Source organism: Talpa occidentalis, unplaced genomic scaffold (genome assembly GCF_014898055.3).
Source record: "Talpa occidentalis isolate TD23 unplaced genomic scaffold, MPIMG_talOcc4v2.1 talOcc4.16, whole genome shotgun sequence".
Taxonomy (NCBI): Eukaryota; Metazoa; Chordata; class Mammalia; order Eulipotyphla; family Talpidae; genus Talpa; species Talpa occidentalis.
Genome location: NW_023601653.1, coordinates 78,720,792 through 78,789,180, shown reverse-complemented (window position 1 = coordinate 78,789,180; position 68,389 = coordinate 78,720,792). Strand labels below are relative to the sequence as shown.

At 52.0% G+C, this 68,389-nt stretch overlaps 4 protein-coding genes across 4 annotated transcripts in view; all 4 read left to right on the top strand.

The window, feature by feature from the left end:
* KRT77 (keratin 77) overlaps positions 1 to 7,366 on the top strand; it is an 11,008-nt gene extending 3,642 nt beyond the window's left edge. The window contains exons 2-9 of the mRNA XM_037514798.1: positions 1,435 to 1,649; positions 1,888 to 1,948; positions 2,415 to 2,510; positions 3,500 to 3,664; positions 5,148 to 5,273; positions 5,371 to 5,591; positions 6,016 to 6,050; positions 7,092 to 7,366. Coding sequence (XP_037370695.1) covers positions 1,435 to 1,649; positions 1,888 to 1,948; positions 2,415 to 2,510; positions 3,500 to 3,664; positions 5,148 to 5,273; positions 5,371 to 5,591; positions 6,016 to 6,050; positions 7,092 to 7,366 — 1,194 coding nt within the window. The remainder of the gene's footprint in view (positions 1 to 1,434; positions 1,650 to 1,887; positions 1,949 to 2,414; positions 2,511 to 3,499; positions 3,665 to 5,147; positions 5,274 to 5,370; positions 5,592 to 6,015; positions 6,051 to 7,091) is intronic.
* Positions 7,367 to 15,961: 8,595 nt separating this feature from the next.
* KRT1 (keratin 1) lies at positions 15,962 to 20,896 on the top strand. The gene is made up of 9 exons (XM_037514797.1): positions 15,962 to 16,525; positions 17,544 to 17,758; positions 18,069 to 18,129; positions 18,509 to 18,604; positions 18,762 to 18,926; positions 19,034 to 19,159; positions 19,660 to 19,880; positions 20,307 to 20,341; positions 20,430 to 20,896. The coding sequence occupies exons 1-9, from the start codon at positions 15,962 to 15,964 to the stop codon at positions 20,894 to 20,896; spliced, it is 1,950 nt and encodes a 649-aa protein (XP_037370694.1).
* Positions 20,897 to 40,222: 19,326 nt separating this feature from the next.
* LOC119247962 (keratin, type II cytoskeletal 2 epidermal-like) lies at positions 40,223 to 47,237 on the top strand. Its single transcript, XM_037514796.1, has 11 exons — positions 40,223 to 40,520; positions 40,596 to 40,912; positions 41,874 to 42,088; positions 42,410 to 42,470; positions 43,174 to 43,269; positions 43,561 to 43,725; positions 44,040 to 44,165; positions 44,945 to 45,165; positions 46,211 to 46,245; positions 46,341 to 46,679; positions 46,773 to 47,237. Exons 1-11 carry the CDS (start codon positions 40,223 to 40,225, stop codon positions 46,880 to 46,882), a joined length of 1,983 nt encoding a protein of 660 aa, XP_037370693.1. The 3' UTR covers positions 46,883 to 47,237.
* A 10,089-nt stretch (positions 47,238 to 57,326) lies between these two features.
* Positions 57,327 to 66,146, top strand: LOC119247958 (keratin, type II cytoskeletal 73). Its single transcript, XM_037514792.2, has 9 exons — positions 57,327 to 57,806; positions 59,255 to 59,469; positions 60,248 to 60,308; positions 60,941 to 61,036; positions 61,759 to 61,923; positions 62,938 to 63,063; positions 63,439 to 63,659; positions 64,560 to 64,594; positions 65,519 to 66,146. Exons 1-9 carry the CDS (start codon positions 57,360 to 57,362, stop codon positions 65,773 to 65,775), a joined length of 1,623 nt encoding a protein of 540 aa, XP_037370689.1. The 5' UTR covers positions 57,327 to 57,359; the 3' UTR covers positions 65,776 to 66,146.
* Positions 66,147 to 68,389: the final 2,243 nt, after the last annotated feature.

Sequence of the window (68,389 nt, the reverse complement as noted above, 5' to 3'; positions counted from 1 at the left end):
TATTCTAGTGGTTAAACTCCATTAAAACAGCCAGGGCCCTCTCTGAAGCCAGCTGCTGCCTCTGCAGTTTAGGTGGCTTGGTGAGAGCCCCAGTTTCTTTCACTGAGCTCTTGAGATAATGTGAGTGGGGGGCATTCAGGCGAACGCCAGAGCACTGAGTCTCTGTTTGGCTTGAAGATTCCGCATGGGACCCTGAGATTCTTTCCTCTGGTTCCTAAATGCAGAGACCAGGGCTGCGAGGGAGCGCCAGTGGCTTTCTCGACTCCTGGGAGTGCCGCCAGAGTGAAACAGGCGAGGTGGCAGGCGTTTCTCACAGGGGTGTTGTCTGAGAGACCTGTGAGAACTGGTTGCCTAATCTCCTGTGATAACACTGCGGAAGTGAGCCAGGGAGCTGTGTTCTCGCACGTGTTTCCCTTCAGTCTCCGGCGAGAGTTAGCAGGAGCTGGGCCCTCAGATGGGCGGTCTCCTGAGAGACTGGGCCCTTTGGGGACCCTCCTCAGGGCTACGTTGTGGAGTGTCTTCAGGGCACAAGGCAGTGGGTTCGCCCCCCCCTTGTACCTGAGCAGGCACAGAGGCACCTTCGTCTCGGTGAAGGCTCAGGAGGGAAGAGTTCTGCCTCGGGCCTCTGGCAGGGGTAAGCTGAGGCCCATCACTGTCCTGCGAAGGACAACCATGCACTTGGTCTGCACGGCCGGCTCCTATGCCCTGTGCTGGCCTGAGTGTCCGCTTGGGGGACAAGCTTGGGGGAAGAGGCAGTGAGACTACAGGATGATGTTTCTTCTCCAGTCTCTGTGCTAATGAAGGAAATAGCTTTCCTAGACACGAGACAACCCCAAAGTTCTTTCTCTGAGGCACTAAAACTTTGCACAACATTTTGAAAAAGAAAATTTACTTTCAGAATTCTGTCTGGGTTATAAAAGAATTTAACCGAGGTGCCGTCCGGGATGCATACTGGCAGGCGGTGGGGGTTTCAGGCACGTACACTGATGAGTAAGGTTAATACTCTGAGCCACGTTCTTCCTTCCTTCCTCTTATTTCCTCTTCCACCACCAAGAGAAAGGCGCCTTGGCTGCGTCAGTGTTTCAGATGTCCGATCACCATTTCCTCCCGGTGTGGACAAACCCGGCGCCGAGGGCCAGAGCCAAGTGTGGGGCAGCAGCTACGGGAAGCAGGCACTGGTGGGAGGGGCTGACTTTAAAACCAGGCAGAGCTTAATTTTAGGTGCGTTGACCTTGCAGCCATGCGTCAAACAGCCACCAGAAATCACATTATGTCCCTGTGTCTTGGTCTCAGAGAAAGGGGCGCTCTCTGGGCCTAGAGGGGCATCTTGAGTCTCTGAGGTCGGGATATGCTGAGGGGCTGTGGATCTTGTGGACTATGGGGGGGCTTCTCAGACCCACACTTGGGGTACACTTGGGCATCTCTTGTTCTCAGGTGCGATTCCTGGAGCAGCAGAACCAGGTGCTGCAGACGAAATGGGAGCTGCTGCAGCAGGTAGACACCTCAACCAGGACCAACAACCTGGAGCCCATCCTGGAGAGCTACATCAACGAGCTGCGGAAGCAGGTGGACTTTCTCAATGCGGAGCAGATGCGCCAGAACACGGAGGCCAAGAGCATGCAGGATGTCGTGGAGGACTACAAGAGCAAGTGAGGCTCGCGTGGGCACAGGGGGCCAGGAGAAGCAGGGCAGGGACCTGATTCACCGGGCATGATGTCCTGGGCTAGTGTTAATGTGTAAGGGGCGCTGTGAGGGCCCCCTGGCTCAGGCCGGTTCGCCATGTACACCTGCAGGGGCACCATTTTGCGTAGGTAGCCCTGCTAGGAGGGCATTGCCATCGGTGGCCCCTACAGTCTGTTTGTGCTTCTTGCCTTCCCCTACCCCTAGATATGAGGATGAAATCAACCGGAGGACCAACACTGAGAATGACTTTGTCATCCTGAAAAAGGTGAGGGACAGGGGTGTCCTGGGGGACTGTGGATCCAGGAAGCTGAGCAGGTTGAGGAATTCCTGTGGGGTGCCATGTGACCAAGTGATGCACAGGGTCACCTCCGGCGCCAGATTGTTGTGTGTGTTGCCCAATTGCTGGAGTAAATCCTAAAGTGATGTTGAAATGAACAGTTAGGAATCCTTGAGTTCCCTCTTCAGGTCCTGAAAGTGACAGCTTTTTGATTGTCATTTACATGTCACCTTAGGGGCCCAGGAGGGATGTGGGGTTTTGTGTGTGACTGAGATGAGGAGCTTAGTGTCACACTTCTTTCTGAACAAGAAGACCCGAGATTGCAGGTCCTTTACGTGAGGAAATTTTCAAGCAAGGAAAAAAAGCACAGAGAGGTTGTACAACTTGCCCACGCTGCCCAGCGTGGCCGGCAGCCCTGTGCTGTAAGGTCCGACTGTCTTTGCTTCCTGTTCAGGATGTAGACGCTGCCTATATGAACAAAGCGGACCTGCAGTCCAAGGTGGACACTCTGTCTGGGGAGATCAGTTTCCTGAAATATTTATTTGATGTGGTGAGTTAAGCTCTCCTGGAAACTCCTTCTCTTTTTCTCACATCTCCCAAGGGGCATGGACTGTTAAGAGGTGGGTCCCTGAAACCCAACATTATCTCTAGGGTCTCCTCTCTCTGGTGACCTCAAAACTGTAGCTGCAGTCAGCCATCCTCAGCTCCAAGGTGCAGGATTCCTGGATGGGGCTCTGGGTATTGGAGGTGGGGTGTCCTGAGGCAGGAGTAGGTGAAGGGATCCCTCTTCTATCTGGGAAGTGAGGTTAACACCAGGACATACAACCAGAAAGCTCCTCAGCGCAGTGATGGGGCTCTTTGGGAACTCCCTGGAAGAGGGCAGTGTGGCTCTTAAAGCGAACAAAGGAAGACTGCAGCAGCGAGGCACCAAACATCACCAGCCCTGGATCTGCTTTCACTCTTACCAAACTTGGCTGCACCTGCTCTGGGCTGGGCGCTGTGCTGGGAGCTTTATGGTTAATGATACAATAAGCCAGATCTGGGCACTTTTACCTTTACTCGAGGTGCCTCGGTGTCTGGTGACAAGTCAAAGAACTTTCCCCCAAGACTCCCATTTAGCCCAGGTTCTGCTTTTCCCAGTCTTTTTTTTTTTTTAAAGATTTATTTATTTATTTATTTATTTATTTATTTATTTATTTATTTATTTATTTATTTATTTATTTATACAAGCACTGGGTACAGTCAGAAGCGCGGGAGGGTGAGAGAATTCACCAGAGCCAGAAACAGAACAGGCAGACTGACAAAATACACTGCTGAGGGGAGCAGCGGGCGGCAGGAGAGGTCCGCGTACCATGTAGGACCCTTGCCCGCTGGCTGGGAATCGAACCGGCACTGCAGAGGCTGCGGGCAGCTTCGCAGCTCAGCGCTCAACCGCTGCGCCACTGGGGAGGCCCTCCCAGAGAGCCTTGAAGGTGCAGTAGAGGGAAACTGAGGCCCCAGGAGGTGAGTAGGAGTCAGCCTGTCCTCCATGCCTTGCAGGAGCTGTCCCAGATGCAGACCCACATCAGCGACACCAATGTCATCCTGTCCATGGACAACAACCGTTTCCCGGACCTGGACAGCATCATCGACGCTGTACGGGCCCAGTATGAGTTGATCGCACAGAGGAGCAAGGATGAGGCCGAGGCGCTGTACCAGACCAAGGTGGGCACTGCCCCTCCTCCCAGACTCGGTACCAAAAAGCGAATGTAACTTGAAGACTTGTATCTTTTTTCTCTTATTTTTAAAGGAAAACATGTTTGTTACAGGAAATTGAGAAATGACAGCTAAAGACTACTCATATCTTACTACCATTCTTAACAGGGCAGAAAATTTTCTACCAGTTCTTGTAACTAACATTTATTGAAAACTCACATGTGCCAGGCGCTGCTCTAAGTGCTACGTGTGTGGTATTTCATTTACTCTTTACAACAACCCTATAAGATAAGGATATCATTCTCCCCGTTTACAGATGGTAGAGTAGGAGATTACCGAATTTCCCTAAGATCTTATGATGGTGACTGACAATGTAGTTAAACTCAGGTGTGCATCTATAAACTCCTACTCTCAACTACGACAATGGTTTTTATTCTTATATTTTCCATAACATTAACTTTAAAATATAATTTTGTACTTCTCTTTCACTTAACATTTATGAATGCCTTCCCAAGACATTCAATACTCTCTATCATTTTTCTGGGCAGAGTGATATTCCTTGGTAAGAATATACCCTCACGAATGAGCTCAACATCTTTGTAGCTCAGCTTTGGGCACATCTTTGATCACTTCTTTTTTTTATTTTTGTGGGACCCTCGCCGGCGGCCAGGGATCGAACTGGCACTGCAGAGGCTGTGGGCAGCCTCACAGCCCAGCGCTCAACCGCTGCGCCACCAGGGGAGGCCCTAATCACTTCTTGAACATAAATTGACTTGGACTTTTTTGGAGGGTGAGACTCTCCAGCAGAAGAGTCAAAGACCAGTCACTAAATTCTGAACAGCTGCCACGTAGGGACCTACTTTGTGGATTACCTGTGGCAATGCCACTCTGGGTTGGTCTCTGCCCACTCTCCTGCAGACAGGTGTTCTGCGTGACGTGGATCTTAGCACAAGACTGGGAGGTAGAAGGTCAACGGTGAAAACCTCAGAATACGGAGATTCCCTTGACCGATCTTTGTGCCCCTGCCAGAACCGTGGCTCCTGGGAGAGTTCCGACGGATGGGGCCTTGTGGACGTAGAAACAGACACAGGGGGAAATGGGAATGAACTTGGAGCACACCTGGTCTCTGATTGCTAGGAAAACCATCCTGGAAAAGATTAGGAGTATGTTGGGGTGGTAAACTTGAGGAGGTCCCAGTGTGCGTGAGGGTCAGTGCGGAGGCTTAGGTGTCGGGGGGAGGAGGTTAAAAGGGCACCAAGAAGCAAGATTGTCTGTCTGGGATGTGAACACAGAGGCTTGATATGGATATTGGGGTGTGTGTGTGTGTGTGTGTGCGCGCGTGTGTGTGTACAGCTCTAGGGGGGCTTACTCTGGGTACTTTCCCAGGGGACAGCAGCTTTGGAAAGGGTCTGGGAGGACAAACCCACTTCCTTCTGGAGGGGCTCTTGGTGAACAGCAGGCTGACTGGCCACGGTGTTGCTTTGACCCTCAGTTCCAGGAGCTCCAGATCACAGCGGGGAGACATGGAGATGAGCTGAAGAACAGTAAGATGGAGATCTCCGAGCTCAACCGCACCGTCCAGAGGCTGCAGGCAGAGATTGCCAACGTCAAAAAGCAGGTGGGGTGGGCACTCGGCGTGGGCTGCCCGCAATGTCTGCTGGAAGGAGCTCCATGAACTCAGCCCCAGATGGTTCTCCTTCGCCATCTCTGAGCAGATTGAACAGATGCACGGGGTCATTTCCGACGCCGAGGAGAGAGGAGAGCGGGCCCTCCAGGATGCAAAGCAGAAGCTACAGGACATGGAGGACGCCCTGCAGGGCTCCAAGGAGGAGCTGGCCCGGCTGCTGCGGGACTACCAGGCACTGCTGGGAGCCAAGCTGTCCCTGGACGTGGAAATCGCCACCTATCGCAAGCTGCTGGAGGGCGAGGAGAGCAGGTGGGCCACGTTCTGGGGCCACGGAGCAAGATCAGGTCTGGAGTGGGGAGGGGCTATTTGGAGATAAGGTGATACCAGCTTTTCTGGGGAGATGAGTAGCCCAGGAAGAGCAGAAACACTCCAGGAAGAAGCAGAGGTTGTTGGGGCCATTGTCATCATTCCCTTGCCTCTAAGCAGAATGTCTGTCTACTCCAAGGCACTGCAACGGGGTGGTGACCCTCTGACCCCCATGCTAAAGGGTTCCAGGAAAATGCTTAAAGTCCCCTGTGGCCCCTGGGGCTCCTGACCTTCCTGCCTGTGCACACACCTTTCCCCAAGGTTTAGGCTGGCTCTCCCTCCACACACAGACAGCTCTGTTCCCCAGGCTGAGTTTGCTGCCTGCTGTCAGGTTCTATGCTCGGCTGACGTGTGCTCTGTTTCACAGGATGTCAGGCGAGATGCAGAACCGTGTGAGCATCTGTAAGTGGCAGGGCCTGGGATGGGGATGTTGGTGCTGGGTGGGGGAAGGTTCCCCGGGGGCTGGCCAGCTGCAAATGGGCAGTCTGGTATTTTATTTTTTTTGAAAGATTTATTTTCATGTATGCATACAAGAACTGGGGTGTAGGCCAGAGGTGTGGGAGGTGAGAGGATTCACCAGAGACAGTGGGAACAGGCAGATCTTCTGAAACACACTGCTGAGGGGAGCAGCCAGGAGACAGGAGAGGTTGGCTGCACCATGTGTGTCAGCTCCTTGGCCCGGATCAAACTCAGGCTGAAGTGGCTGTGATAGCTTGATAATGCCGACTTCAGCCCCTGCGCCACTGGGGAGGCTCCAGTCTGGCATTTTAATTTCCCGTTCCAGACAATGAAAATCAAGGTAAAGAAATGCAAGTGCAGAGCCTGGAGAAATTCACTGAAATAAATTGTCATGATTTTACTCATGATCCTAATCGTCATGACACCTAGTACCCAGAGGTGGCTTAGACCTCTCTGGGCTCTAGCAAGAGAATGAGCTCTGCCTTCCCTTTGCAGCAGGAAGAATAGTTTTGAAAAGGGAATACTTTCAACCAATGTATCTTATTTTGGAAGTCTGCTGCTGCTGGTGATTAAGGATGTAGGAGGGTGGAGGAGGTGGGAACAGGTGGGAGCAGGTGGGAGCAGGTGGGAGCAGGGAGGTGCAGGGGGGAGCAGGTGGGAGCAGGTAGGAGCAGGGAGGAGCAGGGGGGAGCAGGGAGGTGCAGGGGGGAGCAGGTAGGAGCAGAGAGGAGCAGGGGGGAGCAGGGGGGAGCAGGTGGGAGCAAGTGGGAGCAGGGGGGAGCAGGGGGGAGCAGGTGGGAGCAGGTGGGAGCAAGTGGGAGCAGGGGGGAGCAGGGGGGAGCAGGGAGGAGCAGGGAGGAGCAGGGGGGAGCAGGGAGGAGCAGGGAGGAGCAGGGGGGAGCAGGGGGGAGCAGGGGGGAGCAGGGAGGGGCAGGGGGGCTTCCCTGTCCTCTGGCCTCATCTGGGCTCCCCTGTTCCCCACAGCGGTGCAGAGCAGCCAGGTGACAGTCAGCGGCTCCGGAGGCGGCGGCCGGGGCTCCGGGGCCTCCGGGGGCTACGGCGGCGGGGGCAGCTCCCGCGGGGCCGGGGGCAGCGGCGGAGGTTACGGGGCCTCCCGAGGGGGCAGCGGCGGGGGTTACGGGGCGAGCAGCAGCGGCAAAAGCAGCAGCAAGTACGGGGCCAGAGGCGGCGGCGGCTCCTCCCGCGTGCAGATCATCCAAACCTCCACCAACACCTCGCACAGGCGCATCCTGGAGTAGAGGCTTCCCGGGGAGGCGTCCAGGGGCGCGCGGCCTCTCGCCCCCCTGCACCCCGCGCCGGCTCGCCCTGTCCACCCCCCACGCCCTCCCGACCCCTCCCCACCCCTCCCACCCACCCTTTCCCCATGGGCTCAGCAGTTCCGCCAAGAAATTGCACTGGAGGTGGGGAGGCAGGTGGCCGGCAGGCAGCGGGTCTGGGCGTGGAGGGGCCTGCGGGCGGCCGGGTGCGCTCTCAGCTCGGCCTCCTCAGCCGCCCTGGCCGGCCAGCCCCGGGGAAGGAGCCTGAAGAGCGTCTGCCCGTGGCTGCTGGAGCCTGGATGTCGCCCACACCAGCCTGGCAGGCTCACATTCCCTTTCCTCACCCGCTGGTCTGAACAGCAGCCCACGGCTCAGGGCGCCCACCGATGAAGCCTGTGGGGTGGCCCCTGGCAAGGCAAGGTAGCTGGGCAGGGGCGCTCGGCGGGGGCCCATCCCTGCCTCTTGGTCTGCAGCCTCCCTGTTTCTGGTGGATGGAGGGCGTGGATTAGCCGCCGCACCAGCTGCCTGTGACTCACATCTGCTTCTGCCCCTGAGCCTCTGTCTCGGGAGGCATCATTCCCGGGTTAGCAGGCCGAGGTGCGGGTGTCTCAGAGGGCACACAGCCTTGTCCCTGGGAAGGACCTTTCTTAGCAGCCAGTGGGGGAGCTGGAGGAGGCACTCAAGTTTGTTTGGTGCTGCCCGTCCTGACAATTCCGTTCTTTGGGGATCGAGACATCTGAGCTCTGCTCCATCACTGTCTCCCAGGGCGGGCCCATCGGTGGGCACCTTCAGGTCAACTCTGCTCTGCCCGGGTGTCCTGAGGACTTCAAGGTTGAGACTTGGTTCTTGGGAGGGGTCCATCCTGAACCAGCCAGGAAGCTGCCCATTATTTGCAAACTAGCTTAAAGCTCTTTTCCAGACCCCACAGTCCCTTCTGTCTTTATTCTTTGGGACTGAACATTGTGAGGATTTGACCCTTCATTTTGGGCTTTCATAAGATACTTTGATGTGCTAGAGAGGTCAGCAAGGGGAGGCATTGGCCAAGCTGTGGGTCTTGAGGGAAGGAAGGTGGCTTTGCTGCCAAGATCTGGGGCCACCACCTTTGCTTGCTTGCTAATTCCTAACACCCCCTCCAAGTCCATGCTTCTCTGGGGGCACCTGATGGACTCAGTGTGGGCCCCTGGGAGGGCTGTGATTTCATCATGTCCTGGTTGAAGATGTGCCTTGAAGGGCTTGGCGTTTCTGCTGTTTCTATAATAAATGTTTCTGTGATCTCAACTGCTGTGTGGTCAAGAGAGGATTTGTTTTTCTTTAATTTCTGCAGCTCTCTGACATTATTTATATTTGGAAAGTCAAATTTAATTTTTTTGTTACTTTTTTTATTGCATGAGTAGTACACGATCATGAAAAACCTTGCGGGCACGATCATACTAGCTCGGAAAGGGACCATCCTTTTGAAAGCCGCTCACAGGTTTGCTCAGCAGACATCGATTCAGCACCTCCTGAGTGGCAGGCCGTGGCCAGGGCTCTGGGAATGAATGTTGAATGAACATGTTTCTGAACCTTCAGACGCTCACAACCCAAACAACAGATTGTGGGGGAGGGGAAGGTTCCCAGGCAGGAGGCCTCAGAGGGAGGGGGCGTGAAGCAGGAGCCAGAGTGGGGAGGGAAGGCCCCCGAAGGGAGGAGGCAGAAGGGGGCTGGGGAGCAGAGTTGGGCCAAGTGTGGTCAGGGAGTCCGGGGAGGGCCCCCGGGCATGGGAAAGGTCCATCAGAGCCGCAGAGAGGGTGAGTGTGTTCACGAGAGGGGCGGTCGCCCAGGAGAAGCCTAGCCAGGCAGTTGAGTGGGTGAGCGCGGTGGGGGTGGCTTCATCGATGCTCCTGAGGGAAACCGACGCTGGCACTCAAGGATGGAGCCGGGTAAGCTGTGACCTTATCACGTGAGATTTCTGAGCTTGGTGTAAAGGAGTCACGTAAAAGATTTGACCTACATTCTCATTCCCTGAAGGAATCCAGCAGGACTCTGGGTCCAGGTGCATCCAGACACAACTGTTCAAATAAGCAGCGCATATTGATAAGACGTCATGTTCCCAGGCACACCCTACATTCTTTCTGAGGTTGCTCCGTATCTCACCTGATTGGCAGCAGGCCTGTGAGGCGGTGGGCGTGGAGAGGGACAGCTGGGCAGAGGGGCTGCCTGGAGGGGAGGAGAGAGCGCGCAGGCCGTGAAGTGCCCCCCACGGGAAGTCAAAACTGAGAGCACGAGGACAGGCCAGGGAGGCGGGGCGAGACTGCAGTGGCGATCCCCATGATTTGGGGTGACACCCGTGAGCCGCAGCTGAGGGTAACGGGCACGGGGCCCAGGAAGAGAGGCTCTTCCATAGCAGGACACCTCTGGGAACATTACTAAATCGGAGCCATTCAGGAGACGGTGGCAGGAGGGGTGGGGAATCAGAGACACGACCGCCAGAGGAGGACCTTGGAGAAGTCGTGGGGGGAGATGAGACAGTCCACTGGAAGCGCCTCCATAGGAAAGTGGGGGGGGGGTCCCTGGCTGATGAACCAGCTCAGGTGGGACTGCAGCAGGTATAAGGAACACCTTTTATTGATCCGGAGACGGGAGAGTCACTAGGGAGTTAGCAGATGTCAAGCAGAGCCTGACTAACCATTTGGCAGGAGGCTGAGGAAGGAGTGGAGGTTGGGTGGGGAGATCTGCCAGTGACATCTCATCTCCGCTGCCCCGAGAGTCTCTGTAGTGGAGTCTGAGAAAAAAAAGAATCCTACCTCTATTTCGTATTTGGAAAAATGAAGGTCGAAGCGAGGGAAGGGTCACGTGATGGAGAGGCCAAGGGGCCTAGCCAGGAGTATAGATGAACGCACATCTTCTGGCACCACCAGACTGATTTCAGGGTATGATTTGATTATCCCTGGGATCAGCATGAAATGTGATTCTTGGGGAATTCAAGTTGGACTAGAGGGAATGTATCCAAAGGCAAAGCCAACCAGGGTTCATTTTTCCCATCCCAATTGGGATCATTCCAGAAGACACAGCCCTGCCTCTTGGAAGCCTTGAAGATCTCTGTCATGGAGATCTGGGGCACAGACAGAGGGAGGCGTGTGCCTGAATCCTAGGACTGTTGGAACAGAGATTCCCCAGAACAGGAGCACGAGGAAAGAAGGCCGGGAAGTGGAGGAAGTCTGAGCCCAATGCAAAGTCCTGAGATGCTCTGGGGCCATGGGACTAGCCCTGAAAGACAGGGAGGAGGTCTCCTGGTAGGACAATATCCCTGCTCGAGGCAATGCACCATCCCACCAGGAGCAAAGGCCTCTCACCTTTAGCTCACCCCCGTGAAGTCAGAAGAAATTCCATGTGCAAAATGTTCCCACATGCAGTATCACTCCTGACTCTCACTGGCCCCGGGAGAAGGTATAGAGACCATGTGTGGTCCCGCCAGGAACCATGGAACACTTCATCCTGCTCTGGACAGTGCTGTTCAGAGCCTCAGAGGGGGAGCGAAGCTGTCCATCCGTTCGTGAGCAGAAGGGTGGACAGGAGTGAGCCTGGCACTCAGGATAGGACTCCCAGAGAAAGCTTGCCAGCTGCCCCTCCCTCCATGAGGCAGTGGCAGGGCGGGGTGCTCTGAGAGTCTAAATTTAATTCCACCAGCTTCTCATCTACATAGATTTTGATCTCAGGACGTGATGAAGAGGAACAATCATTGGCTCAATAACATCCTAACTCCATTTGACCTTGGACAAGGTGTGCATTACTGGGCTGGGAAAGTCCTCAGTCTACGGAAAAGTCTCTCAAGAATGTTGCCTCGCCCTCCATTACCAGGCCCTTAGCCCAGGATGTATCTGTAAATTATGAGCCAAGTGCCCTGACAGTCCATCTTCAAGCTCGGTGTAATTCCTATTGTTCTGTTGGACCTGCTGCCCTGGTTTTATCGCCTTTCTGATCAGCCCAGGGAACCTGATGTCTTGGGAACCTGATGTCTTGATCAACACTCTGTTGCAAGGCGGAGCTGGGAATCGGGGATGCTGGGAGGGTCAGTCCCAGGACCGGCAGGGCTGCTGGGGGCTCTGAGTGCGCAGCGCGGCTTCCACGCCTGTGCCAGGTGCTCAGTTCCGGCGCCTACCCGCCCGCGGAGCAGGCTTTCCACGCGAGGCCGCTTCCGAGTCCAGCCAGCTCCCTCGGCTGCAGCCGCGCCTGGCATTACCGGCACGAGACGGCTCGCTAACTCCCCTCTCACAGATTTATGGACCCCTAAGGTTTTCTCCCGCTCCATGACTTGTTTCAAGGACTTAGCTTTCCTTTCTGGGTCTTCTCACGGTTTCCAGTGAAACCCTATTTCCAGTAAATTTTTGGTGATATTTAAATACCACGTAGCTCCTGGCACATAGTTGGTGTACACAGACGTCAGTGCCACTTTTCTCTTCCATTTTCTCTTTATTTTATAAAGAAGTTTATTCCCAAGCTTTTCCTGAGTGTTATGTCATCTTCTGGGTCCTGTCAAATGCAAGGGCAGAGAATCCCTCCTTTCTAGCATCTACTATAGTCCAGTTTCCCTGCAAGGGCGACAGTACCTACTTTACAGATGAGCAAACAGGCTCAGAGAGGGCAAGCGACCTGCCTAGGGTCACACAGCTAGAAATGTGCCATCAAGAGCGGAGCCCCGTCTGGCTGACTCCATGCCTTAGAGTAAGACACGCTCCGCTCTGCCCTCATGTCACATTCATCGTCGGCGTCTTCCTTTCTGGTCTGTCCTCTGCTCCGGTGCTGCTAGTCAGAGGCTCCGGGGCCCTCCTTTATTGTCTCTCCGGAGAGGCTGCCCCTTGTTCTGCACGTTTCTCTCCTGCAGAAGCCTCAGCCCCTCCTCTGCTGGCTGCCGCTTTCAACATCTCACCCCGCCTCCCCTTGTGCTCTCCTTACTCCTCCCAAGCTTCATGCCCCACTCCCCTGAAATTTCCTTCTCCCAAGTCCCTGGTGGAGTCCCATGGGCCAGGTGACTTGTCATTGCACGTCTTCAATTCCTTTCTTAGTCCCATCCCTCAAAATGCTCTTAAACCACCACACCTGCCCCTGCCCGTGCCCACAGCCTGCCTGTGGCAGCCTTGTCTTAGGGATCAATTCTGGTGCGTGTGTGAGGGTGTGGGTCCCCAGGATTGGAGGTGCTCTGTGCACCACTCATGGGGGTACCCCTCAGGTGCAGGGAACAGGGGGGTGAGAGCATGGGCAAAGAGGAGGTGCTGGGAGGACACTCGAAAACACAGAGGACTGAGTCTTGCTTTCAGAATGTGTACAGAGCAATTGAGGAAACATAAGTCCACCCCCCGCTCACCCACCCTACACACACGGGGAAACGAGGCAACCAACATGCACTTGGGTTGACAGCAACTGGGCTTAGAAAAAGAAGCCAATGGGGCATCCAAGTGGTGTTAATTTAGGAAGACTCCCTGGAAGAGGGGGCCTGTCCACTGCCTGGCGAGGAGGAGGAGCTCTGGGCATTTGCCCTCCAGGCCTGACAGACCAAAACCAAGTTCAGGTCCAAATGCTCAGGAACTGAGCCCTTAGGTGTCTCAGAGCTTGAGCGTGAGTAGGGGTTTGAAGTCTCAAAGGCAACTGGAAAATCTTGCAGAGAAGGGAAGAGTAGAGGTGAACCGGGGGGGCGGAGAGGAGCACAGGCAAAGCAGGGAGAGGGCTGAGTAAGCATGCGAGCGGGCAGGCCAAGGTGCAGGGAAAGCTGTCGTGGTGCAGCTGGGGGCCAGGCCGGGGCAGAGCAGGCCGTGGCGAAGGTGGGCAGGCCGGGGAGCCAGTTAGGCTGTCATCACCAGCTGGGGGGAATCGGGCTCCTATTTAACCTCCATGACCTTAAGTGCCTTTTGAAAGAAAGATAAGCTCATCACTCCTGCCGGGTGGAATGTTGGTGACGTTTAAGCGCCGCGGAGCCGGTGGCACAGAGTCGGTGTTCACAGATGCCAGCTCTCTCTCTCCACGTCCATTTCTTCTTTAGTTTGTAAAGAAGCCAGCAGTAAGGGTGTGTGTTCGCCCCTTTCCCCCACACTTGCTTTCCAGTGTCAGTGCTCACCCCGCCATCCCGGCTCCTCACGGCGCATGGAGGCGACGGAAAGCTGGCGGCAGCGGGAAGAGCACACGGGTTTGGATCAGGAACCGGAAGCCCCAGGAATTGATAGCACGACCCGGACACCTTTCCTGCCCTCTCCGGCCTGCCTCCTGGCACCCGTGCTGGCAGGCCGGCCGGCCCCGTGTGCGGCTGGGATGAGCGGCGGTGGCCTCTGCGCTCAGTGTGGGGCTCAGGGCCCCTGCCTGCTCAGGAGGAGGCTTGTTTTGAAACCAGGACGCTCAGCTGTCGTCCCAGATGTACCTATTTCTAGCTGGGCTAACTAAGCAAGTCATTTAATCTCTCTAAATCTGTTTTCTGCTCTGTGAAGTGGATTGATGGCCTAGTTCTCCGGGCTCGATAGTACTTGTGTATAACCCTGGTGAGGTGCCCGTGCACATGTGACCCGCTGAGACGAGCAGGCCTTCGCCCCTCCGTGGCAGCAGCTCAAGCACCTTCGCAGCTCTGTGAATTGTCTATTGATTGCCTGATCGTCACTGCTTTGATTTGTTTCCATGTGAATTTCTTTGTCTGGACAGTGTGTTGACTGGCAGAGGTGGGAGAATGGACACACACGTGTGTGCACACACATACTCATACCCTAGAAGGACTCAATTGTGCAGGGCGATGTGTCTCATGAGGGAGTGTGCTGAACTAAAAGAATTTTGATTGCCTGTCAGAGGTGATTGGGCAACAGTCGTTACCGCGCCAAGACCATCCCAGTCCTATTGTTCCTAGTCAGGAACAAGATCTGGATTACTCATTCCCTAAAGTGATAGTTGGTTTAGCAGCCCAGGGATGTTAATGTTAGGACAGAGCCCTAGCAACAGTGTGTGGAGATGGGGGACAGCGGGGCAGCAGTGGGGGGGCGGTGAAGGGGCACTTTGTGGGGGAGCTTGTGGGGTAGATGCTGCGGGAGAGGAGGTAGGACGAGGCTCGGCGGAGAGGAGTGGGCTGGAGAGGAGACACTTAGCGTCCTGGTTTGGACTGCGGGCGACAGGACAGAAGGCCTCGATGGCCTCACTTCCCATCCAGGTCCACGATTCATCACGCAGAGCTGTGTGGAGCCAGCCAGGCCTCGTCATGCGTGCTGAGCACTCATACCTGCACTCGGTGCCTCATCGTCCCCTTCTCAGAGGGGACTGAAGAAGCATTTTCTAAGTGCGTGCATGGGCGCAGGCAGCACCCCAGATTCAATTTCTGTGCTGCTGTACCAGACGCTGACTAGGGTCTTACATACTGTAGCTCAGCTTGCCCAGAAAGTCAAGTCTTAAAATCCCAGCTTTGCCACTTGCTATCCATGTATGCCTGGGGAAGTTATTCCTTCTCTGTGTCTCAGTTTCCCCATTTAAAAAAGGGTAGAAGCATAGCGCCTATCTCCAAGTTGTAAAAATTTAGCAGGGGAATACGCTGAAAGCTTGATTCTGGTAGGTGGTCAGTCTCTGATAGAAGTTAGTTGTTATTGTTATTATTGCCATCCACAGACAATTTTAACTTCTCAATCAGCTTTTCCAGGCTCCTGGCTTTGCCTCCCTCACAGATCCACATTCATGCCTCCATAGAATAGCGCGAGGCTTGAACCGTCTGTTAAATCTTACCCCCCCTTTGCTTTACGGAACATATGAAACAACTTCTATCTGCTCATCTCACTGCTGCATCTGTTTATCAACTGCCACTTGCACGCCACCTGTTTGCACCTGTTTTCTGTTGCCAGTGTCTCTATCTCCTGCCCTGGTCTGTCTTTGAGGAAAGGTGTATCTGGAAAACGTAGAAAAGTACATGCCTTTGCCTCCTGGGTCTGCCAGAGCATCCACCCATCCATCCTTTTTGACCAAGGCTTCTCTTTTAATGCAGCTCACTTATAAAACTCACATTGCTACAAATAACTTCCAAATTTTTACTTTTCAAACCCCTGACTATGGCTGGAGATAACTTGGTGAGCTCCGGGGCTTGGAGGGCCGACCTCAGAGATGGGTGAGGGAGTTCCTTCTGAAATTCCAACACGGGAAGCTGCACCTGCCAAGCCCGAGGGGAGAGTGCCTGAGCTTACGAGTGCAAAGCCAGAATGCGAACTTACAGATCTCTAGGATAGGAGGTGATGAAATCCATCAAGAAGCACCAGGTGGCAAATGTGGGGTCCTATTTTCCCAAAGTCACAAGTACTCGAAGAGAGATCTTGCCTGATAAAATGATTACCACACAAACGATCTTGCGTGCACAGCAATTTCAAGAGCCATCCTGGGAGCTAGGTGTGTAGTGTTTATTCGTATTGTTGAGGCTCGTAAAAATCTTGTATGGCTGCAGGCAAGCCAAACCCTTGAGTGGCACCGCATCCCGCTGACAGAGGACCAAGCCCAAAGGCCTCCCTGTATATAAGGGGAGGACTCTGTGCTTGGGGTAGAGGAGTACCAGCTCCTTTCCTTTCTTGACCTTGCTCCTGTTCTCTCTAAGTCAACATGAGCCGGCAGCTCAGCTCTAGGTCTGGGTATCGATGCGGAGGAGGAGGCTTCAGCTCTGGCTCTGCCGGGACGGTTAACCTCCAGCGCAGGACCACTAGCTGCACCATGCGCCGCAGCGGGGGCGGTGGCGGTGGCGGGAGGTTTTCCGGTGGAGCCTGTGGTGGTGGCGGCGGCAGTGGCTTTGGAAGTCGGAGTCTTGTTAACCTTGGCGGCACGAAAAGTATCTCCATGAGTGTGGCCAGAGGAGGTGGACACAGCAGTTTTGGTGGTGGTGGCTTTGGTGGTGGCAGTTTTGGAGGTGGCCTTGGCGGCGGCGGTGGCTTTGGTGGAGGTAGCTTTGGCATTGGCAGTGGTTTTGGAGGAGGTAGTTTTGGGGGTAGTGGAATGGGGGGTGGCTTTGGGCCTGTCTGTCCTCCTGGTGGCATCCAGGAGGTCACCATTAACCAGAGCCTGCTGCAACCCCTCAATGTGGAGATAGATCCTGAGATCCAGAAAGTCAAGTCTCAAGAAAGGGAGCAAATCAAGACACTCAACAACCAGTTTGCCTCCTTTATTGATAAGGTGAGTTCACGCTCTCAGAGTGCCGGGACAGCTGCTCCTGGTCCACCTGAGGCTGCAGGGCAGACCATGTCTGGGTTGGAGCCTCTGCTTTCTGTGTGTGACATGTTGCTTTCTGGAACTGTCGTCTAGGAGTTGCATTACAAGTATGCTTGTGAATGATGCTCATGGCTGAGCTTTCTCTTGGACAAAGGTGGTCTGTGGCCCACATATGCACGGGTCCATTTGACATCACCTTGAAATGTTTTTTGAAAAATTCAGTTCTTGAGTTGAATTGGGACACATACCTATTGAATGGAGACAATAGAAATGGGACTAACTCATCCTTCAAAGTTGCAAGTGAGAAGCCTGGAAAGGTCTCCCAAACCACGAAAAGGGAGCTGAGTGGGGACAGAGTACATCGTGATATCAGGGCAAAAAGTATGTAGCAGGCCAGTGCCAAACATCCTGTGCTGTCGGATGGGGAGCTCTGCTCTCTGAGAATGTTGCATTGGTACCAGATCAGGCTGGACATTTATATACACTTTTATCTTCAAATACCTGTTCTGGAAAAGTATGTAAACTATTTTTTACTTTTTGCTCAATCATCAATAATGTCAATTCAATAAGTCTGGAATTCATTTTTGGATTTTTCCAGCATTTTTTGACTATGTGTATGCTCAGGGATACAAACCAACGTTTATGGTAATTGACCTAAAAAATATTGGGAGACGGATCTCAAGTATCATGGATCTGTCTCCAGGTAAACTGCAATAATTTTATATGTGGTGGCTAGTTGGTGTTCGTGTAGCTACTTCTGTGTACAGTTCCAGCTGAAGGAGGATCACTGTTCTCAGGGGAATTAAAACTTCTCTGAACTAACTGTGAGTTGGTTTTTGTTATGAAGATGATGCTAATTTGCTCATCTTCTTCCTGTTTCTCAGAATGTCATTGTCAGGAAAATAGGAGAGAAAGTTCTTTTTCAAATGAGGTCTTAAGGCTCCATTTCTGCACCAGTGGGTGATGCGGTTTGTGCTCTTAGGTGCGGTTCCTGGAGCAGCAGAATCAGGTGCTGCAAACCAAATGGGAGCTGCTGCAGCAGGTAGACACCTCAACCAAGACCCAGAACTTGGATTCCTACTTTGAGGCCTACATCAGCAATCTCAGGAATACAACAGACCAACTGAAAAGAGAACAGTCGATGATGGATACAGAATTGAAGAACATGCAAGATATGGTAGAAGATTACCGGAGCAAGTAAGCAAAACCGGGCAATTCGTGACTTTTTGTACTAAAATATTTTCAGAAAGTGACAAGCTAAGTCTGTGAACAGTATGTAGTGGTGGTGTTTTTTTCTTGAGTTAGAGGCAAATCAATTTGGCATTTTTAGAAATATTTAACTTCTCAGGAGGTAGACATAGTTTAGTGGTTTCATGTCTCAGAACAAAGGGGCTAATGTATCCTAGGTTAGCAGGAGGAAAGCAGTGATAGGCACTGCTTTAGTCTAGAAGCTGAACTTCAAGCCTCACCTTCTCGCCACCGTCTAATCACTTCTGTCTTCCAACAGGTATGAGGAAGAGATCAACAAGCGAACAAATGCAGAGAATGAATTTGTGACCATCAAGAAGGTGAGCAAATTCGATAGCATGAAATAAGTAGTACGAGAGGGTATCCAGTTACTAAGTGGAAAGAAGGCAGGCTGCAGAGAAGCAGGTAGGGACCTGATGAAATCAAGTTTTCTGCACCTTATCATGACCTGGGCTTGTCCAGGCTCTCTGCTTCAGACTTCTCACGCAGTGAGTGGGAGGCAAGCTCCAGGCAAGTCAGGCAAGGTCCCTTGTGCTCGTGATACTGAAAGTTAGGGCAATTTAGGGATTGTGAGCCTTCTGGGTATAGAGGTGTGGAGTAGGCCTGAACAGCTCTTCTACCTGGAGAACCCCCTCCCACCTGGTGAGAGGGACTTGCCTCACTACAGCTCTGATTTCACGATGGCTATTGTTTCTCCAGGATGTGGACGCTGCTTACATGACCAAGGTGGACCTTCAGAGCAAAGTCGACATCTTACGCCAGGAAATTGATTTCTATACAACATTCTATCAAGCAGTAAGTCCTTTAATTTCAACCAGGTTTACCCAAATAGCCTTTAAGCCCCAACCCACTGCTACCCAGAACAAAGATATATCCCCCACCTCCTGACTCTTTCCTCTGAGTTGTTTGTTGTCTTAACACGTAAGAATCACTGCGCTATGATACCTTGTAGGAGCTGGCTCAGATGCAGACACACATCAGTGAGACCAGCGTCATCCTCTCTATGGACAACAACCGTAGTCTGGACCTGGACAGTATCATCGCTGAGATCAAGAGCCAGTATGAGGAGATCGCCCAGAGGAGCAAGGCCGAGGCCGAGGCCCTGTACCAGACCAAGGTGAAGGAGCTGGGAGTCTCACCAGTGCTTGCCGAATGTTCTTTTCTTGCTGTCCTGGGTTTTCCCTTGTATCTGCCCACCTAATGGACTCGATCCACCATCTTTAGTACGAAGAGCTCCAGATGACTGCTGGTCAACATGGGGACACAGTGAAAACTTCAAAGATGGAGATTTCCGAACTGAATCGGATGATCCAGAGACTTCGATCTGAAATTGACAGTGTCAAGAAGCAGGTATTTGCTTCCTCTTCCCACTGGGCAGCAACATGCAATGGGGGAGGCTCATTGTTAGCTTTGGCTTTTGCAACCCACACCCAAGTTTTGGTGACTATGTTGATGGCCAGAATTCAGCCCTCATGCTGGGTTACCCCTAGGATAACTCATGAAAATGACCCAGTAGATAAATAGCTGTGACGGTCATGAGTGATCTAACTTATGATTTAAGAGATGGTGAGTGAGAGGAGAGGCAGCCAGGGCACCTCAGGGTTGGCATTTAGAAGAACGTCAAGTCTGTCAAGGGTGCAGGGGCCTTGATTCAGGGCTCAGATAGGCTGCTCTGCCGCCTTTAAGGGCTTTTAAGGCAGGTGAGTGCATGAGACCATGTAAGCACCCACGGTTCTACTGGACCCAAGGTACTGGCCTCTCTGGGGTGGAGAAATCAGTTTGAGAAGAGAAGGCCAAGGTGGGATTAGATAATATGAGAGTGTGTAAGGTGCTGGGTTCTCCTTTGTCAGATCTCAGGGGTGCAGCAGTCCATCACCGACGCTGAGCAGCGTGGTGAGAACGCCCTCAAGGATGCCCAGGGCAAGCTGGCTGAGCTGGAGGACGCCCTGCAGAAGGCCAAGGAGGACATGGCCCGGCTGCTGCGGGACTACCAGGAGCTCATGAACACCAAGCTGGCCCTGGACATGGAGATTGCTACCTACAGGAAGCTGCTGGAAGGAGAGGAAATCAGGTGAGAAAGGAACCTGGGCAGTTTTGGCCACTTCTTAAGTGTTCCCTCTCCGGCAAAACTGACTGCTGAGATCAACCAAATGACGATTTGTCCCGGGCGCGGGGACAGGAAAGGTACCAGCTCTTCTATGGAAGCTCCATGCGATGGAGTGATTTCGTCTTTCTCCGGGCTGGCTCAGATATCCTGCCTGAGAGGCGGCCCACATGAGCTGCAAGACTCTTGTCTAATTCAGATGGAGTGCTCTCCCTGCTGGTGCTCATGCTGAGAAAGTGCCAGCGTTTCAGCAGGCCAGAGGGACTGGATTAGGTTTTTGATCAAAAGGGACTGGAGGGTTGCAGATGCGCGAGTCTGCGAGTTGGCGGGGAGGCCTGGGGAGGTGTCTGGTGCTGCAGAGGCATGAAGGACTCACCTTCCTTTCTCCCGCAGGATGTCTGGAGAGTGCGTCCCCAACGTCAGCGTGTGTAAGTACCAGCTGTTTCCCGGGGACAGGTGCAGGCTGGGGGTGGAAAAGCGAGCTGGCCTGGCAGTTAACCGAGCGTTCCCTTGCAGCCGTGAGCACCAGCCACAGCAGCACCAGCGGAAGCGTTAGCCGAGGAGGTGGTGGCGGCAGCTACGGCTCCGGAGGCGGCAGCGGTGGCAGCTATGGCTCCGGAGGACGTGGCAGTGGGGGCTCCAGAGGTGGCTCCGGAGGGGCCGGTGGCAGCTACGGCTCCGGAGGTGGTAGTGGTGGTGTCAGCAGCGGCGGCAGCTACGGCTCCAGAGGCGGCAGTGGGGGCACCAGAGGGGGCTCCGGAGGGGGCGGTGGCATCTCTGGCGGCGCCCGGGGCTCTGGAGGCGACCGGGGCTCTGGTGGTGAGCGGGGTTCTGGCGGCGAGAGTTCTGGGGGCAGCTTCGGCTCCTCCGAAGGCCGGGGCTCCAGCATAGGGGGCCTCTCCGGCTCCGGGGACACCAAGACCACCGGTGGCAGTTCCAGCGTGAAGTTTGTTTCCACCAGCTATTCCCGAGTGACCAGATAGGTGGTGCCCTCTAGGTCAATGCCTCGACCCTTTGTGGAGAAAAGAGCTATGGTTAGTTACACGGATTCATCCTATTTCCCCAGCTCTTCCTTTCTGCTCTGCTTCCCAAAGGAGCTTTTAAATAAGCAGCAAACTCAGCCCCCTGGCTAGGACCCTGCTTTGTGATGTGCCTGAAAAACCTCCATCTTCACCTCTGTACACATGACACATGACATTTCAAAGCACCCCCTTAATTTGGCCAGGGAGGGCTGCTTAGACCCCAGCTTCTTTCCCATGCATAGCTCCTGGGACACCCCCTTTCCTGCAGCAAACTCTGTGCTGCTTTGGTTTTGTACATAAGGTGTAAGCCAATTGTTGTGGCAGGTCTTAAACTCCTGTTTCTTTGTGTTGCTACAATAAACTGCATTTGCAATTCTCTGAGCCTCAATCTTCTTCGTTCATGGCACTCTCTCTGGGGTGGGGCGTGTGGGTGGGATAGCACCCCCATGGCACAGAGGGGAGTAGGGACACACTGGCATGCTGAGTAAGAGGGGGGCTGTTCAGTCAACATTTAACTTTAGACATTTAACCTTTAATGAGAAGTTCTTTCCCAGGGGGTGGAGCTGTCATGGAGAAATGGAGGTACTGGGATGGCAGGTTTGATTCATTGAGGAGACTTTCCTGAAAAGGGCAGTGAGCAGGCAGGATGGGAAGGAGGAGTTTGGCACGGAGACCATGGGAATACATTGCGCAAAAAAGTAATTGATTATGCGGAACAGCCTGTGATGGAGGGGTGTGGGTCACACAGGGTCAGCGGTGACAACAGCCAGAATACTGACTTTGGCCTGGGTGTTCAAGAACCGAGGGAGGTGGTGGAGGGCTGGCTCCACTTACCACTCTTTAGGCCACCCCTATCTAGAGCTCTGCTTCATCTCCGAAGCTCCTATGTGGACATGTATGTCGCCCGTACTTGTGAAGCAGGGCAACGAGATGCACAGTGGTCAGAGCAGGGACATTTGGCGTCGGAGATGCTGGGTTTGGCTCTTATCACCACCTTTTACTAGCCCTGCGGTAATGTGCAAGTTATGGGCTTTTCTGCAGCTCAGTTTTAAGATCTCTATGATGGGAGCAACATTTTCCTCGTGGGCATTATTGTGAGGCTTGGATGGGATGATGAATGAACACAGCTCAGCACATCGCAAGCACTCAAGGACTGTCAGTTTTAATGATAATGGCACCACTGCTGATGACCTCCAGAGAACTCAGCCAATTCTTGCTCTCAGAGACTAATGAATATCACCTTCCCAGTGGTTCCAGGACCATGAAAAAATCAGTTTACTTAGCTTTCAATTAGGAAAAGACTTTCTAGCTCCAGTGTCAACTGTGGGAATCCAGGGTGGGAGGGATGGTGGTGGATTAACGAGAACATCATGTAAGAACCACTTGGTGAGCTCCGCCCACGTCGCTCCCTCTCCAAAGCTCCTTTCTGCCTGGACTGATGTGAGACTCTTGCAAGCATTTTGGTGGACAGAAAGGACAAGGAACTTCGATTCAGAGAACATTGGGAGATTGCATGTGGTATCTAAGGGGCAGGCAAAAGAAAACAATCCCCTGCTCCCTGGCTGTGTGGATTCTTGGATGAATTAATGGAACACTCTGAGCCTCATTTATTTGGTAGGTGAGATGGGGATGAGAATATTTGCTTCGAGACGTCGAAAAGAAAACAATCTATAATTGGACATTGCTTCTGTGAACTGTGACTGTGTTATGCAGAAGAGTTACGTGAAATTAAAAAGGAGGGATGACGAAGCAGGAGAAGGGGGCTGTCTGGCAGTCTTCAAGGTGGGAACTACCTTGACATGGTCACAGTGGCCCCGCTCTGTAAGGTCACAAAGATGATTTTGGTGGTGCACCCAAGTTGAATTTGCTCCGGAAGACTGACAATTACGAACAAACACACAAGCAGTGGGTGTGTAAATCACAACGTATTAGTTTGCGGAGAACCTATATTTTAAGTGACTAAAATACCAATTCCCCATCCTGCTTCTAAGATATCTGTGAAACTGAATTAGTCATAAAAGGCAGCTTGGTGCTTGTGGTTTTAAAACAATGGGAGTTGGGTGGCTTTGAGGGAGACGACATTCTCTCTTGTAAGGGAGAGAAGGGCTCTGGGGCCACCAGATACAGTGTTTGGACGCTGCTGAATGACTGTACTGAGGAGAGAGAGCTGCAGAACTCTGAATGCCTGCTGCCGATGAGAGGACTATCCATATGCTTCTTAGGTTATAACTTAAATTTTCTAATTTCCTTCTTAAGTTATAACTTCCATGAATCGCAGTTCAGTATTGGGAATGGCCCTACTCATCTTGTTGGGATTTAGGTTTTCCTGGCACATTCAGGCATAGAACAGAGACCAATAAAATTTACAGTGAAACTTACCAATGCTTATAAAAGGTCATAGGACTAAATGAAAACCTTGAGTAAGTCAGCATGTAACTAAATTGAGTAAGATCAAGTGCCCAAATACATTAGTATCAGAAAGACAGCAAAGAAAAATCCTGGATTCCCTCCAGCAACACACAGAGTTCCTGCACATACACCATGTGTCAAGGATGCAACCAAACACCAGGGAAGCTGTGAGTGAGACTTGGTTCCTTTTCCCAAAGAGCCCCGAGCCTTGGGTGATGCCCAAGGTGCACATGATGCCCCCACAGTGCACATGACCCATGCAATGAGAGAAACACATACAAGGCGTAGAAACAGTACATTTAAAATTGATCTCTGGCAGGGTTTAGGAGGATAAGTAGGAGTTTTTCAAGCAGATAAAGGAAATCAAGGTAGACAAGTTATCGGAGGCCAATAAAGACACTCCAGGCAGAAGGAGTAACATGGATAAAGACATGGAAGAGTGAAATTTCATGACGTATTTGATTGTCTGAAGGAGCATGGAGTTAGTGAAAAGAAATGAGGTGAAGAGTTGGATTCAGTCAAGAAGGGCCTCATATGCATCCAATGGAGTCTAGACTCTAGTTTGTGGGTCAGAGGGTCTCAGCGAGGGCTTGGAGATCTACTGACTCATTACAACCTACTAAGTTCTGAGCTAATGGAGAGATGGGGGTTGTCTCACTATTAGTGGGATAGGAATCCAGCATGAATACAGTTTGTTTTGTACTTGAGTATCCCTTCAGATACCTGGTTTGTTAATCTGTTCATGGAAATGTCATTTTTTTTAGGTATTTTATGGCTGAAAGAGCTATGGTAATTGAGGAGGAAACTATAAAGGAGTTTGAGAGTGTACAGTGGTAGGAGAGATTGGGGTTTTAGAGGGATCACTTAGGCCAGATTGGAGGGCTCCATATTGGATGGAGGAAGACTCGTTAGGAGAATACTGCCAGGGTACAAGCAAAAGATGACCAAGACTTGTACCTTAGTTCACGAGTTGGTTGAGTGGCCAGAAGTTGGATAAGAATCTGGACTGAGAGGTGGCTGGGAGTCCAGTCATCAGGCCTAAGTGATAGGTTGGATGTGGAGGGAGGCAGGGGCAGTGAAGTGAAGGGATAAGTTGAGGATGGCTCCAAGTTTCTGGCTTGGGTAAAAATATAGCAAGTAGATTAGTGGGGACAAATGATGAGTTTGCTCTTTTGAGGTGACTCTACCCAGGTAATTATTGGAGCTAGAGGTATAAACTGAGTCTTGAAAGAGGAAACCTTCAGATAAGTCAGAAATAGAGGAAGGATCAGAGAAATCTCAGTAGGAAAGTCAGATACACACAGGGGAAACTACCACAAATAGAGAAAACTTAAAGGCTATGAGGCCAGTTATGATTCTTCAGGGACTAACCAGTCACGATATTGTGGTTCCCCAGACCAGTTCCCCAGATGCAGAGATGAACAGTCAAAATCTTAGACTCTGGTATTTCAGCCTTGGGTGTGTCCAAACCAGATCTGATGCTTGGTGTTCATCCAAGTAATAGTATTCAGGAGAGAAGCACAAAGGCACAGCTGTGCAATAAAAACTCTCTTATCCCCTTCCATGAAGTCCCTTTTGTCTGTGGCAGCCATAGTTTCTTGGGTATCCTTCAAGAAGTATCTATGTACAAGCAAGCAAAGAAGCACATGTCTATGTATTTATTCTTTTTTCTCAGATGTCCTGCCACCCCAGTGTTCCAGCCCCAGCAGACTTGACTGTTTCCACTCCACTAAGAGTTGAATTGCACGTTCTTTAGCAGATGAGCTTTCGGGAGGTGGTTTCTGAGCATTGGCTAGAGCCTATGATAAAATTTCAGCCTTTTGTCCTTGCCTAAGTCATCTACTCACACTCCCTCTCCCTGGATCGAGATCCCTGTGTCTCCCTCCTTGTGTCTCATTTGGAAGGGTAGACTCCTTCCCTCTGCTCCCTGGGGGTTCCCCTAAGCCCGTCCTTCCTTGGATGGCCACCGTGTCGCAGCCATCAATTCAGTGGTCAGTCCGCCTCCTCTAGCCCTCTCTCTAATGGAATCCTGAGATTCCTCTAACTCTAGAGAAAAATGGATTTCCCCACCGTCTCTCCTCCCCACTGTCTCTCCTTCCCACGTACTAACTGCCTCTCCCATAATTCCAGTCCCAAGACAACTGCCTAGTGTCCCTGGGAACCCCACCAAACCAGCAAGTCTTCCTGCAGTCCTGGCGTCTCAGTTCCTGGTACAGCTTGGCTCAACTGTGCTGTTCCTTCCTTCCCTTGGGGGAGGGTCTTCCTCAGGGCGCTGCACTAGCCCCTGGGAGAGAATTCCTAAAGATGATCTTGAACCAGCACCTGTGGCTTTGTGCCGCTGAACCAGAGCCTATGCATGGAATTTTAGGAACCCCCACCTCCTGCCAAGGCAGACTTCCTGGGCATGGAGACCTCTGTAGGGCTGTCCGAGGGCCTGGGAGGTCTCGTTCGGCTTTCCTGTTCTGTTAAAAATGTGTGTGGAAGTTTTAACATGGACTTTATGAACGTGATCAAAGTTTCTTTTGAAAAAGGGTATCCTTTCTTTCCGTGAGTTATTCTAAAGCCATTCATGTCATCACCTTCTGATTCATAACGATAATGAAAATGACTCCCTTTTACTGTTGGCAAAAGAAAAACAGATGGAAGACGCTGTGGGCACACAGGGTGAAAGCAAATCAATGCACGGCCTTAGCTGTAGTGTAAGGGGGACGCGAAAGGGAAAAAGCCGCCAACAACACCGTAATATCCCACTCTGGAAGTTCTCAGTCAGGTCTTTGCTAGAAGACATAATGACGCATCCAGAGTTCACAGGTAGAACCAGCATAGCTCACCCAGCTACTGGCACAGCCTGATGTGTGTGTGCTGTGCGGTGACCTCAGGGCCATGAGCAATGCTGCTGCCGATGGCATAATTTTCCCAAAAGGTGCAAACTCCTGTACACTTTTTAATGAAAAGAAAATACAGCCTTCTCTTGATTTTAAAAAAAGATTTATTTATTTATTTATGCATGTAAGGACTGGGGTATAGGTCAGAGGTGTGGGGAGGTGGGAGGATTCACCAGAGACAGAGTGGGGAGCAGAACAGGTGGATCTACTGCAATACACTGCTGAGGGGAGCAGGGGCGAGACAGGAGAGGCCTGCTGCGCCACGTGTGGGTTTAGCGCTGAGACTTAACCCCTAGGCCACCAAGGAAGCCCTCTTCTTTTGATTTATACAGTAGTTGCATTCCCGAACCCTCCAGCATCTCTGAAAGGGAGCAAAACCACTGCATGTGTGTGTGATGTGGGGTCTGGGTTGAACCATCACCAATGTTGGGATACTCAAAAGCTGTGTGGGGTCTCGCAGAATCTGGGTGTGTCCACTAAAGGTCAATAACAGCCTCCATGTCAGTGACAAGCAAAAAATGTCTCCACAGATTTCCAAAAGATCCCAAGGGCGGTACTGGCGGTACTGCTGTTTTAGGACGGTGTGACTAGGGACATCTTGCAGCATCCAGGGGAGGGCATGAGGCACACAATTACAACCACTGCTCCCTCCCTCTCCCTCTGTTGTGAACAGGCCATATCTCCACCTGAGGGTAGTATGGGGATTCCTGAATGATGCAACTCTTTCCATTCATTGCTGTTTTTTATTTTTTGCCATTAAAGAAATTTATTCTAAAAAGAGAGAGAGACTCAAGGCTAGAATCCCAAGATCCCTCTGCTCAAGGACCATGAAGACAGAGATTAGGTCAGTAAAGCGTACACAGGAGCAGTCCCTAGGGATGGGAAGGGGGCATGGAAACCAAGAGGAAGCACGTTTCTAGAAGCAACCAGAAGAGAAGTCAAGTGTGAGCGGAGGTTCCTGGAGAGTTGAGAAGAGCCTAGAAATGTGGCTAGGACTCGGGTGGGAGCAGGGATGAGTGGGGTCTCCAGGCGTCTCCCTTGTGATGAGTGGGAAGGGGCTGTCGTGGGGTGGAGAAAGTGGCTTCTGGGCAGCGACAGCTGGGGAGGGGACAGATGTGGTCTGTAATGCCATTTCTTGGAGCCACAGCTGGCAGCAGTCTCGTGCCAGACAAAAGGGAGGGTAAAGAGACCCAGGGGACATCTGGGTGGTGCCAGCCATTTTTGGTTGTTTGTTGGAGGGATGGAGGCCCAGGTGCTCTGGGACAGGCTGCGTCACTGTGTTCGCCCCTCCCATGTCTGCTGGAGGGAATGTGGCACTCCCTGGCAGTCCATGATCAGAAAAATGGCGCAGGCTTAGTCAACTTGTGACCTTCCCAGGTCACACTGGGTTAGTCTCACCCCTCCCTGTTGCCCACACCCAGTTTCCAATTTGTCAATAGGCCCTGCTGGTTCTCTCTAGACAGCGCGCAGCGTCCTCTGCTGGCCTGAAGTTCTCCCCGCTGAGTGTTGAAGCAGTTCTGAGCATTTGAGGAAGTTTTGGAAAGTTCTGAGCCTTGGAAGAGTGACTCACTGAAAAGCTAGAGTGAGTTCAAGGGCAGAGGGGAGCTGAAAGGAGACCAAAAGTGACCAAGGGAGTGTGATGGCCACTTCCCCGAAGATGGCCACAGCGTTGTCCCTGCTTGGAGGGGACGGGTCCCTCGAGCTCTCACCTTGGATGGACAGCAGCAGGGGCGGCCCTGTGTACAGCGACTTCATCTCTGCTGGAGACACCACAGGCTGGCCTGTCCCGGGTGCTTAAACCCTGGTAGAAGTGTTATGGGGCAGCCCCGATATTGAACGGGTTCCTGGCTGTGGGTCCTCACCCGCGCGCTTACAAGGGACTTATGAATACTCCACTACAGGCACACACAAAAGGGTTAATAAAAGGTTTATTGACAAGGGAAAAGGAAATAAGGAAAATGGACAACTCAGGGAGAAAATGGGGAAATAAAGTCTTTCATGCGTCCTGCCCGATCCGCCGACCTGGAAACCCAAAGGCACTCTCCGAGCTGGCCAGATGCTGTGAGCTGGCGGAGAGCCAAAATGGGGGACCCCTCCAAAGCCCACGTGTCTGGCTTTATGCCAACCTGGCTGCTTCACCCCACCCTCAGGTCCCAGCCACCTTCCCTTGGGTGGGGATGGGATTTGGAGTTCCCAGTGCCTTTGGCTTTGGCCTGGGGTGGGGGTGGAGTCCACAAAGCCTGTGTGGAATCAGCTTTAGGACATCCTGTTCCCCCTAACAGAAGCACTTCCACCTCAAGGCCCCCCACCCCCACTGCCCCGGTGGCCTCCTCTCTCCATAGTCTCCCCCATGTTCCGTATTCTTCTTTCTTTCTTTTCCCTCCCCACATCTCCGCTTCAACTTCCAGAATATTTCCACCAGTTGTTTCAAAAAGTGTTGAAGCTTGATCTTGGTTTGAGCTGATGTGACAGGTGATTTGGAGAATATTTTTGTTTGTTTGGTTGAGAAAATGCTGGAATTCAGTCCTTGCACAGGGCTGCTTTGGGAGTGGTGAGCCTGGGACAGGGACTGAGGTGCAGGCATCTTGTCCTCCTGTAACTCACGTCCTTAATTAACTTTAATTATTTGGAAGATGAGAAGAGGTGCGCGAGGGGGCAGGTCCCAAGCTTAGCTCTCTGGACCCAGTAACCTTCATGCATTCCCACACTCCGCATTCTTATTCTGTATGAAATGAGGTAGTTGATTGGTCCCTTTTGTTATCAGTCTTAAGTTTCTCCTGTTGTCATCATAGTTGACTCCCTTTCGCTCTTGGTGGAGCTGGGGGAACATTCTAGGCAAGTGTACTACCTCTGTATCCCTGTAGATGGGCCTGTAGTTGAAACCATCTTTTGTAACATTTGCAGTCAAGACAGTCGAGTTCTTCGCTCACCACTGCTAACTGCGAGGGTGTGCCCGGGATTGAGAAACCCCTCTGGGTTCCAGGGGGTGTGCCCTGTGTTTGGCTTCCTCTTTCTCAGTAATCCTTTCTCTTGGCTTGATAATGCATAAACAAGGTTTCCATGGTGAGGGCATCAGGCATTGGGGCACTGTGGTGTGCCTCATTGCTCCCTGTGACCTGCCACGTGCCACCGTGGAGCTGCGTGTACCTGGCAGGACCAGCTGAGGGAGTGCAGTCCATGCCATGACAGGACAACCTCCAACTTGTGGTTATTGAGGGCTAATGCAGCAAGGACTAGCATGTCTTGCCCTTGGATCCAACCTAAGAGCTGCTTTCCCGGCCTCCCACAGGGGTATGAATAGTAAGGAGCAGTTGTTCTGGTGCCTTTACAGCCTGGGGGAAGCATTTTAAATGAAAGATTTAAAAAACCTGGGAAGGATACACCTCCTGTTTGCTTCCTGTTTTCCATCAGTGTGGGTAACTGAGAGTTGACGGTGATATTTATTAAAGCCTTGCTGTTTGTCTAACTGAAGCCTCTTCTGGCCCTGAAATTCTCTGCTGTCCAGACTAGTTGGGCTCAGCAGTGGAGCCTCCCAGCTGGATTCCTGCTCTGTATCCTTTAGTCATGAGATCTTGACAAGTTCCTGAACTCAGCTTTTCATTTTAAAAATAAAGGTATCAGGCCTCTCCGGTGGCGTAGCGGGTTGAGCACAGAGCTGTGAAGCTGTCCGCAGCCTCTGCGGCATGGGATTGATTCCTGTCTGGCCGGCCAGGGAGACACCCACATGGCGCGGCAGACCTCTCCTGTCGTGCCCGCTGCTCCCCTCAGCAGTGTATTTCGGTCCATCTGCCTGTTCTGCTCCCTGCTCTGTCTCTGGTGAATCCTCTCACCCTCTTGTGCCTCTGGCTTGTACCCCAGCTCTTGTATAAAAATAAATATAAATAAAATGTCTTAAAAAATAAAAAAAATATAAAGGTATCAGCGGAGTGGTTTCCAACATGTTTCTGAGCGGTTAGTGCAGCTAACAAGGGGTTCCTAGTGCTTCTGAGGGACAGAGCACGCTCGTGAAGCCTCTGTGCTGGGAGCAGGGATGAGCTGAGGAGGGTGGAGTGGGGGGCGTGGGCTCTCAGGAGGAGGTGGTCCTGCAGACTTCGGGCCAAGCCCTAGTCTGGCTGCGTTACTCGCCTGCCGCTCGCAGGCACGTCTGCTCCGTCTGAGAGGCTCAGTGTGCTCATGTGTAAAATGGGCACATAATACTCGCCCGACTTCTTTCAGAAGGAGATTGTCTGAGTGAAATGACATCCACGAGGGTGCAGTGTTGCCAAAGGGGGCTCTTGTCGCCAGGCTGATCTGCCCAGAAGGTGCTTGAGTCGGGGTGGGGCCGATAGCAGGGGTATCGCTGGGCCACCCGGGGAGGCTGACTCCCTGGGCACCAAGGTGGAGGCCTCTCTCTCATCTCCTTTGGCGTCATTCTTGTGAGTCTTGAAGCACTCAAGTGTCCTCCTTGTAACAGAAACACTCCCCGCACGGGTGTGTGGGGCAGCGCGGGCCTGCAGTGAGTGGCTGGGCATCTGAGCAGGGCTGAGCTGACCCCTGAGACCTGGCGCAGTCAGGGACAGCTGCCCCAGGGAGTAAGGGGGGCTGAAAGGTGGGCTTGCGAGCCTCAGGGAGGGGTGCATGGATGGCAATGAGGTGCTTTTGTCATTTTTTTTTACCACAGTGTTGGAATTTCTAGACATTTCCTGCACTTTGGCAGATATTGGGTAAGTAGAAACTTTTGTTTTCTGCTAGAAATTGTGCTAAGTATTACATGTATTATTTCCTACCATATTTTATTCCAGTGATTGCATTTACCTCCACATCAACTCTTACAATTATGTCTACAGAGGAAAGAGAGGTCATGAGGGGCAGGTAACCCTTCTAAGGCCAAGAAGCCTACAGGTGTGGGGCTGGGATTCAGTCCTGGGTGTGACACAGGCTTGTTCTTATCAGCACACAGCGCTGCGTCTGTTTAATACAGGCACCCTGGAAGGGGGTGTCCTTACAGAGCTCCCCTTAAGCAAAGAACCCCAGACTCTCTTCTCTCTGGATACTGCAGGCCCTTCTAACACTGGGGCAGGAGCAAGAAGGGACTCTAAAGAACAGGAAGAAACCCCAAAGGCCCGATGTCTGGAAGCCTGAGGCTTGATTTCTTACTTGAAATGAACTTTTATTTATTTTATTTTATTTATTTTCTTACATTGTTTTAAATTTTTGGACAGTATTTCATGAACTACGGGGACTACACCTGAGGGGAGAAATCAAATACTGCCCAAAGATTAACGACGACGTAAGAAGCCTGAGGCTTCCTGGCTAAGGAGAGAGGGCGTCTCAGTCTGGACTCAGCCTTAGAAACTCCTTTCTTGTCCCTTTTCCTCGCCAGGATGCCCAGAGACGACGATGAAGAGCCCTGTCCTCTCAGGCCTGGTCTGCCCAGCTCAGGGGCTCAGGGGCTCAGAGCAGGCTGTTCCCCTCAACCCCGGCCAGAGCCTGGCAGCTGCGAGGACCCCTCACCTGCCCTCTTGCAGGCCTGGCATCAGGAGCGCCAGCTCCGCCCCTCCCGCTGCTCTCTGGCAGTGGGGAGACTGCTCACCTCTTGCGGAGTGTTGTCTGCCTTTCAGGGCAAAGGCAAAGCCTGCTTTTCCAAGATCATCCAGGCAGCCAGCGGCTCGAGTGTGATGTGCCTAGTGCGTTGTCTGGGAAGCAGTTGCCCCGAGAAGGGCCAGGATGCCAGAGCCCCCTAGGCTGAGGGGCTGGGATGCAGGAATGAGGACCAGGGAGCGGCAGAGTGAGCCCGGGAGCCAGCTGAGCTCGGTCTTACTGCTGCTAACCCGGGGAAGGAGGGAAGTGGAGCTGGAGAGTACAGGAGGGCGGGGGTGAGTAAGAGAGCAAACCCTTAGGGTGTGGGAGCTGCTGGAATGCTGAGCAGACCTCCTGGGACTACGCTCACCAGCACCGGCTCCCTGCTTCAGACGGGCTCTGCTCTGCCTCTCAGGGGGTTGCACTGGCCACCCCATCACTCCCACCCCAGGGTCTGCCCTTGGAGGGGGCTCCAGTCTCCCAGGATTCTCTCCAGCTCTGGGCGTTTCTCAACTGCTGAGACCCCCTCTCCTGGGGAGCTTGGTGACTTCTGTGCAGCTCAGCTCAGGTGCCAACTTCCCAGCCCTGCTTCTTGATTGACCCCTCGCCTGCCCTGCTGCCTCCCAGCAAGTTCCTGGCTCCCATCTCTACCTTCTCTGGCAGGAGCAGAGACCCTGAGCATCCCATGGACCCTGTGTGCTGGGAGGCAGCAGCCAGAGAGTCAGCACATTTGTGCCAATGTTGTAAGCTGCTACTGGGAGTCAGGGCCTGGGGCAGGTGGCAGGAGAACAAGAAAGCAAGAGCAATTCGGGACAGTGGTGTGCAGACATGTCTGGGTCACAGGTCCCAGTGAGAATTTGGAAGCGCTTTCCTTTCTCTTCTCAGCGAAACTGCACACCCCTGCATGAGCACCTCGTTTTGCAAGAGGTGCCCAGGGCCCAGCAGTGGATGTTTTTGGAGCAGCCCAGGGACTCCAGCTGTGCAGGAACCAGCTGGGACTTTGTGGCTGAGACCCACAAAAATGGCTTGACCGCTTGGCCACTTGAGAAAGTGGTGCAATGAGTAAGCTAAGAAGGGGAAACAGAACCGCAGGAAGGCCAGGGAGTCCTGCTTAAGGGGGAGAAGGCCCCTTGTGGGGTTGGCGGTCAGTAAGTTTTCAGGCAAAGGAAGATTCTGAGCAGGAGAGGCTTGGGGGGAGCACAAGGGGGATGTGTGGAGAGGAGATGGGGGGCAGTCCTTCTATACCATTGGCCCTCTGGCATCTGTGGAGACACTGGGCAAAGCAAACACCTCATAAGAAGTTCTGTGCAAGTGGGAGCTATTTAAAGTCTTGCCAAGGAGGCCAGACAAGATGGACAAGCTACTCCTGTCCCCTTGGGTGGTCAGTAATTCCAGATGCTGTCATCATTGCCCCAGTAGGGGGTCCCAGTGGGAGGGAGACCTGCTTTGTCAAACCTGACCCCCCTTTCTGCTGTCCATGGATGAGAAGACTTGCACTCAGTTAGTGTCCACACTGAACAGGTCTCGAAAAATATGGGCAATGATCAGGTTTCACGGCTGACCCAGACAAACTGGCCACAGCATCCCCATTGCAAAATCCTGTCTTTATCACTCTTTCCTTTACCAGAGAAGCATGATTTCTGCTTAGTACTGAGCCACATAGAGTTAAACACAGAGGGAAGTGCATGCACCATCCCCACCCTCTGGGGGTCCAACATATGTACAATGAGCCAACTCCATGGATACTGTGATGGGCTTAGGGGGGACAGGCCTGACCAGAGCTATGGATGTAAAGGGCCTGCCTGGGTGGGAGATGTAGCCCAGAAGAAAACCCAAATAAAAACTAACATGTTTAGACAAATGGTGGAAGCAGTAAAGGGACTTCCTGTAAGGGAGGAGGGATGGCTGAGAGTCATATCCCAGCCACTCCGGATCTCAGAGAGACAACGCTTCTTCAGGGTTTCTGTGGAGCTGCTGTGGTGCCCCAGAAGAAGGGGCAAAGCTCTCTGCCTGCTCCAAGTAACTGCTGAGCTCAGCCACCCAGGAAAGAGGATGGGCAAGGAAACAGCCGTCCAGGTTTTAGCTGCTGTGCTCAGCGCTTGGGGAGGAGGAGACTATTTCAGAGACAGCCTTTTATCGATCGGCTCTGTCTCTTGGCATCATTGAAAGCAGAGATAGAAACTCTCGAGGAGCTTACAGATTAAGAACTAAAGATATTGTCCTTAATTGTTTTCTCAAATCCTAACTGCCCAAGCCTGCAGGGCTTTCTCACTTTCTGCTTGATAGCACAGCTCTCCTTAACTGATAAAACTGCACCAGTTGGGCCTCCCCTGGTGGTGCAGCGGTTGAGCGATGGGCTGTGAAGCTGCCCGCAGTCTCTGCGGCACCGGTTCGATCCCCGGCTGCTGCCCGGCCACCGGAGGAGGGTCCCACATGGTGCGCAGACCTCTCCTGCCGCCCGCTGCTCCCCTCAGCAGTGTAGCAGTGTGCCTCTGTCCCTCTGCCTGCTCTGCTCCCTGCTCTGGCTCTGGTGAATTCTCTCACCCTCCCGCGCTTCTGACTATACCCAGTGCTTGTATAAATAAATAAATAAAATAAAAAATTAAAAAAATTAAAAAAAAAAAAAACTGCAGCAGAACAAGCCCTAGAAATAGGGCAGCAGGACTGAGGCCACTAGAGGGGGTAGGGAAGGGATAACAGGGGGACGGGGCCCCATGGTCTATGGTAAAGGACTGTGGGTGCTTTGGGGGTGGGTATGGTGTGATAACACACATCTGAAGTGGTGTGAACCTATTTCCCTAAATCATGTACAGTGTTGTTAATCAATGTTGCCTCAATAAAAAAACAAACAAAAAACAAAAGTCCTCTCTTTTTTTGGCTGAAGCTGTGCCTGCTGGTCTTTGTCCTGCTCCAGTGTTCCTCTGTCAAGCTCGCTGCTGCCATTTCTACCCTGTTCTCAGTGGGGAAATGGATGGAAGCAGGACCGGGTCTGGATATCTTGTCTGGGGCTCTCCAAACTTTCACTGACTTTGCATCAGCTCCCAGGAATGACCTATGAAGGTCCATTGAAGCACAGACTGACCCTGAGCCAGCAGGTGCCTGACAGGTCTGTGGGCCGATGCCTCCATTCTACAGATGGGGAACCGAGGCTCACAGGTGAAGGGCCCCCAGTTTCTGGAGTCAGTTGGCTGCAGCTTCTCTGACCCCCCCACCTAATGTTCTTCCCATTCCTGTTGTCTCCAAACCCCTGAATGGACAGGGCAGAAAGGAAGTTCTGGCAAGAAAGGTGACACCTGAAGTCACATGGCTGGTTTTTGGCAGAGGGCTTGACATTTACAGGTAAACATACCTTTCACAGTTTATATACAGCTCGCCTTATAAAAGTACTACTAAGTAGGGCCAAATTTTTACTGCTTTTAATACCTGATGGGTACTGAAGTGTGCCTTTGGCTCATAAAAATATAATTCAGGTCTTAAATTTAGCACATCCCAAATGAATGACTGTACCAGCTCTAGTAAACATTTACTGCTTACTTGCTCCTTGCAGGATTTAGAAGTCTTTGCAAGAAAAGTTTAGAAGAATGATGGTTTTTCATGCTGGGGGAAAAAAGCTGTTCAGAGAATTTTGAACACTTATTTTCTATTTTTTTCTAGATAAGAGTCCCTGTAGCAAGCAGGCATTCCAGAATCAAACCCTTTTCCAAACCCATTCCTTCCAAAATGAGGCAAGCCAGTGCCCACGGGTCTGAAGGCATCTCAAACAGCTTTGTTGCTAGACCGGAAACAAAAAAGACTCTCTTGAAACAAGAGACCATTTATTTGATCTTTTACAATTCCATTATTTTTCATTCTTTTCTTTCTCTTTCAAGATTTGGGAAGAGGTTTATTTGTTTCTTTCTTTCCATCTGCTGCCTCCTACCAGCCAACCCAATACAGGGAGTCTCAAAAAATGTGAGGTCACATGGTGGGGCAGCTTTAAGTGGTGGGGGGAAGGGAGTGATGGGGCTCAAGCTGGGGGGAAATATGAGAGCGGAGGCTCTGATGGTGGTCCCTGTGGGTGGTTAGCACAGGGCCTCTGCTGAAGAAATGGCAGGTGTCCAGATAGAGGCCACCAATTTAACTACAGTTGTGAATGGCAGCAGTGCAAAATGGAATTAGCAGACAGCCTTCCCATGAGTGAGGGTTGGGAAGAAGTGGACAGAATTTAATCTGGAGAAACCTGGAGGAACTTCTAAACTTCAAGGAAGGCGTAGGTGGGATCATTATAAGGTTGACCCTATTTTTCTGAAATCACGGAGAGAATAGAATAGAATATTGGATGGCTGCCCTGTCCTCCATGTTGGGATGGCATTATGAGTAAAAAGCAAGATAGGATATTGCTGTCATAATGGGAGGAGAACTTGATTTGAAAACAGTTTGAATGAAGGTTGAGGCTGGGAGGGGCAAGAATAGTTCACAAAAGACCCCCTTTCGGTGTTCTGTGTGATTGACGACACACAGCTGAGAGCACACGGCGCACCTGCCAGAACGTCATTAGGTGGCCAGCACTTTAGTGAACTAGGCACGAGTACTATGAGTTGCAGGTGGCTATGAGTTCATTCAGAACTGAGTTCATTCGGCTGAGGATTGGTCCTTGGAGAACAAAGCTAAGTTGTGTCCCTTCCCACTGGGTGACATCTGCTGGGGCCCAGTTAGAAAACTGGAACAACATGTGACATTTTGGCCCTAGCAATGGGAAAGGAGGTGACATTTGTTGAACCCCCATATGGGCCGCGCCCACACAGGAGGCTGCGTGCTGACGGGGGGCCACTCGGCGGATAGCTGAGCCAGCAGGTCTCTGCTGTGTCCTGAGCAGTCTCTGCTCTCATTCCTCCTTCGTTTCTGTGCTCTGCATTCTTTTTGAGCAGCAGGCAAACCCCACCTTCCAGCTAAGTCTGGTGTCTGTGTCCGAGAGTCTCTGCATTCCAGGTGGGGTCCTCCACGGTGGGATCGTGGGGACTTCATTTTGTGGGTGGAACTAACTGCCCACAGCCTGCTTCTCAGTGGCAACCAGCTTACCCCAGGCACCTGAATCAATAGGTCAGATGGAACTTCTGGTAAAAAAGAAGCTGTCGATTAAAAAAACAAAACTAAAAGGGAGCGTTAGGTAAGAAAGGAGGGGAAGCCTGGGGCTCGATGGAGAACTGGGTCAGGGGTTGGGACTGTAGACTGAGTGAGCAGTTTTAAAATAATCACTTACAAAGGAATGCCCTGGAGGAGATATTGAGCAAGTGGCTCCTTTTAGGCGCCTGTCAGCCTTCTGTCCCACCTTCCTAGGGATCCCTAGGAGCCCGGTGGAGGTGCTGGGCTTTGAGGCAGAGTGGGGGAGGTGTCTGCGAGCTGCCTCTCTGTTTGCTGAAGTTCTTTCTTGACATTGAACCCAATGGACTTGGGGACTGAGAGAGGAGGGTTTGCTGTTTGCTTGTTTTGTTTTTGTTTTTGAAAGGCAAACACTTGGTTTCCATTCTGGCAACTTGGGTTGGCGCAGCAGCTTTGCCCAGTAGATGCTCTAAGTGCTTGGGAGGAGAGACTAACCTGACTCACTTGTGGAGAGAAACCCCAGAGGGGGTGGGACAGAGCCTGAGACAACATCCAGCCGGGAGCGTAGGGGAGCAGGTATAGGGACGGCTGAGAAGACTTAACAATTGTTACCATCACATACCCACATTGGGGAAAACCTGCAATTCTGAACTTCAAACCCTAGAAGGAATTTTTAGGTCATAGACTTATTCTCTTAGTCCAGGTCCATGTTGAGGGGACAGAGGTTCTGGGCAAAGAGAAATAAGACCCTTGTACCCCGCACAAGGCCAGGGACACGGCTTATGGTAGCTCAAGGCCGACCGCAACGAGCCCGCAAGAGGAGCATGAAGGGTATGGGAAGGAGGAGCAGCGTATGGGGAGGAGAAGTTGGTTCTGCTGGAAGAATCGATGTCAACATTTACATCTTTTCCCCACTGGATATGCAGTTCGCCACTCTCTGCTCAACGCTGGGGGCTGGGCTTGTTTGTCTGCTTCAAGGGAAAATGGGGTTCCTATGAGGAGCCCACTTGGGGCCTGGGCTTTCCAGCAGCCTGTTGAAAGAAGGATTTTGCCCTACAGGATCCCTCTTCTATTCTTTAGACAGCAAAGCTTAAAACCATCCAGCAACAGGTCAATTCCTGCGGGACAGTAGGATCCAGGATGGATGTTCCCATTTTATGGATGAAGAAAGTGAGGACCACAGTGGAATCAGTCACAAAACCACAGCCAGAACCAAAAGTCTTAACTCCCATTTCACTCCCTTAAAGACTGTGGAACATGTTTCTAGACAAGCACACTGAGATTATGTAAAAGGCTAAGATAAAAAATAAGGACATAAGGTGCTATATAATATCTAAGTTGCCCTAGCTCTACCCTCTATATTTCATTTCAAGAGGAGAGAAAGATTCTCCCTCTTCAACTTGACTTTCAAAAACCGACCAAGAGGTCCAGAAAGGCAAGGTGCCCGGTGGTGAGAATGGGGAGGGAGGGCAGGGAAAGCAGAGTTACAGAGCAGCAAGACCTGCAGAGAGTGAGCTGGCACCAGCCTAGGGCATGGCAGATGTGCAGCAAGTGCTGTTCCTTTCCTCTCTTAGGGACCAAGTCCCTCACCCCTGCAGCTGGCACAGACTCGATGGAGTAAAGGACAACTGGGCGTTGTTCAGATGTCCAGAGATAGTGAGACTTGGGATTGAGCCTCTCTCCAAGGCTTTTAGCTCTATGATTTATTGATGTGATTATGATTATATAAGCCAGGTTGGGAGAAAAGATTAAGGAAACACGAATTTGCTTCTTATTGCAAATCAAATATGTTGCATAGCTAGATCCCTGTTGAATCATCCTTACTAGGGAGTTGAGACATAGATTGGAGACTTGGGGTAAAACATGTGAGATGGTAAATTACATTTACTGAGTTTTTGCTGTTAAATAGGAACTGTGCTAGACATGTGTTTTTATCTTGCTCTGTTTTTAAAACAACCATATTCTTTTTTGCTTTTTTAAGAGAGGAGACTAAAACTCAAAGAGGATTATGAATTATCCAAGGTCATTGAACTAAAATGCAATAAGACTGAGGCTTAAAATGCAAAGCTTATTATTATTTTTTTTTACATTATTTTCATGCTAACTCTGGCCTAGGAGCTGAGACATCCTGGTTTTGTGACTTATGGTGCTTGTGTGACATGGAAGGAAAAGCCTTGACTGTATCCAGAGCAACAATGACACCTAACATTTGTACCAGGGGCCATGGTTTTCAAAACACTTCACAAGATTTTCCCTTTTATAGCCCAGTCACAGAGCTAGTAAATGGTCAACGTGAGACTCACACCCAGAATGTCTTTACATTCACTGTTCAGTTCTAGTATTCCATAGTTCCTCTCCTACATATTTGGTCCCAGGGTCAGAGGAAGGACAGTCTGGTTTAGGTGTGGGTGAGCTGAACATTTGCTGTCTGATACTCATCCACCTCTGCCTATCACCGAGAAGCCGGAGCTCCTAATAGTTTAGCAGAACCACAGGGAATACACTGTGGATAGTCTAAACCAATATACACTTGGGATCGTGTGAAGCTTTTGTAGATTTCTGGTTGGTGCCCAGGATGAGACAAAGCCCAAGAGCGGAGAAACTTTCCCTCCTCACCCTCTGGGTTTTCATGACAGTTGATCCTTCTAAAGTCTTCTGATTGCAGGAAAGAAAATTCTTTCCCCAGTGCCTGGTTATTGGGCATTTCTGATGAGGTCCCCAGGAAGGAAAGAGTCAAGATATTTTGAAGAATACTCTCCTACAGTGTCGTAGGTCTATTACCTCTCTCTGCAAGAAGGTGCCTGTCTGGCCACCTCACATTTGTGCACTGCAAAAGCATTACTGAAAAGTCTTTCTGGTACAGAGGAAAGAGCCAAGAGAACTCTCGGGCTGGAGCTGAGGGGCTCCCACTGTCTCGAAACTCTGTTCTTTCATCAGCTGAACGGGGGTGATGATTCCGCACAGCTTCCCTTGGGTTGGTCCAGAGCAGGCATCAGCATTCTGAAGAAAGTCCTTTCTCAGGTTGAGAAACCCTCATCCTGATCTCTTCTGATGATTTTACAAAAATCAAATTGCGTGACAGATGCCCAGATAAACAGGAGAAGTTTGCAATCAAAGCAAGGTCTGGGATGGAGCTGATTAGTAAATTTTTAATGGCTCTTAGCTTGATAATCACTCACCAGGAGTAGCTCCCAGGCAGGCCAAGCCCATGCATAAGCGGCCCACACCCAGGCACACCAACACCTAGTGGAGAGGTATAAAAGGGGACCCTGCAGTGTCCCAGCAGCACAGCTCAGTCGCCACAGCTCTTGCTCTCCTCAAGAGCCTCCCAGTGTCCTCCTCGAGCCAAGGCACCATGAGTTGTCAGATGTCGTGCAAGTCTAGAGGAAGAAGCAGCGGTGGTGGCGGTGGATTCCGCAGCTTCAGCAGCGGCTCGGCTGTGGTCTCTGGCGGGAGCCGGCGGTCAGGCACCAGCTTCTCCTGCCTGAGCCGCCATGGCGGGGGCAGTGGTGGCGGCGGCGGTTGCGGAGGGGGCTTTGGCAGCCGGAGTCTTGTTGGCCTCGGAGGGACCAAGAGCATCTCCATGAGCGTGGCTGGAGGAGGTGGCGGCTCCTCTGGTGGATTTGGCGGCAGAGGAGGTGGCTTCGGAGGCGGTAGTGGCGGCTTCGGCGGTGGCAGCGGCTTCGGCGGCGGTGTTGGAGGCTTCGGAGGCAGCGGTGGCTTTGGAGGTGGCAGCGGTGGCTTCGGCGGCGGCAGCGGCTTCGGCGGTGGTGGTTTCGGTGGAGGCGGAGTTGGTGGAGGCCGCTTTGGAGGTGGCGGTGGCTTTGGAGGTTTTGGGGGTCCTGGTGGCTCCGGGCCTGGAGGATTTCCTGGTGGCTCCGGGCCTGGAGGATTTCCTGGTGGAGGCATCCACGAAGTCTCCATCAACCAGAGCCTCCTGCAGCCTCTCAACGTGAAAATTGATCCTGAGATCCAGAACGTGAAGTCCCAGGAGCGGGAGCAGATCAAAACTCTCAACGACAAATTTGCCAGCTTCATTGACAAGGTGAGTCATGAGGAGCTGGCTGGGCTGATGCTCAGATGCCCTACTTCCAGGGCTGACTGAAAGGCCAATGACAGAGATTTATGCCTTTCAGGAGCCTTCTGTGTAGTCATACGAGCCCGGGGTATTGGCAATATCCAGACAGGAAAGGACACACTCTGCAGTTAGGGTTGTTTGTGCCCTGGCTCTTATTATTCCTGCTCAGACAATGTTTATGGAAACTTCTGAAACCACAGAGAAATGGCTGTAGACAGGTAGAGAACTGACTAGTTGGGGCCACGTGACAGCAGGTTTTGAAAGGCATTGGGAAAACATCTGCGTAGTTTCTCCTTCCCTAGAATTGATTCCTCTATTCAATTCTGGGAAGTTGAACCTGAAATGTCTGCTTGGGGAAGAATGAATTTTCTGCCTTCAAGAGCAGCATTCTCGGTTTTGTGACCCATAAAGTCTTTATTGGTGTCACTCTGTAGTGTTAGCGTTTCTCTCCTATTCAAGCAGAGGAGCCTGTCTGAGGAATTTACAAGCCTCTTAAGAAATAGGCCGAGGAGCCCTGCCCTCTAGTGCCTTCCCACTCAGCACCTTCAGGAGCGGTGCCAGTGGATGCCTGCTCTTGGTTTTCCCCAGAATTTATGAGACCTTCGCTGGGAATCCAACTAGGGCGGGGGAAGGAAAGAGCCTGGAGCCTTGGGAGCAGCTGGAAACAAAATAGTGGGTAGTGAGATGGGGAAGTGCTTTTCTCTGCATGGAGACTGCCAGCCAGTGCATTAGGAGCTCATGGAACTTTCCTACTATGGAGCCCGGGAGCTCAGAAGCTCTGCCTGGCGGGATCTAGCATCCACGGGGAGGATGAAGCCGAGTAGACTTCTGTATGTGCAGAGCTGCGCCCGAGTGGACGCTGGCAAGGGCGGCCCTGCTGGTGGGACGGGACATCCAGAGCTCATGGGCTCTCCTTTCCGTCACGCAGGTGCGGTTCCTGGAGCAGCAGAACCAGGTGCTGCAGACCAAATGGGAGCTGCTGCAGCAAATGGATGTTAGCACCCGTTCTACCAACCTGGACCCCCTGTTTCAAGCCTACATTGCCCGGCTGAAGAAATATGTGGATTCACTCACTGCAGAAAGAACAGCACAAGATTCCGAGCTGAGCAACATGCAGGATCTTGTTGAAGAGTTTAAGAAGAAGTAGGTGGCAGGATAAACAGAGTGGAGACAAATTGATCACAGCCAGTCACTCCCAGGAGTCATTCATCTCCCAGCTGCATCTGTGGGGCTAAAGGGAGCCACGTCTGTATCTTTGTCAGGAAGTTGAGGGCTTTAGAGGTCACCTTTTCTGGAAGCTGGAGAGTTAATTGCTAGAAAAGCATCCTCATTTTGGGATATCATAGTTTCCATTTTAACATGAGAATTGTTCAATATTCCCTGAGATTAGAGCATTTTGAGTGGAAAAGGAAAGGAAAAAAGTCAACCAGGATAGTCTAACCACCGTGTCCCTGGTCCCAACAGGTATGAGGATGAAATCAACAAGCGTACAAGTGCTGAGAATGATTTTGTGACACTCAAAAAGGTGAGCAAGAGGCTGGGGTAGGCGGCGGGGGGAGCGAGGAGGGAGGGTGCTTTAGTAGCCCGCGGTGCCCAGACAGACGCGGCTGTGAGCGAGACCAGCAGTGACCAGGGTAAGGGGTTGAGGTGGGGTGCTGAGTTGGTTCTCTTCAAAACAAGGGCTTCTGCAGGTCAAGCTCTTCTGGGGATGCTCTGCTAAGGTGCTAGCGTATCTCCTGGTAATAACCTGCTTAAAGCCTATCTTGGATCATGAAAGATACACACACAGAAATCACTTAGTTATTCTAAAGAGTTGAGGAAGGCCTGGGATGGCCTCCACGATGCTTGCATAAAGATGCTGTCAGTTGTGCTGGCAAAGGCATGGGCTAGAAAGCAGAAGTGTGGGGTCTCAGCCTGGTTGCTGCAGAAGCTTTGGTGTAAAAGGCAGAGAAATCGGGCCGGGGGGGGGGTGGTGGTGGGAGAGTCGAGGCAGTTCCAACCAGGAACTCTCATGGTCTCGAGGTGTGAGCAGTGGGCATGGAGCCCCCAGCGAGGGCGCATTGTCCTGCAGGGACATGGATCAGCTCAAGTGCCTGAGATGTTGGGGAGTAGCTAGCAGGGAGGAGGGGCTAGCCCTGGGGGAGAGAGGCAGAGAGGGCGGGGCCCACACATGGAATGCTGCGAGGTGCTGGCCTGGGAGCACAGTTTCACCCTGAGCTCTCCCGCAGGACGTGGACAATGCCTACATGACGAAGGTAGAGCTGCAATCCAGGGTGGACGTGATGAACCAGGAGCTTGAGTTCCTGAAGGTCCTCTATGATGCGGTGAGTGGGTTAAGCCCTTGCTCCCCACCCTCCCCACCAAAGAACAGTCCTTCCTAGTTGGCTGCCTTCTGGATACTTTCAGAACTGCAGGCCTAGTGCTGACAGGCAGGCTCAGACATACAGAGTCCTCTCCCATAACTCTCAGGGCAACCTTGGCAGAAGCCTAGGAATGGTGGTTATGATGCTGAAGTCCTACCCAGTACCTGCTGAGTCCGGAATTTGTGCATTTCCGCCTGGTGGAGGATGCCCCCTGACCGCGGGGAAGCGTGGCCAACTTCCCATGTGTTACAGGAGCTGTCCCAGGTGCAGCAGAACGTCACTGACACCAATGTCATCCTGTCCATGGACAACAACCGCAATCTGGACCTGGACAGCATCATTGCCGAGGTCCAGTCGCAGTATGAGGAGATTGCCGAGAGGAGCAAGGCCGAGGCCGAGGCCCTGTACCACAGCAAGGCAAGTTCTAGCAGCCGCGGAGCCCCGCCCTCTCCAACAAGTTGGGTTTCACCCTAGCCAACGAATGTATGGTTAGATTATTGGTGTTTTTGTCCAGTGGAAGTTGGGCATTATTCCCCAGAGTGTCCATAGTAGCCCACCTGCCCTCAGTTGCAAGTGGCACCGAGGCCTTTCGGGGCTGTGAGATGGTTTCCTGCCTCTCACGGATGTGCCATGACATTCAGCTCGGATGACTCTCCCCGGGCCTGTAGAGTACTTTCCTGGCTCAAGTCCAGCTGCCCCCAAGCCGCCAGCTTCCTTCTTGTCCCTTACAGTATGAGGAGCTCCAGGTCACTGCTGGGAAGCATGGGGACAGCCTGAAGGAAGTCAAGATGGAGATCAGCGAGCTGAACCGCATGATCCAGAGGCTGCAAGCGGAGATCGCCCAAGTGAAGAAGCAGGTGGGGGTGACTCAGGACTGGCCGGCCCTGCTGCTGGAGTGGGGCCCGGGGGTCTGGGAGGTCGTGTGTAGGGGTGTGTGTATGTGTATGTGAGAGAGAGTGAGAGAGCACGGAAACTGAGAAATTCTAACCTAGCATATGTTGATTCTAAATACCTCAAGTTTAACATAATTTAAGGTTCATAGCAATCGTTAGAATAGCCTAAGTGATATTCTAAACTAAGGATCAGTGCAGGGGAAGACTTATGTTCTTTTTTTCACTGCTTACGTGGGTGAAAGGGAACAAGGGCGGATAAAGCAGAGGCTGTGGGACTCACCAGGCGTTGAAGGCCTCATCTCTCACTTCTGCTTGGTTTGGCCTTGTGCACCAGCCACGTGGGGCATAGAGTGGCAGCAAGTGCTGCTGGGGGTTGGCCTGGGCTGGAACATTAGCTTTGGAAGTGGGGCCGAGAGTCAGCTCGCTCACAGCAGAAGTTCTGGGAAGTGTTTCAACTGTAAAATGGGCTAATGACTCTGGCCCTGTGTTGTGAGGATCAAAGGTCATAATGGGGAAGAGTCCTTAGGCCCCAGGTCAACGTGATTTGGGAAGACGATGGCTCAGAGGCAACAGCAGCTCTTAGCACAGTTGCTTGTGACTTGCCTTAAGTCCAGAGGGACCTAATACTTCCAGCGTCAGTGATCCCGGCTTTCTGTGCCCTTTGGTCCTTTGCTCCCTCTCCCCGCTTGCCCAGTCCACTCCATTCTCTATACAAACAGAAACCTTCTCTCCTTTCCTCCCAGTGCAAGAGTATGCAAGATTCCATTGCAGACGCCGAGCAGAGGGGAGAGAGCGCCCTCAAGGACGCCGGGGGCAAGCTTACCGGGCTGGAGGAGGCCCTGCAGCAGGCCCGGGAGGACCTGACCAAGCTGCTGCGCGACTACCAGGAGCTCATGAACGTGAAGCTGGCCCTGGACATGGAGATCGCCACCTACAGGAAGCTGCTGGAGGGCGAGGAGTGCAGGTGAGGGCACTGGGAGGGCAGGAGGCTTCCCCGGTCTACCTTCCCCTCTCTCCAGGACCCAGGGCTGGAGGTGATGGCAGGAAAAGTGGCTGAAGGCCAATGTCACTGTGTTTCCTAAGCAGAGATGCAGACACAAAGCAGTAGTGTACGGTTGTGGGTTTATCAATACGGAAGGGCTAGCAAAGCAGATTCAAATTAAATTAGAAATGAAATTAGTGGTAATTTAATCTTGTTTTTTTTTTTGGAAAGAGAAAACAGAATTCTGTGCAAACGAGTTAGTCTAGACAGTTGGAAACATGGGCCTCTGGGTCCGCAGGGCCGGTGCCCTCTTCTCCGTCTGCCTGGTGGCCCGGGCGGGAGCCGGTGCCCTGGTACATGCTGGCTGGCTGAGCCACGCTCACCGGGGCAGGCACCAGACCCATGCAGGCTTCTGGTGGGACAAACACTCGTTTGCTACCTCCGTGGCCTTCCTCTGTGTTCTGAGACCTTTGTCAGCATCGCGTGCATCCCTGGTGATTGGATCTGACTGAAGCAACTGGAAGGGTCAAGCCCCCAGCCTGCCAGCCAACCACAGGCGGAGTGTTCTGCCCAGCCTGGAGGCCCAGGCTTGCAGGACGATGTGGGAAAGACCTGGAAGGAGCCGTGTGGGTGGGGCGGAGGTGGGAGGGCGCATACAGAGCTGCAGTTCTTTGGGAATTTTCTGTCGACAGTGTAACGTCATTTCAAAATTTCTGATGTGACTTGAATTCTGGATATCAGACTCCTTGCAACAGATTTAATTACAAAAATGGGTTGCAAAGTCAGGAGTGAGCATTTGCAGTCATTCTTATCTCTCCTTTTGCTCTCAAAACTTGAGAGGGATTGGATTCCAGGCTGTGCAGAAATGTGGGCTGCTTCAGCAACGGGAAGCGGCGGGCTCTGGGGGGCCTTGGCGCTGACTTCAGAGGCCAGCTGTCCACTGGGAGAGGCGGGGGGAGGCTGTGGAATGACACGTGTGCAGGCCCCAAGTGCTCTGCCTCAGGTTATTTTCTCTCTCTCCCTGCAGGATGTCTGGAGACTTCAGCAGCAACGTGACTATGTGTAAGTGCTGGGGTGTGTCCTATGCTGGGGTGGTGTGTTGGGTGAGGCAGGCTGAGGCCATTAGAACTCCCTGGTCATGCCATCTCTCCTTGCAGCTGTGACGAGCAGTTCCATGTCTTCATCTGTGGCATCCAGAGCTGGTTTGGGAAGCCATGGTTCTGGAGGTAGAGGATCCGGTTCTGGAGGAGGAGGATTCAGCTCCGGAAGCTCTGGAGGCAGAGGGTCTGGCTCCAGAGGAGGTGGTGGAGGAAGCTATGGCTCTGGCTCCAGAGGAGGCTCTGGCTCTGGAGGAGGATATGGTTCTGGAGGAGGCTCTAGCTCTGGAGGAGGACATGGTTCTGGAGGAGGCTCTGGCTCTAGAGGAGGATATGGTTCTGGAGGAGGCTCTGGCTCTGGCTCTGGAGGAGGGTGTGGTACTGGAGGAGGATCCAGAGGCTCCATCTCTGCAGGAGGGTCCTATTCTGGAGGTGGATCCAGAGGAGGCTCTGGGTCCTGTGGGGCAGGTGGTTCCAGGGGAGGTTCTGGAGGTGGCTCTAGAGGGGGCTCTGGAGGGGGCTCTGGAGGGGGATGTCCTACCTCTGAAAGGAGTGGATCTAGTGACGCTTGTGGTTCCAACGTGACCTTCGCCTTTAGATAAAGATGGCATCTTGCCCTTGGCCTTCCTATTTCAGAACGTAGAAGCCTATCTCTGCACCTCTAATTGACAGCAAGTCAAATTTTATTGTCCACCTCTGTTGTCAGAGCCAGTGACACCCTCTGTCCCCTGGGGAAGAATCTGCATTGTCTAGCTTTGTGCCTCCAGCCCAGCGCCTGTCCCCTACCCCTCCCTCCTTGCAGCAGCCTTTGGTAGTCCTTTCCCAGCAAGTGTTTTGTTAAGGACCCCATCTTAAAACCTGTACCTCTCCCCAGAAAAACCCTGTTTCTATGTATATAGTCTATCTCGCTGGCTCTGTATCTTGACTGCTGTGCTTTTGGTGTCTGTACAATAAACTTCATTTGCAATGTATAACTTGTGATGTGTGTTTAATGTCAAGCCTTGGCAGAAGTGGGTAACCAGGAGCTATTACTCATTGCTGTCTAACTTAAGACACCAGAAAATGAGAGATTTGGGAATGATAAAAGAGGCTTCCTGAAGGAGGGATGTGCCGCCCTGAGGCTAAGGGCTTGGAGAAGCCAGAGTGTTTTCTTCTGGAAGTCTTTAAAAACAGGGATGTGGAGGAGCTGGTCTCGAGTCAGTGGGGAGGGGTGATGTTCTTGGAAGTTGTTTGCCAGATCTGGGGACTGTGTGTTGCCAGGGGATAGACAGGGGGACTTGGGGAAAACTTTCTTTTCCAGAAGAATCCCACAATTCTTACAAAATATTTTCCCATAGCTGCCACCCACTCCTTGCCTTATTGATAAGAGCTCTGGTGTGAGGTCTCTCCACAGAACAAACCAGCAGACCCCCCTGAGCACCATCCAGGCTGTCCAGAGCTCTGAGCTTTCAAGGCAGAATTCTCTCAGTCCACCTTGGTCACAGGTTCTCCCTGTCCCCATGGTCCTACGTCCTCATGGGAGCTCTCCACAAGGCCAAAGGAGACTATCTGGCCATCTCTCTGGAGGACCGCAAACTGGACTCCAAAATATAAAATGCCTATTTCACAGAACATGTGCCCCTCACCGAGAAGTTCTCCCACACACTCAGCAGATGGGGGCCTTCTCTTCTGCACTCTCCCACAGCCCTATGGGAACCCCAGCCCCTGCAATCCCAACCAGGGCAGCTGTCTCCTGTGGGTGTGAAAATGATTTCAGTCCCTTCAACAAAGGACCCCTTCCACAAAAAGCCTGACGTGCTTTCCCAGGGCCTCAGGAATGGCTGGGCAGCAGGAATGAGCCCTTGGGGTTGGCGTAGGCTGACCAGAATCCCCCACGTGAGAATTGGCAGCTTAGGCTGGGTCAGATCATAGCTTCATGTGCGTGGTGCTCAGCCATAGCAGATGTGTCTTGACACAGAAAAAAAATCACTGGGGGATTAATTTGTAATTCATTCTACTTTATCTCCCAAACCTTGTCATATGAGGCCTTATGCAGCATCATACTGGAATTCTGAAACAGTGCAATCATGCAAGAGAAAGAAATAAAAACAATCAGATTAGAAGAAGGAAATAAAACTTCATTTATTCATATTTGATGTGATTGTCTATGTAGAAGTTCCCAAAGAATCTATGCAAAAGCTACTAGAACTAATACTCAAATTTAGAAAGATTAATGGAAATTAATAATTGGAAGTTGAAATCATTAAGGCAGAACCATTTCTAAGAGCATCAAAAAGGTAAAACATACACAGATATATAGATAATAGGATTTGTGTATCATCCGTCTGCCCACAACCAAAAAACACTGATGAAAGAAATAAAAGAAGACATAACTCGATGAAATATACACCATGTTCATGGATTGGAAAACTCATATTGTGAAATATCAATATGGAGACTCCCCCCACAACATGGTAGAACAGAGGGTTTCGGGTCACTGGTGTAAGACTCCATCCCCACTATCACTGCATAAAGCTCTAAATGAGGGATCCACGGTGCCTGGCAGTCTATGGCCCAGGCTGGTGTTGGGGTATCAGCCGTTACTGGGCAAAGTGGGAACACAGCCCATTCTGGTGCCTCCCGTGAGGTAGCACAAAAAGGCCTATGTCTGGTGGCTTGCACTCCGCGTGCCTGGCCAGGTGCACATTGCCAGGTGACTCAGGCTTGGTGAAACACACCCCATGCCACAGAGACTAGACATGGGAGGCAGGGCAAGGTTCTAGGCTCCTGAAGCATTGAACAGAGCTCACTTTGGGAAGAGGAAGGGGGCGGACATGCTCCGTTGACCTGCACCTACCCCCTCACCCCTCACCAGCACTGAGACCCAAGTCTTTGCCTTCCCTTTCCTACCTGACGCCAATGAAAACGGAAACAAATAAGTCAAAATAAACCCACAGTAGCCAATCACTTCCCCCCAAAACAACTAAGGCAACACATGTGCCTAGGAAGCCAGGAATCTGAGCACAAGAAAGAAAAGCAGAAGGAGAATAGAAGTTGAGAGACATAGATAAAGGACGAGGAAATAGAGGACCTAACTGACTAAGAATTTAGAATAGCAACCTTTATTTTTAAAATTTTTTTGAAGATTTATTTATGCATACAAGAACTGGGGTGTAGGCCAGAGGTGCTGGGGGTTGGGTGAGAGGATTCACCAGAGACAGAGTGGGGAGCAGAACAGGCAGATCTACTGAGATACACTGCTGAGGGGAGCAGCGGGTGAGCCAGGAGAGGTCTGCCGCGCCATGTGGGTAGCTCCCTGGGCAGGGATCAAATTCGTGCTGCAGTGGCTGCTGATAGCTTCATAGTGCTGAGACTTAACCCCTTGCACCACCAGGGAGACCCAGAATAACAACTTTTAAAATGCTAACTGAGGTACCAGAAGGGTAATCAAAGACTGAAAGGTGGGTAAAGGGTTTTAGAGAAGAGTTCAGAAACAAAAATATTTTTTCACTAAAGAGAGTAAAGAAACTAAAAGAACATAAAAAAGAGATACTGAATGAGGTACTGAACTGTAATATGAGCGACGCAGGCTGCTGACCCTTGACAAAGGAGGAGGTAGAGGCTCAGGCTGCGTGACTGTGACCGTGACCCCTACCAGCCAGAGGCCTGGAGACCTGGAGATAGAGCAAGGGAGCCGGGGGCCTGCTCTTGAGGAGGCTGGGGGGCCCAGGGACAGGGGTCCCTGTGCACACACACACTCACTCAAAGAGAGGAGCAGATTAAAGCTTTGAGAGATCACCTCCCACCTGGGAGAATGGCTCATATCCAAAAGATCCCCAACAAGTGCTAGAGAAGATGGAGAAAATGGATCCCTGTGACACTGCTGGGGAAGGTGAACTGGTGAAACCATTATGGAAAACCATCTGGATTTACCTTCCAAAGTTAAAAATGAAATACTGTACTACCCAGCAATCCCACGCTTGGACACCTATCCACAGACTATGAAAAAAACAAACAAAAAACCCACAAAAACCCCGTATGTTCGACGGTATCCACAGCAGCATTATTTGCAGAAGCTGGGACTTGGAAGCCGCCTCAATCTCCCTCCATGGATAAATGGATCAAGAAGACGCGGTCCGTGCACACCCTGGAGTGCGACATGGCTACAGGGAAGGATGAAATGCAGCCGTTTTCAATACAACAGAAGGAAACTGAAAAAAATTATATACGGCAAAACAAGTCAAAATGATAAAAACAAAAATTGAGCATTCCTGTAACAGACAGTTGGACAATGTAAAACACTTTTAAAAAAAACCGGCCGTCCCGAGGGCTGAGGTTAAGAGGGCCGGGAGGCGCAGGGCGGGGAACACGGGGATGGTGGTAGCTGGAGGTGGTGCGAAAAAGGGTGTATTTCTGGTGTAAAAATAGCACCTGCAAACTCCTGATGGTCGTCAAATCAACCTATAGGAAAAAAAAAAGAAAGAGTTGGTGCCTTTTTTTCTGTTGGGGTTGCCCGTGGCCGGCTGTCCCGTCAAGGTCTGACTGGGCAGGTGGGACCAAAGGTCTATTCCTGTCTAGGATTAGGTGAGGCTGCCCTTGCCAGTGCCCCACCCCCCCACCCTACTTCCCCCCACCCCCCCCCCCACACACAGAGGAATGAGTCTGCTCTACATGTTGGTTTGGGCCACAAAGACCAGACTGGGCAGGACAAAGCAGTCCTGGTTAAGTGAGGCTTACGGGCCTGCGGTGAGGAGGCCCGGCTCTGACCCGCGCCTTCTCCACAGGTGAGCATAAATCTGTAAGAGTGTTACAGGGCAACCCCAAGAGAAGCAAATGCCTCCTAGGGCCGCAATCCAGGTGGTGTCCAGTTTGAAATGCCTGTCCTATGTGACCCATTGGACTAGGGGCTATGAATAGAGCCCCCGACTGTCTAGGTGAAGATTTTGTATCTCGTTTCCTTTTGAAGAGTTGCCTGCTTCTATCTCTAGCCATCCTCCACCTTCTCCTTCCAATAAACTTCAGGGGAAATCGAGGTGTATGTATGCATTATCTAGATGGGTTCTGAGTTGTTCACCCTCAATCACTGCCCCAGAAAACACACACTCACTCACGCACTCATGCACACACGCAGAGCACACATGTTCATCTGCTCTCCTCTCCTCTGCTCGGTCCTTGCCCAGACGGGTGGCTGGAAGGGACTGTTGGAAGGGCATGTGACTATTTAGTTTTGGAAGGTGGACAGAAATGACCTTTACTTCCCCTCTTTATTGGGAAAGCTCAGCTTACAATTTAAAAATAATTGACTTCAGGTCCCGGAGCCTTGCTGGGCTCAGCAGCAGAACTGCTGTCATTATTTCCTAATTAAGGAGTAATAGTTTTGCTATCATTGTTACTGGGATTGTTATCAGGTAAATGGCCAGGGGGTGTGGAGTAGTAAACAGTAGCCTGGGGGCCGGGTCACAGGGCAACTCTATGGCTTTATCTCCTGCTTCCACCAGGAAGCAGTTCCCACCCAGCACCCCAAGGGGTCCAGTAGTGTGGGTTGGGAGGAGGGTCTTACCTGGCCAGACTGAGCGCTCTCTTCTGAGCACCATGAGGAGGGAAGACAGCTAAGGAGAGGGTGGGCATAGCAATTGTTTGAGTGAACCCCGGGCTCCTGGAGAGGCAGCATTCATCCTTTCAACAATCATCAACTGAGCACCTACTATGTGCTAGACTGTCCTTGACACTGGTATAAAAAAAAGGTGACCGAGACCTTTGATTACTAGAAAGTGTGCACTGGGAGCCAGGGGCCAGACCAGGAAGATGGTGGCTGATCCTGAAACCTGGGAGCTGAGGAGTTAGCCAGGGCCAAGGACTATTCAGCAGAAGTGCTCTCTATCCCTTTACCCAGAGCCCAGCACACAGTAGGTCAATAAATATGGGTTGAAATGAAAAGGAGCTTAATAAGAACTTGACTGGTGGAGCTTGGAGAGAGAAGTGGGTGGGGCCAGATGGTAAAACAAGAGTCTTTCTGGGTGGGTGGGCTGACCAACATGTTGTTTCCTTGAGACATTCTGGGTTTTAAAATGGAAAGCACCAGATCCTAAGGACACACTGAGTGTCCTGCAAACCAGGAAGGCTGGTCTTGCTGGTGCTGCATTACCTAACACGCTTTGCACTGCAGTTTTAAACAGTGCGGTGGTACAGGCTGAGAGTGCTTGTCTAGCAGACTTTGCCCGAGCCTGCTGCCTGTCCAGATGCCCCCTACTCCCCCTCTCCTACAGAAATAGAAATTGGAGATAAGCACACCTAAAATTACATTTCCATATCTTTGCAAATAATTGGGACCATGAAAAACCAGGTTCTGGACAAGGGAATGTGAACTGAAATCATACGCTGTTCCCTACGGTGCCCCCAGAAGGCAGAGACCCTGAGAAAGGGTGTGAGTGAGCTTATTAACAAGAAACTCTACAAGTTCAGGCCCTGCCCTAGACCTTTTGAGTCAAGGTGAGGGAAATGGATTATTTGAAAAAGATTCCAGGCAGTAGTGGTTAAGAGCATGGGCGCTACAGGGGCTGGCCTGCCTTCTGTTCCTGACTCCTGGCTGTGTGACCTTGTCCAAGTGACTTAACCTTTCTGTGCGCAGTTACCTAATCTGTAATTTGTTAATCATACCTATTTGATAGGGTTATTTTGAAGATTAATGTGCTCAGAACAGTACCTGGCACATAGCAAGTGCATAGTAAATGTTGCAAGACTAAATACAATCTCACAATCTAGATACTGACATTGACAGAGTTAAGATAAAGGACATTTCCATTACCGCAGAATCCCTCCCGCCATCCTTGTATGGACACACCCCCTTCCCTCCTAAGGCAACTCCTCCTTCCCCCCACTTGTATATCTCAGGAATGTCATCTAAACACAATTGTATAATATGGAATCTGTGTGATCATACTTTCAGCGTAAGTCATGCAGGTGGTGGCATATGTCAATACTTTGTTCTTTTTCATTGCTGAGTTCTCCATGGTATGGATTTACCACATTTTGTGGCCAATTAAAGGGCATCTGAATTGTTTACATTTTATAGATATCATGAATAAAATGGCTATAAACCTTTGTGTACAGGTTTTTGTGTGAACATCAGATTTCATTTCTCTTGGATAAATGTCAGACTGGGGTATACAGTATTTTTTAAAAATTGCCAAGCTGTTTTCCAGAGTGGCTGGACCATTTTTCATCCTCACTAGCAATGTTTGAGCGATCCAGTGTCTCCGAATCCTTGCAGCATCTGGTGTTATCATGACATTTTATTTTAGTCTTCTGATGGATGTACAGAGATAACTTACTGTGGTTTAAATTTATATTTTGTTAATGGCTAATTATGTGAAAATCTTTTCTTGTGCCTAGTTGCCATTTGTATGTCCCCTTCAAAAAAAGTCTCTGTGATTTTTGCTCATTTTCTAATGAGATTGCTTATTCCTTTATTGTTGAATTTTGAGAGTTCGTTATATATTCTAGATGCTAATCCTTTGTTGGAGATATGGCTTGCAGATAATTTCTCTCAGTCTGTAGCTGGTCTTCTTTTTTTTTTTTTTTTTTTTTAATAGAGGCATCTTTATTTAGTGCACTACAGTCAGAAGCTCTTTAGCCGGGGATGGGCAGCTTTTCAACCGCTTGTAGCTGGTCTTCTTATCATCTTAATGGGATCTTTAAATTTTTTTATGGAAATTTTCTTGAGAACAATTTTTTTTTATTTTGATAAAATCCAATTTATTGATTTTTCCTTTTATGAGTCATACTTCCAATATTAACCCAGAGAGCTCTTTATCTTACACTAGCTCCTAAAGATTGAAATGGCTTTTAGTTTACATTCTATGCTTAAGGATGTGATCCATTTTAAGTTAATTTTTGTATAAAGTATAAAATTTAGGTTGAGGATTTTTTGTTTGTATTTTGGCTATGGGCGTGCAATTGCTCCAGCATATTTGTTGAAAGTCTACCTTCCTTCCTTGAGCCCTATGTCAAAAATTAATTGGAGGGCAGTTACCTACTTTTCCTTTCATTGCATAAGATTTTGATGTCTGTTATAGGTTGACTTATGCCCTCCAAAAATATACATTGAACCTCTAACGCAATACTGTTATCATATGACCAAGGGGGTACCCAGGGACCCCCAAACTTTCACGGTGTAATGGGATCTGGACATCTGTGTGCACAAAGGCAAAGCCAATGGCAAAGTCCACACTTAGTGTGAAAGAACGTTAGTAGAATTAGTGTGCACAGAGAGAAGAGAAGGGTATTCGTAACAGTTTCCCACTAAAATTTCCCAAATTCCCCATCCCCTCATAGACAAATGCCCTCATGGATACATGGGTCGGCTGGAAGCAGGGCCACTCAAGCAAGAAGGCTTGCCACAAGTCTAAGGCTCCTTCTGGCAGGGAACCACAAGCAGGGTATGATAAAGCAGATCTTTCTTAGAGAGCAGGGACAAAATGTGAGAGTCAGAATCACGCTCGTCCACATCGATGCTCGTGCTGGTGCTGGTGCTGGTGTGATGAAAGGAGCCAGGAGGGGGTGATTCTGGCTAAAAATTCACATCCTCATTACAGCACAGCTTTGTTGGTCTTCACTCATCGTGCCTAATGAAGAAATTTCAAAGGGATACAATCTTTGGGTCTATTGAAAAAAGACAGAAAATATTGCCAAGTGCCACTGATGGTGGTGAAAATAGGACTAAACAATGATTCTTCTTAACTACAAAGCAGTTTTGATTTAAAAAAAAAAGTGGGGGGGAGATTAAATTGGCAAATTGCTTGGTTTAACAGAATCAGAGGCATTTTATATTATATTATATTTTATTATATAAATATATTTTAATATATTATATTTTAGCATCAAACACAGAATACAGCCATAATCTCCACACAGGCCTAGAGAAGAGCATTGGCAGACTTCATTCAAGCACCACAGCTAGCAAAACAATTGCATTTTTATGGAGGAAATGATATACTCTGGCTGTATTTGGGACTGGGGAACTGTGAAACTCTTGGGTCACATACTTTGGTAATATCAAGGTTCTCTGCGAGATTCAAGGACCTCCCCCCTCCTTACTCCCCTTTGAATTCTGTCCTATTAATTTATGACTCCAGAGCCTAGTGCTGTACCTGTCACTGAGTCAGTCCTCGACAGAGCGCTGACGAATGGATGGGTGGATGAACGCACGCGCATGCTAAAAACAGGCTGGCCGGACCAACCCTTAAGACCTGCAGAGCTCTGGATGCGGGGTGGGAAGGCTAGTCCAGGGAACCCTCAGGATGGTGGCCTGTGCATGGATCCCAGAGGATTCACACAGAAGGGAGTCACGGAGTGTTTGCTGTCTTCAGCTTTCCCGTTGGTGACTGTGCGTCATCACAGCGCCTCCTGGGCCAGCTGAGTGGATGGCATGAGCGTCTGTGGCAGGGAGGTGTTTGCGCCAGTTCTGTTCTCCTGGAGGACAGCAATGCCATTCTTTCTTTTTTTAGTACTCAAGAAACATTAGCTTTAAATTTTTAATCATTTTTATGTTTTTTCTTTTTTAAAAAATTTAGTTATTATATATATTTTATAACATTGTTCCCTTTTAAACAGTATTTGCTTTTTTTCCTCTCAAGGTAGTCCCCATAGAATTTCCTCCACCAATGCACCCGTGCACATAACCACAGTCCTCTGTGCTCCTCCCTCCTTCCAAGCCCTCTCCCTCCTCCTCCTCTGCAGGATGTCTCTGGTTTATAATTGTCTGTTTGTTTTTGTTTTGTTTTGTTGTGTTGTGTGTGTGTGTGTTTTTTAAAGATTTATTTATTTATTTATACAAGCATGGGTACAATCAGAAGCTCAGGAGGGTGAGAGAATTCACCAGAGCCAGAGCGGGGAACAAAACAGGCAGACTGACAAAGTACACTGCTGAGGGGAGCAGCGGGCAGCAGGAGAGGTCTGTGCATCATGTGGGACCCTCGCCGGTGGCCGGGGATCGAACTGACGCTGCAGAGGCTGCGGGCAGCTTCGCAACCCAGGGCTCAACCGCTGTGCCACTGGGGAGGCTCTGTTGTGTTGTGTTTTGCCATTATTATTCTTTTTTGCTCCCCCCCCCATGTCTTATTTGGTTCCCTATATTCCTCCTATAAGTGAAACCATCTTTTTTATGTTTTTTGAGGGAACATTGGTTTACAGCACTATGTATGTTTTAGGGGTGCAGATTCACACCTCTACAAATGTATGTTGCCGTACCACACCCACCACCAAAACCCCATAATTTCCCCCCCCCCAGCCCCGGCCTGTTGTGTTCCCTTTCCCCTTTGTTTCCACTCCCCATGCTCTCTTTCTGGTAACCTCATTTCCGCAGTCAGATTTCGAGGATGTGTTTTTGTTTGTTCCTTTGTTTTGTTTCTTTATATAACCCACATGGGTGAAATCATATGGTGGCAACTGCATTATTTCAGGGTCAAGGGTGGGGGCAGTGGGAAGGTACAGGAACAAAGATGTAGCAGCTGACCTGCCTGGGTGGGACGTGGGTCTGGATCCCTCCTGCGGGGTCTGCGTGACTCCGACCTTCCATGAGAACAGTTTCCAAGAGCCCTGGGAAGCCAGTCCATGGAGTCGCTTCCTAACCACATAAAAGCAGCTCCGCCAGGGTCCAGGAGGAGCCCATCTGATGCTGCCACAGCAGGGAGATCTCTCACAGATGACACTGTCAATTAAAGGTCTCCCCTCTGCACCCCCGCAATCCAGCCGCCCCCCTCCACCTCCTCGCCACTCCCTGGGGAAGGGCAATTGAGACTGTGACAAACCTCCCAGCCGAGATCTTTCTAGGGATAATTTGGCCAGGCTAATTATTAGATAAGACTCAAATTACATGAGCAAGGTCTGCAAGCCCAGCACTTTGGGAGTTTTCAAGTTATTTACCTGGTGTCTCTGATTTTGCTGGGAGAAAATGATTTCTTGCTCCCAGGCAAACTAAACCCATAAATTAGGGCAGTATCTCCCTCTGAGCCCTATAAAGGGGGAGCCCGAGATCGTAGACTGGTGAATTCCTCTCAGCTAAGGTTTAGCATCTTCCTCCAACTCTCTGGCATCCCCAGCATGAGCCGCCAATTCGCCTACAAGTCGGGAGCTGCCACCAAGGGGGGCTTCAGCGGCTGCTCAGCCGTGCTCTCGGGGGGCAGCTCGTCCTCCTACCGGGCAGGAGGCAAAGGGCTCAGCGGGGGCTTTGGCAGTCGAAGCCTCTACAGCCTGGGGGGTGCCCGGAGCATCTCCCTCAACGTGGCCGGTGGCAGCGGGCGGCCAGGCGTCTATGGGTTTGGCCGAAACCGGGCCAGCGGCTTTGCGGGCAGCATGTTTGGCAGCGTGGCCCTGGGACCTGCGTGTCCAACTGTGTGCCCTCCAGGGGGCATCCACCAGGTCACCATCAACAAGAGCCTCCTGGCCCCCCTCAACGTGGAACTGGACCCCGAGATCCAGAAAGTGCGCGCCCAGGAGCGGGAGCAAATCAAGGCTCTGAACAACAAGTTCGCCTCCTTCATCGACAAGGTGGGATTTCCTGGAGAAAGCCAAGCGTAGAGATGTCCCTCCCTCCGCCCCTGTTCCTGGGGACTCCCTGTTCAGGCAGAGGCAGGCAGGACACCTCCGAGCATCCCTAGATGGAGATACAGCCTAGAACAGAGCGGGGAACTGGACAGGGTGCTGGGGAGGGGTCAGAGAGGTGGCAGCAGCTGGAGAGCCCAGTCTGTGAAGGCCCCCGGAGGCAGGGGTGAGGTTCCCCGTCTGCAGGGGTGAGGTTCCCCGTCTGTGAAGGCCCCTGGAGGCAGGCGTGAGGCTTCAGAGTTGGGAAGCAGCAGATCAGTGCTCGTGAGACTAGAAGGCAGCAGAGCAGGGGCCCCTGGGGGCCTGGGACATCTGGAGGGTCCCAAGGCCCAGCTCCTCCTCTCATGGGGCCCAGGCCAGCTCACGCTCTGGTCCAAAGACAGACTCATGAATCTAATCAGCTTACAAGGAGAATGGGAATGGTGGTGCCAGAGAGCCCCTGGGCTAGCAGCTGCAGCGTTACCTGGGCGCTTGTTAGAAACACACATTCTTGGGCCCCGCCTCATACCTCCTGGCTTGGGAGCCTGACGGTGGCCCAGCAGCTGTGTTCACAGGCCTCCAGGTGCTGCTATGGCACTCACTGGGAACCACAAGTCTGAGAACAGAGCAGAGGGAGGGTCTGGGGAAGTAGAGACTTCCGGAGCACAAGGGAGCAGAGGACGCCCGGGCTGGCAGTGAGGTGGGTGGTGAAGCAGGATTTTGCCAGGAGGAGGTGGGAAAAGGCCAGCTGGGGAGGAGCAGTCACCTGCAGGATGAGAGGACATGTCTGGAGAGCGGGGAGCCCCTGGGTTTGCACAAGGGTTGGGTGAATGGTGATGAGGGGGGGAGTTGCTGGACACGTTGTGAAAAACACCAGAAGGAATTTGGACGTGTCCCTGTCGGTGACATGGAACTCTCAGAGGCTCAAGCAAGGGGTGGATGGATGTTCGCAGGTTGCTACTTGAGAGTGAAGCTGGTGTTGCCTGAGGACGTGCTCTGAGAGTACAGCGATTATAGAAACAGCCCAAGACTCCGAGACTCCATCCCCCGCAGCTGAGCACCCGCTCCTGCCGGGGTTGGGAGGAGCCATGGCCGAGGACATGGAGAGTGGCAGAGCAGGGGCCCTGCCACCAGTCCCCAAGCAGAGGTGTGAAGGCCACTAAGGACTTTCCCTAGAAAGGTGCCCCAGGGTGACCACGGACCTTGATCCAGGCATTCAGACAAGCGATGAGGAGAGAGGGCTGGGCCCGAGGGAGTCCCTCGGAGAACCTGAGTGAGACAAGAAGCTCTGGGTGGAGAGAGGCCTGGGTGACATTTCCAAGGGCTAAGGCTGGAGCATAGAAGACACAGCTGCTGTCCAGGAGGGGACTGGCAGCTCCTCCCGGGGACTGAGTCTCTGTTGACTTGGGTCTCAGGTGCGGTTCCTGGAGCAGCAGAACCAGGTGCTGGAGACCAAGTGGGAGCTGCTGCAGCAGCTGGACCTCAACAACTGCAAGAACAACCTGGAGCCCATCCTCGAGGGCTTCATCAGCAACCTGCGCAAGCAGCTGGAGACGCTGTCCGGGGACAGGGTGAGGCTGGACTCGGAGCTGCGGAACATGCGGGACGTGGTGGAGGACTACAAGAAGAGGTGAGCAGGCCCCTTGCCCCCAGGACTGGGCATTCCCAGAAAGCACTGGGGTATCTGCCTCTGGCCACAAGGCCACTGAGCTCAGGTGACAGCGACCCATCTGAGCTCCTCGGCTGCAAGATGCGGCTTCTCAGGCAGCTGGGGGATAGGGCAATGGACAGCCAACCTCTGTGGCAGAGGCAGGGCTGTATTGGCAGGTGGCCATCTACTTGGCAGGCTCCCTGAGGGTGCGCAGACCAAAGCCTGTAGCTCCTCAGCTCACTCAGTGTGCCCCCAGCAGGGCAGGGACTTGGCATTCCTCTTGGACTTCCTGTCTTGTTTCCTGCCCATCCTGGGCCATGCTTCCTCTCGCAGTCCAGGGGACAGTTCTGTTTGGGACTCAGGCTTGGGGATCAGGTGGTTATTGAGGGCACCAGGCAGTTGTGGTGATGCAAGAAACACGGCTAAAGGGGCAGCAACATGTTCCTGTGATTTGGACCCAGAATCAGAGGAGGAAAAACCTACTTACTCCTTGGGTATCAGAGGAAATGCAGACCCTAAACCATCCAGTCCCCGGGCCCAAGGCGTGGTTTCGTCAAACCTGCCCTTCAATGCTGCCAGAGGGCCCTAGCCGCAGTGGACAGCATGGCAAAGGTGTGGAATATACCTGCTCGAAGACACCCAGCACAGCCTCTCCTCCCCTTGCCCAAGGAGGGCACAGGCCCTGCTCACGCTAGGCCCTGCTCATGCCAGACCTTGCTCATGCCAGGCCCTGCTCACGCCAGTGCTCTCTCTGCAGGTACGAGGAGGAGATAAACAAGCGCACAACGGCTGAGAATGAATTTGTGGTGCTTAAGAAGGTGAGGAGGGGGCGCATGTCGTTCAGCCACCCAGGGAGTGGAGGAGGGAGAGGGGTGGCACTGGAGAGGGGTTGCTGAGGGGTGAGAGCTCTCCACAGAGGGCCTGGACTGAAACTCCAGAAGAAGATGGAGGAATTTTTGGGGGCCCCTTGATATTCGTCTAGCGCATGTCACATTGCCAGTCACTGTGTCTGAAAATGGGCAGGAGCCCAGATGCTGGGTCAGTCCTGGGTCATGCCCACTCAGTCCTGGGGAACAGGACGTGCTTGAAGGGGGGCTGCGGGTTATCCTTCCAACTCTGGCCGTCTCTGGCTCATCACCCAGGCTGCCTCTGGTGCCAGCTGCTGAATGGTGGACCATATGGGGACAGGGTTCTCTCCTGTACCCTCTCTTTGAGACACAGAGGCAGTGAAAAGGTTTCATTTTGGGTGGGGCAGAAGGAGTTCCAGAGGCTTGAGGTTCTACTCCAGGCTCCCAGTGAATGCTGGGTGGGAATCAGCTTCTAGTCCCCCGGGTTTTGGCTCCATTCCCTGGAGCAGCTGGTCAGAGTCAGGCGCTGGGGTGCTATTTCCTGGGAGAGCCCTGTTTGGGCTTGAAGAAAGGTGACCTTAGGGGCATCTGGATTCCCTCAGGACGTGGACGCGGCCTACATGAGCAAGGTGGAGCTGCAGGCCAAGGTGGATGCCCTGGACCGAGAAATCAAGTTCTTCAAGTGCCTGTATGAGGGGGTAAGACTCTCCTGGTGCCACCCTCCGCTCTGTCTGCTGGAAGGACAGACATGTGCATGTGTGGTTATGTTACCTACTCACCAGAGACTTTCAGAGTCCGGGGGATCGCCAACATTTGGATGCTGGGAACTTTGTAGATAAAGGTGAGAGTGACATCTGTTCTGGTGCCCCTAAGTGATGTGTGCCGTCCATCCCAGCCTGGCCTCCAGATGGCCTGCCCCCACGTCCTTCAGGAAGCCAGGATTCTTAAGGGGTCCCCACTAACCTTCAGCGAAGCATAGTCTTACTGTTGCCTGTTTTCTATCTGCTGGGGGTGTTTCCCTGGGTCTTGGGCAGGGAATCCCTAGGGGTGGAAGTGGGGTGTCCTCATACTCTGCACTGCTTCTCCGGTGCAAAACTCATCCTGCTGGTTGAGCACCCATGGGCTCCTGTGTCCTTATTGTCTCTTGTGTGGTGACCATGCTGCTCCCCCTTGGCTTCCCCGCTCCCCGTTATCTCAGGGAATGGCTGTAGGCTTAATTTTTCTTGGGAAGCTTCAAACTCATTCAGCAGTTTTCAGATGTGATGTTGAAATCTCTGGTCTGGTCTGCTCCATACTTAGATGCTCTGGGGAATAGAGCTTGCATCTTTTGGGAGGGTTGGGGGGCTCTCCTGTTGGGACCGGGCCATCCACCTTCCTCTGCTCACAAAAGGCATTTCATGTTTCCTTGTTGTCCCTGCAGGAGATCAGTCAGCTCCAGTCCCACATCAGTGACACGTCTGTCATCCTGTCCATGGACAATAACCGGAAGCTGGACCTGGACAGCATCATCACTGAGGTCCGGGCCCAGTACGAGGAGATTGCCCTGAAGAGCAAGGCCGAGGCCGAGTCCCTGTACCAGACCAAGGTGACTGCACCCCTCCCCAGAGTCACATGCCTTGGGCCCTCTGGTCCAGTCCCATGACCCACCATGGCCCGTGAATTTGCTGGGAGCACAGCGCTGTCCAGACACCAGAGGAAACCTGGAGGGAGAAGACACAGTAGAGGTAGCCATAGACGAATACACACAAATGACCGTGACACAGCAGAGTTGTGAGCTCCGGAGGGACAGAGGTTAGGGAACTAGGAGCAGGTGGGCAGGCCGGGACTGACTTCCTGGAGGCAGTTTTGAGCTGAGTCTGAGAGGGAAACATGGGTCATTAGCATCTCCACTCTCTAGTTAATTACAATAAATTAGGGGGTCTCCAGTGTGATCTGAGATTAGGTAACTCCTACCTTTTCATTCAAGTCCAACTCCAAGGATAGAGGGGGAGTGTGAGTCCCTTAGATCTCAACTCTAATGGGTTGTGGGTGGGGAGTGATTCTTCAGATAATTTGGTCTCTCAGATCAAGATGGCAACTTCCTAATTGTTCCTTACTATTTATCAGGCTCCTTCTCAAGGGAAATTCGCACTCTTTAGACCTTATCTTGTTCCTCTGCCTGCCTCCTCTGCCCTAGGGAAAGAAAGATTAGGCCTGCAGGGTGGGAGGAAGGGAGATTGCCAAGGCCCAAGACATGACAGAGCCCAGGGCTTTTTGAGGAGGTTCCGGCTCATGTTCCCAGGGCCCAGCTACTTCTGAAAGTGGGGGTCAGGGAAGAGTGTGTGGCCTAACCACTCTGGATGTCAAAGGCTTGGACTTAAAAGTGTGGAGAGCATGGGGCTTTTCAAGTCCTCTACCCATTTCTAAGCATCAGTGAAATCAACTGTGCTTAAAGCAAACAAATCCAATGACAGATGATTGAGTGGAAGGCTGTGGCTAGACCTGAGGTTGGGGATCCCCACCCACCTTTGCCACATACTGCAGGTAAAGGCATTGTCCACACGGCTGAACTCAGTGAGGCCCTGAGTTAAGGTCCCTGCCTTGGCTCCTTTCCCTGCAGTTCCAGGAGCTGCAGCTGGCAGCCGGCAGGCACGGCGACGACCTCAAACACACCAAGAACGAGATCTCAGAGCTGACCCGGCTCATCCAGAGGCTGCGCTCCGAGATCGAGAGTGTGAAGAAGCAGGTGAATGGGTTTTGGGCTTCCCGGCTCTCTCACACGGGAGGGGTGAGCTGCCTGTCATACCCCGCCCCTCACGCCTCCTTTTCTTGGTCTTCCAACTCAGAACCCCCTTCTTCAAAGACAGCCCCTGCTCTCATCCCACACTTAGCTCCCTCTTGAAGTCTGAAAAAATTGGAAGGATCTTTTTAAAAAGTCCAGGGTTGAGAATGACCTGCCTCCCAGTGCCAGCCGATGGCTCCATCACCGTGGGTGTGGCTGGGGCTCTGCTTGAGGAAGTGAGGGGGACGGAGGAGGATCCCTCACAGCGAGCACACAGCTGGTGAGGTGGGCTCGGGGTGCCTTAGAGCTCAGGGGGAAATGCTCCTTCCTGGCCCTCAGTGCTCCAACCTGGAGACGGCCATCGCCGACGCCGAGCAGCGGGGGGACAGTGCCCTGAAGGACGCCCGGGCCAAGCTGGATGAGCTGGAGGGCGCCCTGCACCAGAGCAAGGAGGAGCTGGGCCGGATGCTGCGGGAGCACCAGGAGCTCATGAGCACCAAGCTGGCCTTGGACATCGAGATTGCCACCTACCGCAAGCTGCTGGAGGGCGAGGAGTGCAGGTGCACAGCAAGAGGGTCTTAGAATGTTAGAGATGGAAGAACCTTTGGAATCCACCAACCCAGTTCCCAGGGGCTGGGGGAGGCTGCTGGAGGGGCTGGAGAGGCTGTTCAGGTTGCTTACAAACGCAGCCTTAGATAGCTCCCCATCAGATGATGAGACGTGGTTTCCTTCACAGTTCTTGCAGGCGTCAGGCTGGACGGGGCGACAGCCCCATGGCAGGGCTGTTGTGCTGTCACACTGTCCGCCACTTGCAAATATCCCTGTTAATAAAGGGACAGTCGATCCCAGACTCAGACACTGGGCAAACAACCATATCTGGCCTCAAGATTAAAAATTTGTTTTCATATTTGTTTTTACTGCTGTATTTTTGTTCTTTTGGGCGGCCAGGTAATTGTAGTTTTTCTCTTTACCCTGATGATATGAAATATCCTTTTGGAGAAATGCGTAAGAGAAAGGCAGAATCAATGAAAGACGCTGAATAGGTCACAGCGTGAGCTGGACATGGTGAACGCGGTCCCTGGACAACTGACGGTGGAAAACCCTGTTGTAACCCAGCACCGTTTTATACGCGTGACCCTTGCCTTTAATTCATCAGCGGCCAGTTCTGCTGCGGATATTTCCTCATGTGCATTTGTTCAGCTGGAGCCCCACGAGATGAAGAAGTGGGCTGGGGAGAAGGCCCGTGGGAGGGAGGGCTCCGGGGCTGCAGGTTCACCCCCTCTGAAGTGGGGAGAGTGGACGGAGGAGGCAGAGGGAGGGCTGAGGGATACCAGTGCGGCCACCACCCGCCCCCTGGCCAGCTGGATGGCATTTGGAGGCTGAGCTGCGGGGTGTTTCAGGCTGCAGGGAGGCTCACTCACTCTGTGTGATGGAGACGCCCCTGTGTTCTCTCCATGCAGGATGTCTGGCGAATACACCAACTCCGTGAGCATTTGTGAGTATTTTACACCTTTGAGGGGTGTTTTTAGTCCATTCATGAACACAAAGGAAGGGGGTGCCCACCCCAGGGGCCTGGGGAACAGCTTGGGCTCTGCCCGGTGGAGCACCGTTGCTGAGACCAGAGCCCATCACGTTCTCAAGTCCACTTCCCCAGAAATCTTGCCTGTGCTGGGGTGAAACAGTCACCCCAGGTGGCTGGTGAAGCGGAGAGCAGGAGAGACCCCCTCCTCGGGGGAGTGGAGACCCGCCGCACACAGGCTGGGCGTGACCAGCGTCAGCGCTGGCTCCACAGCTGTAGCCCCAACTCCTAAGATAGCTTGAAAAAAATCCCCCTAGGGCCTCCCCGGTGGCGCAGCGGTTGAGCGCTGGGTTGCGAAGCTGCCCGCGGCCTCTGCGGCGCCGGTTTGATCCCCGGCTGCTCCCCGGGCCACCGAGGAGGGTCCCACATGGCGCGCAGACCTCTCCTGCCGCCCGCTGCTCCCCTCAGCAGTGTACTTCGGTCCTTCTGCCTGCTCTGCTCCCCGCTCTGGCTCTGGTGAATTCCCTCACCCTCCCGCGCTTCTGACTGTACCCAGTGCTTGTATAAATAAATAAATCTTAAAAAAAAAAAATCCCCCTAAATCCAGCAACCAGGAAATTATTTGAAAAACCAAGAATGTCTTCTAAAGTTAAATGCCGTTGGCCTGTGGTTGGCTTATGTGATGCCTGGGCATCCTCTGTTCTTTGGGGGAAACTCTTGCTACTCTTGTTTGTTCAGAGAATGAGGTTTGGGGGTCCAGTGGAATCTGGTGATTGATGTGACACGTTTGCTTAAGAGGGAACCATTTAAGCTGGTTAGGGCTGGGAGGTTGGAAGGGACTTAGGACCCCAGTGTTCTGGAACACACACTTAATCTGACATTCCTCCCTCCGTCCTCCAGCGGTCATCAGCAGCTCGGCGGCCGGAACCCCGGGGGCAGGAGCCGGCTTCGGGTTCAGCGGTGCCAGCACCTATGGCTACCGGCCCAGCTCCGTCGGAGGGGGCTACGGCATGCTGTCTGGGGGCTGTGTCACTGGCAGCGGGAACTGCAGCCCCCGAGGGGAGGCCAAGACCAGGCTGGGAAGTGCAAGTGAATTCAAGGATCCTGCAGGGAAGACCTCAGCTCTGAGTTCACCCACCAAGAAAACCACAAGATAAAGCAAAAGACCCATTCCCGGTGGCCGCCGCGCCCGGGGTCCCCTGGCTTCTTCCCCAGGAGAGCCCTGTCACGTTTGTCATCGTGTCCCCTTTGCTTTTCTTTGCCACTGACCTCTCCTCTGTTGTCCACTTCTCTGCCTTAGTTGTTCCTAACTAGAACCAGGAGCCTACCCATTCTTCTGCCCTGAACCGACACCTCCTGGCTCAGCCTCCCCTTCCTGAAGCATCGCCAAAGACGAAGACCTGACCCTTCCTCTGGCCTGGTGGCTCTGTGCAGAGGAAGTTTCTCGCAAGGGCAGTCCATCTTCCTACTGCCCCTGCCAGGCCCAGGGTAGGCAGCTATTTGGCCACAGCTCCCCAGGCACACGAGATACCAGGTTCGCCCACGGGCCATTGGGAACCGTGTGCTGTTAGAGCAACAGCAGCTCAGCAGAACGTCTGTCAGCGGCCGAATCCTGCATGGCGCCTGCAGACCGCAGAGCAGCGAGTTCCCTGGCAGGCTGGTGCTGTCAACAGGGGATTTGGGCCTGGGAGGCTGGAGGGGACTTAGGATCCCCATGCATGGGGTACTTCCCCTCCTTAGACTTCACTTTCCTGTTTTCTGCATCTCACCAATAAACTTGTAAAACTTCTGCAGGACCAGGCTGCTTCTCTCTCTTAAGTGAATCCTTACCTCAGGCCGCGTCTCTTCTGAGTGTGGAGATTAATCGCCCAGACCCCGGGCACCTGGGGTCCAGCCTGTTTAAGGAACCTCAAAATATCTTTTGACCTGAAAGAAAAAGGCCCTTGCATGGACCGCAGGACCCCACCACCTGCGCTGCGGCTTGTGATACTCAGGATTCTTCCCTCTTCCCGCAGACGCACCTTCTAAATCATGCTTTTCTCAGGCTGTTGCTCCAGTGAGCAGCGATCTGTATGAACCTTCAGATTATCAGCAGGGAGAGGGAGCCAACACTTGCCTTGTGGCAAGATTTAAAACTGATCCAGACATAAGTGGGAGGCCAATTCTGGAAAGCTCGGGGCTGGAGCTATGGCTGCCCTTTGTTCTCCAGGGAAGGGCCAAAGGTGGAGTCTCTTTAAAGCAACGAGTGATCCACATTCTCTTGAGGTCCTTGGAGCAGTTTCATTGGTCAAGTGTGGCTTTCACAGGTGTGAGCTGTGGTCAGCATGGGAGTGGCACTGTCACATACACCCCGTCCCCCCCCACCGCCCTCAGCTTCCAAAATACTCTTTAGTACAGAGATTTCTGCTTGGTACCAGGCCATGACTGCTGTCCAGATGCAGCAGGACACAAGAGCAAGTGGGCAGCTGGCACACACGCAGGCGGGGTCCATGCGCCTCTGACCAGGGTTGCTGCAGGTCTAGAAGGTTCTAGAGTCAATAACCTTGAATCAGAACCAGACTCAGCTATTAATGTGATTACAAGCAAGACTCTCAACCCCTTCGACCCTGATTTCTTTAGCTACAAAATGGGCAGAATAATACCTGCAAATTGTTACTGTGCAAAAGTGAGACAACAGAGGCTGTCTGGTATAATCCCTGCTGTGAAGTTCATACTTAATAAATATTAGTAGAAACAGAATCTTGTCCTCAGTCTCTTTGGTTCAAAAATTAACTTCACGAGCTTACTGAAAGGTTTAGCTGCTGATACGGCGATTTATAAAATCCAAACATTAAGGAGACATAAATTAGGGCTTCCCCGGTGGCGCAGCGGTTGAGCGCTGGGTTGCGAAGCTGCCCGTGGCCTCTGCAGCGCCGGTTCGATTCCCGGCTGCTCCCCGGCCACCGGAGGAGGGTCCCACATGGCGCGCAGACCTCTCCTGCCACCCGTTGCTCCCCTCAGCAGTGTACTTCAGTCCCTCTGCCTGCTCTGCTCCCCGCTCTGGCTCTGGTGAATTCTCTCACCCTCCCACGCCTCTGACTGTACTCAGTGCTTGTATAAATAAATAAATAAATAAATAAATAAATAAATAAATCTTTAAAAAAAAAAAAAAAAAGGAGACATAAATTAGATGCCAGTTTAATATTGCCCAAAAGAGAATTGGTTGACAGAGTACCTAGTCTCCAGGATATGCTCCTGGGGTCAGTGAAGAAACTGTGGTCAGTTCCCCGAGGACTCATGAAGCACCTGCTCTGGGATGGCCTGTGTGTGCTGGGGACTCAGGGAGATACAGACCCGGCCCATCCTTCAAAGCAGACCAGCTGTTAAAAATATAACCGAAACACCCTGAAGTTGTGGCAACAAAGGAGACACCAAGGCAGCACAAAAGGGAGTGAGAATCTCGGGGGCCAGGGAAAGCTGACAGAGGGGCAACCTGGGCAGTTTTCAGAGGATGGCGTTGCCTGGGTAGACAGGAGGGGGTGCGGGCATTGTAGCCAGAGGCACAAGGCTGGTGGAAGAGGGACCAGCTTGCTGGTACAAATTCCAAGGCTGGAGGAACCTCAGGGGAGAGGCGGGGTATAGGGGGCCAGCTGAGGAGGCAGGCAGCGGCCATATCAGAGGCGCTTTCAAGCCTGCGAGGGAGCTGGGGTTTGATGCTGTAGAGCTCACATTAACACCATGGGTGTCAGATGGACCAGGTTTGAGTCCCCTGCTCTCTGTGTGACTTAGGTG

Coding starts and splice junctions, on each gene's coding strand:
- LOC119247962 (XM_037514796.1), top strand. CDS start 40,223: ATGAGTTGTCAGATGTCGTGCAAGTCTAGAGGAAGAAGCAGCGGTGGT. Junction 45,166..46,210: donor CTGGAGGGCGAGGAGTGCAG/GTGAGGGCACTG, acceptor CTCTCCCTGCAG/GATGTCTGGAGACTTCAGCA. Junction 46,680..46,772: donor TACTGGAGGAGGATCCAGAG/GCTCCATCTCTG, acceptor GAGGTTCTGGAG/GTGGCTCTAGAGGGGGCTCT.
- LOC119247958 (XM_037514792.2), top strand. CDS start 57,360: ATGAGCCGCCAATTCGCCTACAAGTCGGGAGCTGCCACCAAGGGGGGC. Junction 61,924..62,937: donor AGTCCCTGTACCAGACCAAG/GTGACTGCACCC, acceptor CTTTCCCTGCAG/TTCCAGGAGCTGCAGCTGGC. Junction 63,660..64,559: donor CTGGAGGGCGAGGAGTGCAG/GTGCACAGCAAG, acceptor CTCTCCATGCAG/GATGTCTGGCGAATACACCA.
- KRT1 (XM_037514797.1), top strand. CDS start 15,962: ATGAGCCGGCAGCTCAGCTCTAGGTCTGGGTATCGATGCGGAGGAGGA. Junction 17,759..18,068: donor GTAGAAGATTACCGGAGCAA/GTAAGCAAAACC, acceptor GTCTTCCAACAG/GTATGAGGAAGAGATCAACA. Junction 18,605..18,761: donor ATACAACATTCTATCAAGCA/GTAAGTCCTTTA, acceptor GATACCTTGTAG/GAGCTGGCTCAGATGCAGAC.